Genomic DNA, 71,927 nt, shown 5'->3' on the forward strand with positions numbered 1-71,927 from the left:
TCCCAAGCGCCACATTTTAAGCTTAAACGACTGGAAAATCAAATATCCATAAAAAAACAAAGCTCCACAGCTTCATTACTTTGCTCAATAGATGGCATTTTATAACTCATCATCATATAGCTAGCTATCCTTTTCTTACAATGTGCTTCGTCTAGCTTCATCTAATCATGATCTATATAGCCTTCTAACTTTCTAAGTAAAAATCTATATGATTCATCGTGTGGTCAGATACGTGGGTATCCACACCAACGTCCATTATTCAAATATCACTTGCTTCAGTGCTTGTGGTATATATTGGAGTTTAGTATTTAAAAAATCGTATCGCCGTTCTAGGTCTAGCGATGCATAACTTTAATGCGAAACCATACAACAGTACAGAGGGAATGGAAAAGCTCCGCCTCCAAGCGAGGTAAGCGTTCCACTGGTATCCCGCAAACAGATCGAGCCACCAGCTTTTTGCTATTTTTAGAATGCATGAGTCGTTTGCCGTCTACAAGCGAAAGGCCATGGGAGTGACAAAATGCTAACAAATTTTTCAAAATGTGAGCTTTTCTCACTTTTTTGAGCTTTTGTCAAAATTTTGTGACCTGGAGCAGCCAGGAAAAAAAGTTGACAAAAGTTGACAAAGTTTGACGTTCGTGAAAAAGCGTAAACAAACAGCTATTTGGCGCAGTTGTGACCCATTGTTATGATAATAATGCTAAAATGCATGATTCTAATTGATGTATGTACCTATTTAGTACTTCTTAAACAAAATATCGATGATATTCAGATGTTGGAGCTTTTTTTCGCTCTTGTGTATGTTTTTGGTGCGGCCATGAGAAAATCTCTATTTTGCAGTTGACAAGCAATTTTGACGAAGTTGAAAAATTTTTCAACATTTTTTCAGCTCCGTGGCCACGCGCTATACTAAACGACTGTGACGCTTGGGATCACTCCCTTTCTTTACTTCACAACCCTACCAGCATTAAACGGCTTTGAAGGCATTCTGAAGGCATTTAAGGCCTTAATCACCTTAGAAGGCGAATAAAGATTTCAACCGAAACTTTCACGGCTATAACGTTCTCTTCGAAATCTTTCAACTTTTTGTTCCAACGAGAACAGATAGCTTGCCGCCATCTTAGCTTGTTTATATACTGGTTTTGCACCCTTACTAATGTAACTGCCAAATAGAGCAGTGACAATGCTTTTGGTTCCGAACAGAGAAAGCGTGTGTTCAAATCCTGATTTTTATGATATTTTTTCTGTGTTTCTTTCTTTTTAAATTAATATTTTCTTGCTATAATAAATATAAAAAAAATATGTGAAGCAAAATTCAAATAATACCTTTAAAAAAAACATAATAGTTACACTATGTTCACTCTTCATTATCAGGTTGGGTGAAATATGTAGCTCATTTCTGCTTTTATTAGAGTTATCGAAATGAGTTTGATATACAGTGGAGCGCCGTTTATCCGGGTACCTTTTATCCGGCTATCCGTTAATCCGTGCTGTTGAGAAATGACAGTTCAATACAAAGGTGACATTGCGTTATGAGGAGGGTATTTGAAAAAGCGGTTATAAGAACACATTGTCATCACAAAAAACGCTATAATTCATGGTAAATTTCAAATTTTCTCATTGGAAAAACATGAAGTTAATGAAAACTGGGTTATTTGTATTAAAAAATAAGATAATTTTCCAAAGATTAATCAGGAATTGGTGATAAAATATATCATTTGACTCATTATCCGTGTTATACGCATAACCGGGCCAGGTCACGTCCCGAGGAGCCCGGATAAACGGCGCTCCACTGTATTAACACCTTTCAACGGGTTGGTCTTTAACAACCGAATAATAATGCAAACCATCTTTAATAAAGTGATATAGCTCAGAGCTTAACGCAAGAGAACATAACACGTAAATCGTGCTATCGCATCTCACGCTCATATCTGGGAAGACTACAACAGTGCAGTGCTGAAGACGCTTGTGAGGTTTTCTTTTGACAGTTGCAATTTCAAAATTCAAATTAAAAGCAAAATTTTTCATTGACATATTTCAAAAGCATTTAATTACTGTTAAATGCACTGCTGATCGCATTCAATTCGCCGGCGATTACAAGGCGATTAGAAGGCATTTAACGGAAATTTACAGGTAGGGAATCCAAGCCTCTCTCGATTCCTTTCCTTAAGACCGATCAATAATGTAAGGCAGTGGTATGTAAGTTAACCTCAATGTTTGTTTAACCCAAATTAACCCACTAAACAAATAAACAAAAAACAAACAAATTTCATAAATGTAATATAAAGATTATCGAAAATTTTAACAATATTCGCCCGCTGTGCAAAGCGACGGAAGGCGTTATGGCGTTCTGAGAATTTTATCATGCCTTCCTTTTCTCTCCAACGGCAAATTTGTCGAGCAGCGTTTCGAGCTACCCGTCCCTGGCTCCGCCTCATACCAAGGATAATGTATTTAGAAGGTTGATTTTTATCGCTTTTGCTGGGCGACATTGTGGGGGACATCTGTCACTCTCTGCATACAAATTTCAATACCCCACACCAGCCCTCCCCGATTTTTATACCAGAGCCCCCGGAAGAGAAATGTCAAGTCGAGAAATGTCATTTTGCTCTGAACAACTTCACCTTGTCATTTATAACACCTTGATCCATTCATCCAAATTGCCGGCGGGGGGGAGGGGGGGTTGGCGATGGAATCCCTACGATCATCGGTCACAGGTCCTAAGATTGTTGCCGGCGGGGGGGGGGGGGGGGGGTGCAGAAGGTTCTCCAGCGACGGGGCCCCAACGACCATCTTTCCGGCGGCCCTTGTCGCTAATACTCTGTCCACTTGTGGACATACGGCATACTACAGCGTATGCATCGGGAAGGAGACAATGTGGCAGTATGCAAGTTACCCGCTGGATAGGAGCGGTACCGCGGCACCGCCGTCATTCCTCACATCTGCATGCCCGTCGTGGGTTCTAACCGCGTATGAACCGTCCGCCGTAGCAAGACCGGCATGATCGCGTAGGCCATTACGCCAATAATAAGATAATAATAAGAAGAAGAAGAACTTAGCATAGCAGTCCACACTCGGGGAATGTTTTTGTTTTGACTTTGGTGCTGCCGGGCTACCGCTGTGACGAGACAAATACACGGAATGCACTCGACCAAAACATGAACCTACCGATCCGAACCCATTCCAAGGCATTGCCGGTCAATCGACGTCATGATAACTACTCCAAACCAACAAGCCACCAGATTCTGGACGGACAGGTGCAGCACCATACGCTCACCGTAATAAACAAATTCAGAATCCTCTTTTCTATGGATTCAATTCATAATGTTGTTTCCACTTGCGTCCGCTAGCTGAATTGGAAATAAATGTGCAATATATCACACAGCGCAAGCAAACGTGCGCTTCGATCGTGTGTCTTTTTGATACCCCCAACAGCAGAGCCGATCGCAAAGCTACCAATGCCAATGGTGGTGTTGTCTCTCAGGTAGCGAGATCGAAAATGCGTGGTATTTTGTAGACGCAGTGGATGAAAATGTACGCATCAGAATCAAATAGTTTTGGGGTTTCCAAACGCACGTACATACACAAACACACAAACACGCGCGCGCAAACTCACACACAAACACGCACGCGCAAACTCTCTCTCACACACACACACACACACACACACACACACACACACACACACATGCATGAACGCGCGCACGCCAGCACGCACGCACGCACACACAGACGCACGTACGCGCGCCCGCGAGCATGAAAGCGCGCACGCCAGCACGCACCCACGAAAGCGCGCTCGCGAGCACGCACCCCCGAAGTCACGCAAGCACGCATTACCCCCCCCCCCACTAGACCCCCCCGCCCACACCACGCATGATCGATTACGGCTACCTTATCGGTAGAACGGTTGGTGCAGCTTTCTTGTAGCATCCTCATCCTTAGCGCCGGGTGGGGTGGGGGATCGCGACATGATAGAGTGAACGGCCACTTTCCCCGCGCTGTGTGTGTGTGTGTGACGAGACCCAAAAACTCGAGACAGATTTCGGCACATTAAAAAAAAAAATTTATAGCCACTATACATTGTGCTACATGATGCTTAGAAGGTCGTTGAAGCATCAAACATGTTCAAATAAAAAAATATTAGATTAGTGTTAGACGTTCTCCTACGCTTGTTTTAAATAGGCTTCTTCACCCTTAACTGGCAGGGGCATCGAATGGTCTCATCAGCAGCGGCACGAAATAAAATAAACCATCACTACACCGATAACACTTTGAATCCCAATCCAGCTTCTCCCACAGCGTCTCAAGGTCACACACAAATTAATAAATGCTAACACCCACCAATAACAATACACAACCGCAATGCACATATATGAATCAACGCATACACCGCAACAGCCAATCAGCTGGCGGCGGAAGGCACGGGTAGAAGCGCAAGTAAGGCAAGGCAGGGTGAGGGAGGGAGAAGAAGCGGACGAAAAAATGGGCGCCAATATTTTTAAATTTTTTTGACCGTTTTTTTTGCTCCGCCGCCATAAATAGTTCGTCCATTTCGCCAACAGATGGCGCTAAACTTGCTCGACCCAGCGCAGGAATCGCTGTAGTCCAGCGCGGGGAACGGGCCAAAATCTGCGCTGGCCAGCGCAGATTTTGGTGCATTTTCTGCGCTGGAAACTGCTCGAATTTGCGCAGCGGGCGATTACAAGATACTACTCGAAACATCGCAATGTTTAGCGGGGAGCTCGCAGACTGCTCGAATTTATTTTTGCTAAATGGGCTGTTAATCCGTGCCACTGGGCATTATAAACCAAATGACAATGTAACACGGATTTGATAAGTAATGTCAAAAAGTGCTAAATGGAGTTGCCTTGCATTTTATCCATCTGGATGACATACCTCAATTTTTTTCTAGAAGCCTTGGCAGACGGATGTGTGCCGAACTTTCTTCACAAATTACAAAAGAAATCTATAAATTACACCAGCAAAACTGTTCCCCGAATTACTGTAAACCTTTCATAGTGCGTTCGAAACCCTTCGAAATTGTTATCCTGAGTGGCACCATCCGCACGGACAGGGTCCGATTTGCATTGATCCATTTTTCACAGACAGCCATTGTGAAAAAGTGAAGCTGGAAGGCTGGTGACGACGAGCAGCATCGATTAGCAGGGCACATAACACACCAGCTGCGATCGGGCTGTGTGGACTGCGGCCGAGTGAGATACAATCAACTGATGTGTGGATTTAGGTAATAATAATTTCGCTTGCTAAGTGTTTAAACTACCCCGACAAGGCTCGTAATCAATCGTCGTGTGGACTGAAAAGTGCAAAAGTGTAAGTGTGTGCGTGTGTGCATGTGTGAATCGCATTTGGCTGGTATAGTGGTAGTGGTGTAAAGAAGGGCCGTGCTGCCAGTATTCTACTATGTGACGTTTGAGCGATCGATTAGCGTTTCCAGCAGTGTGATTTTTGTTTTCATTTTTGCTATCATCCTCAACCAAAAATAACAACTAGTTTCCCCCAACACGGGCATACATTTAACAGTGGAAAGTGTGAGAATTGTGTGCACCATTTGTCGTATGCAAATATATATATTTATATATATATTATGTTGAATACATTCACACAGTTTGGCTTTGAGCTCTGATATTCCCATGTACCAATTTGGTAAAATGTTTGCCGTACAATGTTTAGTTCGCTAACGGAGTGAGCGAGAAAAAATATGGTTCGTCCAGTAGCTGCTAGTTGTGGTTTAAGTTTAACTTCGACGATACTATCGGCAACTGTTACCCGAGCCTGAAGAGAGGGTTATAGGCGTGTGAAAGAGTTACAGTGCTAGTGTGGTGGAGTAAATCTAGCACGAAGGTGCAAAGAAGCAATACACTGACGCGAGACAAGAAACGTTTATTTATATATTTATAAATGAGATAGAAGTGCTTGGGAAGCAACCAGCTGATCGGCACTTAAGTTGCGCTTGGAGTTACAGTTCGGCGGTTTTCGTTACGTGCACCGTCAGAGTCAAAACCGGATGTTGATTGCATCTATAGAAGGTTAGTTCGATCATCTTGCTTTTTGAACTTCTTTCGACAGCATTTTCGTTTTATATTAAAATCGTTCTATTATACTTTGCTCTTTCCAATTTAATCAGCATGGAAAGAAATCCATGTTAATTGTCAAAAAAAAATGTAGCAAAAAAAAAGTTTAATCGAAAGTAAAACATTGGCCTGTTCAAATGAGAGTGTTGAACTTAGGTCATGATTTTGACCGCAGCTTCAAAACATTCCGTCACAGCAGTACAACTCAAATATTTTCATCGATCACTCTATTCCGTGTTGGTATTGGTACTACAATTGGCATTGGTAATACATGCTAGTGCAATATCTATGGGCATGCGCAGCAGCAGTATTGTAAAGAGTTTCCATTCTTTGATATTGCTGCAGAACATAGCTGAACGGCTCGGTAGCAATGATAATCTATGAAACAGCCACAACGTATGCACAAAAGAGACTACTTCTCCTTACCTTCACTGTTCGTCCACACTGACCAAAACTTCCCAATCCCCAGACACAGTAGAGTTTTCACTTTCGCACTGCAAAGCATAAGGTCGCCTAGCATTATGTGATTGGCACTGGGGGAAAACCGACATTTAATAGCGGGGATCTCCTCGTGTCTGTATTATTTGCCATATTGTTTTCCCACCATTTGCGCGATATAGTGATTCTAGTCTACCAACAAACGATGATTCATGATCCGGAAGTGAGAAATTGTGTGACAGAGTCATTTTGATAAGTGAAAAAGTGAATTATCCTTTATTCTTTCTAGAATCGTATCGAATGATTAAGTATGTACATACAAACAGATTGTCCAGTTTTTCTACATTTCGGTACAGTTTCTACGATGAACAACGTTATTTTTGTGCATTAAAAAGCAAACTGAAATGTTCTGTAATTCTCAAGGAAATGTAAATTCTCAAGGAACAAATATCACATAATTTTCATTGTAACCCCTCAAACATGTTATCTATTACTATTTGCAATTATCATTGACGTTAAAGAGATAGAAAATATGTTTTAATTTTTTTAGTCCATCTTTGGCGTATAAAAAAAACCCACCATTTTACAAAATTACTTCCCGCATAAGGATTTGGTTGCTCGAATGAACTGAATAAATGTGTTGCATATTATTTCTGGCGTAAAATAAACTCAATCAACAACATCAAATGTGTTTCAAAGAAAACGGCCAATAGGGCCACCTTCTGAGAAAATAAATAAATAAAAGGTCTATTGTCATATCATATTGTCTTTCGGTCCTTTGATAGTATGCATGTTCGAGAAGTCAGATCGTATGCCTTAAATTCCAGCCGAATCAAGAAATCGGTGGTGTACGCCGGCCGAGTGATAAGCTCCTCCGCCGAGTGTCCGAAGCGACCGAATCACATTATAAGGCATGCGTTATCTTTTGCTATGTGTCGCTTCGTCTTGTTGGGCGCACAATAATATTAGCTTTTTTATACCAACCAACGGTGACGTCACTACGACTACTGCCTTTGTCTGTTTTTGCCCGGTGCGCTGAATTATCAGTGCATGGTAACAGATCTTGCCTTGATATCGTTTCAAATGATAGTTGTTTGGAGCAATAGCAGCAGCACCAAGAGATTGGAATGTATTTTTCATTGAGGAAAGATATTCGACTTGAATTTACTTCCTACAAAAAACTATTCATGTTTTTAGACCTCATGATGCTAGCTTTCAATTCTCGCCAGAAATGATAGCATATTATGCAAAATTATAATGAATAAAGCAATTTATGTAGCAATGGATTAGAAGCATACATAAAGTTAAAGAGCATTAGCCAGCGGCACGATGCATATTCTAATCATGTATGCGGAACTATACCGACTTTCACACGCAACGCACATGTGGCCAACCAATATTGTTGCATAACTGTTGTTTTGCATCGTGTGTATAAATAAAGGTCGTATGTTTTCTTCCCAAGTTTGAACTATGACGAAAGCGTCAAACAGTTACACCCTCCCATAAACAGAGCTAGTATGTGTGTTTAGGAATCGACCCGTGAAGTTTTTTTAGTTTGTTTTGGTTTCGCTTTTAAAGACGCCAGATTTTAAATTTTGCGTCCGAAGTCTAAGACGAAGTGAATTTACTTTCGTCATACACACAGACGAAGTTATATGTATGCGTGAGCTTTGTTCTATATAAATGCTGGTAATTTGGACGAATGGTATTGAAGGAGTAAAAATAAATTACCTCCTATTTTTAAAATACATACGCAAAGGTGGCAACATATACTGTGCCATCTTTTAAAAAATGAGCACCAATCAATCCAGAATTTTAATAGTAGTGTGGTTAACATAAAAATCTTGATGTTAGTTTCATTTGTTGCAGCACATCTCATTGTATAAATCAAAACAATAATGTAATATTTGAGATTCCTTTTTAGATACATCTATAAATAGATTATCTTTTTTCACTCTCCGAAATATCAAAACCATATAATTCTTGATGTGTAATGATAAAAAATCAAGGATTTTAAACTAGCTAGTCTCATAAATTAGCAGAAGATCCCTTTATTTATTTTACACTAATATTGATGTTTGTTTATATGGCACGAGAATAACGTATCTTTAAGTGACCTTTACCCTCCGCACCTATTTGTGTAACGGTTATTCTTTTTTATGATATAGCTCGTTCATTGCAGGACACCATGTAGCATGAAGCCATACATTCATGTCTTTGCTATGACATAAACACATTGCCATTATAAAAGTATATAAATCAGTATTTAAATAAGTATATCAACGATGGAAGATAAACAGAGAAATTTTGTACATAATGTATTTATATAGTATTAAAAGTAATTTGCAATTAATTTGAATTACCTTGTTCAAGTACAGAATATTAAATATGTGACCGCTGACTAATTCTCAATGATATTAACGTGTTTTCACTTTATTTGAATTGGAATAACAAAAAAAGAGAAATTGGGAATGTGTTCTCAATAAACAAATAATGCCGCAACATATCCACGGACACAAGCATAAGCGAGGCCTAAACTGATTACAGTTGTTGCAAAAACTAAGAACTAAATGAAGTTCGTGATTGTCTAAGTGATAAGACAACATGCCAAACAGTAGAAATAGCTTGTTTTTTGTTTTGGTGATAGCAAGAGTAGATAAAAGGACCAGCCCATTCCTACTGTTAATATGTATGTGAACTGATATGTATGTGTTTTGATGAGTTTGTGTTTGTGGACTTTTTTACCGTATGGTGTGTTAATAAAACACGATTGTTTGTTGTGTAATTGTTAAATAGAATGTTAATAGAATGTGTCTTTCAATTGTTAAAATAGAATGCATTATCCAGAAAAATACTGCTTGCTTAATTAGTTAGCCAGCGCTACAACCGCTATACGAATATAATTAGCCATAATTATGCCCCGATACAGGGTTTTACGAGTCGGAATATAATGTCAGCAAAACAATTTCAGAAGCTCAAGATTCACTTTAGCTGTCAAACGTTGTTGTTTCACCGCACCGATGCTATTTTCAATAGCGCAATTTGATTTTTAAATCGCTCAAGTTGTTTTTTTAGAGGCCTTTCGCATCGTTTTGCAAATTCAAACACGAATTTTTAGATTATATGATTGAGATCAATGCTTTTATTCATTTAAGCATTATATTTATGAAATATTACGTATTTATGGTAAAAATGGCGATTTTCTGTGCAAAAAGCTACATAAACATTGTACATGTTTACATACGCAAGTGCTCGTAGCTTTTTGCACAGAAACACTCATTTTTTACAATAAATACGTAATGTTTCATAAATATAACGCTAGAAATGCACTAAATAATTGATTTGTATACAAATAATCTCAAAATTCGTGTTTGAATTTGCAAAACGATGCGAAAGGCCTAAAAAAAAAAACAACTTGAGCGATTTAAAAATCAAATTGCGCTATTGAAAATAGCATCGGTGCGGTGAAACAACAACGTTTGACAGCTAAAGTGAATCTTGAGCTTCTGAAATTGTTTTGCTGACATTCTATTCTGACTTGTAAAACCCTGTAATCGACATTCTATTCAACTTGAAAATAAATATTACACAGTGTCTGGAGTTGCTTTATATAAAAAAGATATAAATGGTATAATTAAAATACTCATTTTTACTATTTACATAACTTACATATACAACTACATACTTAGTTTTATAATGATAATGAAATGAATTAAAGGCTTTTTTCGTCTACTTAAGAAATGCAAGACCACCTAGTTTAGACCTTGATGAAGCATAGATTACAAGACACGATTCTATTGTCTAAAATAAAAATATCAGTTCAATATTCATTTATTGCCATTCGATTTATTGTAAGAACATGCTGTTATATTGAACACTACCTCATAATCCCAAATCTACCAAAACCACTTACAGAACATACAGCATTTTAATGTCGTAGTAGGATTTTTTTTATGTAGACCTGTATTCTGTGTGTATGTGTTTAGGCCAAGTCATTCAGCATATCAGCTGATTATTGTCCTACTTTCATGGTTCCATTCATATATCTTCCGTGTGCTAATCTTTTCCGAAGGTTTTTTTTTATTTGCTGCTAGATAAGCATAAAAAAAGGTTATTATTGCATAAACGCCTTGTATAGTACAGACAACGAGACCGAAAAAGATCGTAAACTTAATAAGAAAGTTTTTTTTTGTGTTTTGGTCAACCTTGTTCCAATAACATCATAAGAATTAAAATATCTATTAGGAGGATTTTTACCACAAACAATTGTTATGAATAAAGTGTGCCTTTTTAATTCAAAGACTACCACAATTATTGTTCAGAAACGTTGCCGTACCGTTTTTTGAACTGTTTGTTTAGCTTGGCAAACAGCTGTAAACAGTATGTGCGATGAATGTTTGTGGCATTGCGTCAAATGGATCAATTTATATCCTATATCACACTAAGTGTTGATAATTTGATTTGATTTTGATTTAGTTATGATTTAGAAATTTCCACCAGCGTGGAAATTTTATTGCAAGATTAGTATTCCACAAACATTGATTGTACAGGTAGAGGATAAAGCTGGTTCTCTAGATATGTTCGACAAACTATGCCGTAATAAAATCCGGTGCGCAATTGGGCCGAAATCGTGCGTAAATCAGCATGAATCACATAAATGTTGAACGGTACATCGATCAAAAAATAGCGAAATTGTCATGAATATCACATGCTTTGTACAAATATTGTTATGCCTTTCAGTCGAAGTCGAGTCCACCCAAATCAGTTCGATTGAAGTGTCACTTATGAAGGCATACATACTTCAAGGTGAAGAGAAGTATTTTTGAGCATGTGGAAGAATATAGAATTTTTATTTGTATGAATCAGTTGTGTGTACTTCATACCACGTTAAATTACATGCAAAGAAACAATCAGCTACAGTTATTCTAATACTAATGCTCCGAAGTGATACTACTGATGAATAATTTAGATATTCGGTAATTATATAACCGAAAGTCAATACAAACTTTGCGCGATCTCGCAAAATGTCCATTGCGGATTCAAATTTCCAATGAACTGAATCACCCAATGAAAGGACATACTCCCCCAATGATTGACTACAACACCAATATTCTTCTTTTTCTTTGGCACAACAACCGTCGTGGGTTGAGGCCTGTCTGTACCACCAGTAGGCTTGGCTTTGGTCAGTCCTACGTATGGGGGTACGGTCCATTTTAGGCTTGAACCCACCACGGGCATGTTGTTAAGTCGTGTGAGTTGACGACTGTACCAATATATGAAGGCAAAAATAAGAAAACAGAACAAGATAAAAATAACTCAGAAACCAGCGATGAATGACTTCGAAATAAAAGGGTAATCTGATCTAAGGCGATTTTGACACGCACTAACACAGTTGTTGTTTGTTATCTTCCAACTCAGCAATAATAACATCATCACTAAACCTCACTAAACATGCCGAGTTCTGTTTACTGTAACCCCTAGGTACTTTAAACAATAAGATGACTAGGTCCACAGAAACGATTACGTTGGTGGCCGGTTGTTGTTTTCCGCGTGTTTCTAAGTAAGTCTCTAAACTAATGTTGACAGTAATATGTATCCTGTTTTCCCGGTCATTGCCCATAATCTAATTACGCTTAGTTTGCACGGAAGGCCATATTTCCGCAAAGAACTTGACATTGAACGGGTTCAAGAACTCACAATAGACGCGAAGAGGTTTACGACACTAAATACGCAACAAATGGGAATAACAATGTAAATTTAGTAATTTTAGCAAGTTACTATAAGCGTAGTACAAAAACATTACGTCATGAAATATACATGACATATACAATGATCGTAATTTTATACCCACCCCATAGAACAGTGCTGTCCAACCCTTTTAGGATCGCGGATCATTTGGCTTTGAAAATACATTTGCCGCGGCCTATATCTATTGAGGGATTACATTTTACAGACTCAGTTTAATGTTTTTAATCAAAAATATATTTAAATCTTGTTCTATACGTGCCTGTTGAAAATGTAATCTTGATTGTGGGGAGAAATTGCATGATAGTATAATAAGATTTTTATTTTTTAAAGTAAATTCTTTTGCGGGCCACATCTGTTAGAGCCAGGGACCACAGGTTGGAGACCACTGCCCTAGAACACCGAATAGACGATCTGAATCCATAACGATCCGAATAGGAATCGGCTCACTTACCCGGCTTATCGAATATACAGTAATGTATATCTTATAAATTCAGCGTTCTTATTCTTCTTCTTCTTTACAAAACAACCGTTGTCGGTCAAGGCCTGCCTGTACCCAGTACTGGTGAAGTGAGCTTGACTTTCTTTGACTTATTGTTACCATAGCAGGTTAGTCAGTCCATTTCATTGCGGTAATACAAAAGACCTTATGTAAAAATGTTTTTTTTACATTTCACCTTATTCCGCAATAACATTTTGGTAAGATGATCGTGGCTATTTTATATTAAAATAGTTTCTGATCCTGAATCAGCTGTTCATGTCGCACCATTTTTAAAGTTTTTATCCAAGGGAAGGCAGCCTGCAGTAGACCTGTTTTGGATATGTACCAAAATTAAAATCTACGGTTAGTATTTTAATAAAATTACATGCAGTTAGTCCCGGGCCGGGTAGATATCATCCAATGAATAAAAAAGATCTTGGCTGTTTGAAATGCCTATAAATGAATGGTTGGATAGCTGCCAAGTGCAATTATGTCGCCAAAATTTCTGATAGGTATTCATTCGTATCTTTTTTGTTTGTCCCTCCCTTGATTCGTGTGGGTGTGACGTCAAGCTCGAAGGAAAAGAACAAGTTTGATTAAGCATCCTAAATAAAACAATTTTAGTTAACACAATTTTAAAAACACTTTAATCATATACATTAGTAACTAAAACTCCGTATGTGAGCAGTTTTGTTCTATAAGTATATATAACTAATATAAGGATAAAATGTTAGGAGTGTAAATGATTATTCGATTTATGAGTTCATGGAATTGCATGCATTTTTCGCATGTGATTTTTTTTTGTTTTGTTTTTATATAGCCCTTCAAATCAACCTTTTCAAATAAAAAAAGAAAAATGTTAAGCTCACTTTAAACACCTCGTATCAATTCTCAAGTTTTAGTTTAAACTGGGTGTTCATGGTGGCTTAAAAAGGTCTTAAGGTTTATTATTCCGTGGATCTTTATCGTTATGGTATTGCTGAAGTTGTTACAAATGATCATTTTATAGCCGTACTTAATCCTGACTCCTATACACTCTTACATGATACACTCTTCCAACTATGCTTGAAACTATGTTTGCTACTATGAACTCATGAAAATGTATTTAAAATTCGTTCTATTAATGAATGGACGCGGCACCATCTGCAATGCTTGGCATAAACGTGAAACTTTAAAGTTAAACGCAGTATGAGGATCTCAATGAACGGTTTCCTGAATTTATTGTGGTAATTATGAATATACGACAAAAATGCAATAAAAATGTAGCAAGGTTAAAAAAGACTGATCACAAAAACGATTTGAGAAGAGCGACTAAGTACAATATTCTTTTCAATTTAATAATTAAGAAAAATTTAATAAGGATACAAATAAAATCCTTAAATCGGAAACAAAAAGAATAATGTTGGTAAAATAACTTTGCAAACTTAGATAGAGTATGTAAAGTTTTATTCACTTTAGATTTAGGCATTCACAATAAACGTTATATGTAGTACTCAAATTTCTGTTATTGTGTGAAATATAAACAATTTTAGTGTATTCTTAAAAAGGATTGTGTAGCTAGACAGACACATTTACTGTATTCTCCAACAATACAGGATGCTAACAAAGTGTCACATTCGATCGAAGAATAACGTCCTGGGATTTCCTTGGTAACTAAGAACAACAGTGTGTGTCATTTGAAAACCGTGGGGACTGCTTTGTCAGAAGCGTTCTATTTTAATTTATTTTTCTTCTTATGTTTAGTGCACGAACACGAATTGTGCTCGAACAATATGCGTGCTCGAGAAACCTTTAATCGGTTCAATCCGACCAAGCTCGCTGCCACATCGAGAGGATTTAATATTGCTTTAATGAATCACACTTCTTGATGACCGGGTTTAACTATTGTTGAATAGTTTAAAAATAAATCGCCAAGTATTAAATTATCTGATACGTCATAATAGTGATTACGTGACTAATAACTCAATATTCCAAATTTCACTAACAATATTATTGTTGTTTTTATAATTTCGATTTTAATCATTGTGTAAAACTTGTGATGCGTCTATTTCTACATTCATGTGATGTTCAATTTAGTTGTCAATTTCAGACAATTTTTCCGAATTCCAATTAAACTTTACTTACTTAAACTTTAGTGTTATGTTTAGTAATATGTTTTACTAATTGTATCATTTATTGTATGTATACATTTGTTCAGACTCGAATGTAAAAGAGGAAAAAACCATTGCCTCTTGAAACAGCACTCTAACGGTTGTTAGTTTTACAAGTTCTTTTCTGCATCAGCACTCCTGCCTCAGAATCCCCACTTCATCTTTGAATTATTATCAGTGCTAACCACCTAATAACGTCGCATTATAAGGAAGCTAGCCGCTTACATGCAAGTGTTCGCGCACGATTGAGTTGTGCGGTGTGATTCGCACGCGGTACCTCGTGCGCACATTTACTACCTTTCCGGTCGCGCCAATCATGATGACGATTAGCTGGCGGGTCGTACTGTGTGCCCGATCCGGTTCTCCCACCCAATTCCCACCACCTTGTCGTGTCATGCAAACGTCTCGTGTTCGTACTGTTGGTCTGACGGGTCTTCTGGGCAGTGGCGCATTGCTGTCTATGTTTGTTTTGATCGCTTACCTTCGTTGTAATGATGAACATAGACTGACTAGCTGATGGTGTGTTTTTACTGTGAACGCAACCGTAGGTGGCTCGACCGATCAGCTGATTTAAGTCGAACGGTGGGCATATGGTGCGATACAATGAGAACTTTTGTACGCTTATGGCTGTGTATGTATGGGTGCCGCACAGTGGTAGTGGAATTGAGACACGCATATGCGGTGGAAGATAATTCAACAAAGGAGAGTGGAGAATGAAGTTTCAAAACATAGCATGTAGCTATGGCATGGCGGACCTTCTTATCGGTAAAAACCAATACAGTGTACTGTCTAGATGTAGTTTTGGACACAGCTTTTACTGTATTGAGACTCGGTAATTGAATTTCTGGTGGGACCAGACGGTGGTAACGTCTTCGTTTTACATTTATATGCCATCTAACGGTTCAAAGCGACACCCCGAATCATCCTTGAACCTCCCGCGAGTGAGTAACAATCAACTTCCGCAACCAACGTCTAGGAGCCGGTTTCTTTGTTAATCTAGCGATTGAAACCGTCTCGCGACACGTGTTGCTGTCTCGAACGACTTGAACATTAAATTTGTAACCCAAACTGTTGGCTTTGCTCCGTGTGCTCTGGACTCTACCGTGCTGTGCTCAGTCCTCTGTATTTGCAACGTATTCAACCTCGTGCTGTTTGACATTAGTCTCCCACAGATCTGATTCGTCAAATGAGAGTCTTCGACGCTATTTCACTTTCGTACAGTCCCGAGACGCGCTGTCGTTGACATCGATGACACTTTCGTTGACTTGGTGTTGATGTTGATGAAGGTGGCGGCTGCTGTTGAAACGCGGCGTGTGTGTCCTCAGGTCTCTAAAAGGACGTGCGCGTGCATTGAGAGTCTTGTGGCGGTGGCAAATGTTTGATCACCGGCCTCTCTTGCTCAGCCCATTGGCGGCGTGTCGTGGAGAAATCCCAAAATAGTACCGTGTACGATGCTAGGGATTCACTACGTTGTGCACAGCTGTGACACAAATGTGTATATGTGTGTGTGTGTTTTGTGATCCAATTTTAATCATCAACCACCAAACCTAAACCAAATCACAACCCTCACGGTGGTGATCTACTCCCGCTCTCAGTGCCCTGGCGGTGAGATAGATTTCATGTCGGATAAAGAAAACTGTACCAGCATGGCAGGAGCGAGTAGAGAGATTTAACAAAGCCACGCTCCCTCAGATCGAGACGGCGCATGTGATCGACCCTAGGGTGCAGCAAGTCGAGTCTCCCGACCAGTCCGTATCAGCATGTTAGTATGATGAGTTCGGTGATGTTGTCTGAGGTTAAGTTGCAAAGCGCTTAACGCTACCCGATCCTGAATTAAAACGATCGTGTTTGGAGCAAAACTTCTTACTGTGGATTCTTGAACAAAGGTGTAACGAAGCGGTGGACATTTAGAACACGGGTCATCGGCATCTTGGAAGCGCTCCCAGCTAAACGAATTTAGTGTCGTCCGCGTGTGGTGCATTGCGTTTTCGATAGTGTCGGCTGTGTGCGTGCCAGTGAGTGTAATGTCAAAGGGTAGGGTCGTTCGTCGCCATCGCTGTAGTTTGAACGGGTTCGGATTACGAATCGAATGCAACATACGACAAACTTACGTAAGTGTTGACTGATGTACGTAAATGCATTGGGGGATGCTTTTATCACGCCGTTTGCAAGTGTGTCGTGTTGGTTTAAAATTCGTTGCTGCCGGGTCCGGGTTCATCGAAAGCTAAATAGTGGCCAAAAGTTGCTCGCAGCCATCTAATTCCTGGTGGTAGCTAAATGTGCTGTGCAGGCACATAAGCGAGGCTTATGTTTCAAGTGTCGATTGTACCATTTGCCTTGCCTGCCACCTGCACCGTATTTATAGGACGTTCTGTGATGATTCAAACGTCCTCAAAGTTTATATTGTTGTGACAGTGAGACATTCTTCGTTTTGTTTTCATTGTCAAAAGCGATCGTCATTAATTACCCAGCCGCTTGTTCTTATCTATCTATTTATTGTTTGGATCATCCACGTGTGAAACGTTGGGGATGAAAGAGGTTGTTGCATTCTGTTTTGTCCTCGGTGTCAGTAATAAGGGAATAGTTGTGGAGCGTGGATAGATTGCAATAGGAGATAGTTAGCTGTTTATTGGCCAAAGGCCAGACAATCGATCAGAGACGGTACACAGAATTTGTTAAACATCGTGGCGGTGTGCCATAAAGGTGAAGATAATTATATAAACCGTTATTCCAGAGCGTTTATTACAATCAATTTAAGATTATGCTACGTGCTGCAGAAACTTTGCTGAAACATTCGCAAATAATGCTAGTACTATAATTTGAGTTAAAAATTCAAAGGATCAAAGGATTTATTTTGCACAATAATTCGTATGTTTTGACACATTAAATTTAATGTGAAAAATAGCTAATTGTTTGTCCATTTGTTTTCTTTCGCAGCTTTTGGTCCAAACAGTATCAATAACAATAACAAACACACAACATAGTAATCCTTTATAGCTGAAATAAAATTGATCAAGTTGGCTGTTCAAGTAAACTATCTAGTTGATAGTAGGCTGAGCGTTGTTACTTGCATCCCTCGCAAAATCGATCCACCTGTTAGAAATACGGCGGCGGTAATAGCATCCACCGACCAAGAATACGATTTGCGATATAGGGGTATGGTATATTTTCTGGGTGATTGGGGCATGGGAGATATTGAACGTACTACGGCGCAACATGTCCCTACAAATTTGCAGCAACTCAATTTCCACAACCATACCAGTAGCCAGCAGCATCAGCAGCAGCAGCAGCAGCAGCAGCAGCAGCAGCAGCAACAGCAAACACAGCAGCAACATGAACAACATCTTCAGCAGTCGCGATCTGTACAGTACAACAATGTTACCCAACATCTTCAACAGCAGCATTTGCAGTCGCCGCAGCACCAGTCCCATCGCTATGAACGATCGAGTGCTGGCGGTAGTTTCAATGTAACGAAGAGTGAGAATATCTCTACCTACTTGAAAGAAGTCCAGCAGCAGCAACGCGCTCAGCAGGTTGATGTTCGACAAAACAACGTCAAGGTCGCCAACGGTGGCTTCCAACAACAACTACTGCGCACCGGATCTGGACATCATCATGAGCAGGAACAGCTGCCGAAACAGCATACCTTGCACTTTCATCACCAGCAGCAACAACACACGCACCACGATGTCGAAAGCGATGAGGACGAAATCGCATTATATCCTCTCAATAATCAGGTAAGTAAAAGATTAGTAAAAGACGGAGATCATGTTAAATGGAAAGCGACATATTTCGACCTATTTGGGTGCAAACATCTCACAATGCATTTATCATTCATTTTTTGCAGGTTGGCGGTCACACGAGGCTTTTGTTGCTAAACCAGAGCACTGTGATTAAACCCCTTAACCTTCGCGAACTTGAGTTCTATCAAAACATTCCCAGCGATATACAGCAGTTCGTTCCAAAGTACAGAGGTGAGTGTATGATTCATTTTTGATTGGTGATCAGGATCATCTTTCTGATTTTTCTTTGCTTCGTGGAATGCTCGCTTGTTGAGGAGCGACGTGCTATTTTTATAATCGTTAATATTCACTTGTGTCCACTGGCTGGCGCCGTCCCGGAATGTGAAAGTCGACATCGCGTGTCTTTCATAACAAAAATAAAGTAAAGTGAAGAAGGCTACCAGCAGAAAATGTAAAGAATTGATCAGTTTTTCACTCTGCTCGTAGATCCTTGCTTTAGCTTGAAATTTGAAACGTGTTTTCATTCCTTGTGAGAGATTGTTTTCCTTACATGTATGTGGCCTCTATGGAGTACAGCGTTCAGCGCTAGACCAGCTTGTGCAGTGCACCTGAAAGGTTAATGGAAAAGAAAAAGAGTGATCATTTTTACATCTTTTGTTTTGTTGTTGTTTAATTTTCAATAACATTCAAAGAATTGATTTGGACATGATAGCCTTTTTTAGGATAGTGACGATGAACATGCTACAACACACTGTATCCCCTATTTTTATAATCATTATTATCTTCACTAATTTTTATGTGAGTTTAATTTTGTATGTGTGTAAGTGTGAGTTAATATTTGACTTGCATTCATAGGTTCTTCGATGATACTTTTATGATCCTATGGGAAGCAAAATAGTTGACTATAAGATAACTTTGGTGAAATAAACTTCTTATCGGTCTTATTTGATTTTCTTCTACACTTAATATTTACCTAACGAATGCGAAGCTCTTGAGATGCGATGGAAGGTATAGATACAGAATGAATCTTTTCCATTTCGTTTGCCGTTCAGTGGAATTTTCCTACAATGTACGATCGGTTGACAACAGAAACATATTGACCGTGCATCTCGAACACTCAGAAGTGTGCCCTCACTGGTGTGCTTCATTAGTGTGGCTATTAGTAATGGTTAAGGCGTCACAGTCGCCGACAAATGAGCAGTCCGTTACTTTCGAAGCAGTCTCTCACTCTCCAGCCATCCAGCACCAGCTCTCGTGTCGTTAATTTTTGGTGGGATAGAAAATTATTGCTTTTCTCCTGGTAACAGCCGACGTGCAATAGCATTGGTCATTCTACCAAATTCTTTTCGTTTTATAGTTTTAAATCATCGGATTAAAACTTAATTGACATATCTTGTCAGCGATGTACATGTTTTTGTTTGAATATACACATAACATTCATGCATCCTGTTTACATGATGTCGTTCTTCTAAATATAATAACACCACAAACATCTTGTTTCTTGCTTAATTACTTTGGTAGTATTTTTATTATTTTTAATTATTTTATTAAACATATCTGGTAATAAATTGGCCCTATTGCTGAAAAAAAAAACAGATGGGATAGAGCACGCTCGAAGAAGATCAGATTCGATAAAAATACTTTAAATTCCATAGCTAAACCAACTCAAATCGTTAGCACTGGGGTACGCATCGCCTCTGAATGGAAGAGAATTTCATTGGCACAGTTTTTATCCGAGTCCATCCATCAGTTTGGACCCGACATAGCTAAGAGCTGTGGAGGACGTAGCGTGCTGTGGCAAAAAATATTCTTATTATAGCGTCGATAGTTGATTTTTTGTGAGTGTGTGTTTGCGCATTAGCAAGTCTTCTGCACTTGACAAGGTTTAGGGAACGTTGGAGTGTTTTCTCTTTAGCGCAGCGTAGGGTTTGTAAATCGATAGAGCATCTTAAACGTCTACGCATACTGACAGCAAACGAAACACACAATCTTTTTGCCCATGTGTCACTGGACCTTAAAACATGACTATGTTCGTGAATTATAATACAGCAGGCATGGCTTATGGATATTATATTATTATTGCAAATCAAGTCATTTTTGATCGACTTGGAACACTATCTGTTTCCTGCTTTATTTTAAGGCGGATGTAAATTGATGTTGCTCTTAAGGCTGGACAAAAATGCTTTTACCATTCTGATGGTTCGTCACTTATCGTTCGTGCTCTATAGCATATGTTATTATTTCGATAACCGGATCGTTTTATTACCAGATATGTTCAATTAAAATAACCCAAAATACTATCAAAGTAAGCAACAAGCGTGTTTTCGAAGTTAATATAAGTATAAGAACAACTTATAATTAATTAAATTCGACTTTAAAAGACGAAAAACATTAGAAATAACTTAAAATTATTTTAAATAAAAAATCACCAAAAACGCGTTAAACGCGCAACTAAGTATTAGAAAATAATGTGTGCGAGTAAATGGCGTTGTAGCGAAACTCCTTCCGCTGTCCACAACAACAGTATAGATACAGAATGAGGTCATAAGAATGGTAATACGCATCAACCCTCACACGCAGATCTCATTGCTACTGTTGTGCTTCTTACGATTTCATGTTGCAACATCATAAAATATTGCGTTTCCAGTAAAGAAAACTCATGCGCATACGTAACTTTATTTGTACTACGTAACTATTTATTTTATCATGTCACTAGTGTTGTCCTTGCTATTGGATAGGATGGGAATCGAACGCCAGACGAGTTCTTGCAAAAGGTAGCGCGACTGTACAATAGAGCTCTGGTCCATCAACTGCTATTATTGATTACTGTCTTAATTAATCTTAAATCCGTGAAGAGATGGAGGGAAAATAACCATTCATTTTATAGTTTTATTTAAATTACATTTCATAGCGATGGTATTTTGTTTGTTTTTTTTACAAAAGTAAGTTACACAAAATTACATGTTTCGGTCGATACCCTCAGTATTGTATACAGTACATAATACGTATGTATGTATTACATACAAAAATACCTTTATCGTACAATTCAATTACAATTACATTTACACTTATAATATACTTGTTCTACATGCAAAAAGCTACATTGTTTTAGTGTTATCTAGTGTCAAAACTCACTTGCATAAAAAATGTACCGGAAACGCATTTGTTGTTGCTCACTATTTAAATTTTTTGGCAAATGGTTAAAAATGGTTCTCGTTATGAGGGGTGCAATGTATAGTTTTCAATATTTGTAATACATCACCGGGCGTCTCCATGTCATGCTTTGGTTGAAATTTTAAATGCAGTCAGATATCATTGATATTTTTAATTGTGTTACTTTAAAAAAACGTCTCAATTGTTACGAAACATATAAAACAATAAATACAATGTTTTTTTTTGTTCCAAACATAAACGTTTCGATCTGCTGCAAACAATTTAAATTTTCCATTGCTTTTTTTCAATGGTAAGCTTAATGAATGATTATTTTGTGTTTTATTTGTCTTTACAGGTGTGATGCAAGCAACTACTATGGGTGGTTCTAAACTGGAGAAACGTTATTCACCCAGCTTCCGTGACGACCCTATTCGAAAGACTGCAGCATCAAAAAGGAAGCGCGAAGAAGTGTTACGGTTAGTAGAGAAAGGAATTAATTTAGTCAAACTCTCCTCATTTGAATGCTTTTTAGCTAGAGCCTTGCTTTCAGATAGCGAATTCTGCGTATGATGCTGTCATATTGAAAGCGGCAATTACGGCTATGTTATGGTTCTACCTCGCATTTACACTCTAATGGGTACGAAAAAGGTCTGTGCGATCCAATAGATCCGAGGTTTTTACCTATCTTTATAGTTCATTTGCTGCCAATTAGTTGATTGGTGTGCTTCAGAACATGTTTTCTATCCAGCCTTGTTTGGGGGTTTTGGATATCCGAAGAGTCAAACCTTCCATGCGACGGCCGTTGGTAAAAGTGTAGTAATGCGTCTGTACGATTGCTTAAGAACATGAAAAGCAGAGGTTCATTCGCCAATCATACCCTAATTGTACGTCTCAAGTAATGTCCAGTTCTAATCACGGTTTTTTCTCTACTTCTCTACTTGCAGGATGAAAATACATAAAAATGGAATACCTTCCGAAGTGTTAAAAAGTATTGCACAGATAGACAACTCTAATAAACAATGTTAGTATAGCATTCGCCCAAAAGTGCATCAAAATCAAGCATAGAAGATTTTTAATCGCGTAAAGCGATGTGGGGAAGATGCAGTGCATCTTACCATGTACTTGGTTTTTATTGCTTTTTGCCCTTTTACATTAAAACGCAAATCATCATTTTACGTCGAAATCATTGCGACATTTTGTGTTTTCTTTATGATGAATTGCCATACGTATTAGAAACAAGGCATCAATACAAAGGTCATCCATTCATTTAGATTTTATACATATGGTTTTGCATAGTAATTCCTCATAACCGTATATCAAAACCTTTTCTGGAGCTTTTTAAGTTAAACATTATGCAGATAAGATCATGTCAATCTATTTGATGTGAAACTGATAATGTTATTTACTTCAGTTGTGCTTTTTGTTTAATCATGTCTGCGGTGTGCAGAAATACAGATCATTGCAACAGCACATTAAAACACGGTAGAGAATTTAACGTCTACGTTCAAGCGAGAACTATCAAACCCATCTCATGATTTTATTTCCATGGTAAAATATGTTTATTACAAAACGTTATTTTACTTAGGTTGTCACCAATCCACGTTGTAACAATCCACAAAACCATTAGAGAATTGTGTGTTTGCGATAAGGAATTCAAAGACGTGTTTTTGTTTGTTTCGTCGACCATCAATTGTTTCGTAGAGATATGGTGCATTTCCTTTGAATAAAATTCGATCAAACAACGGAGAGAATCGTCCCATTGTTCAAATTTTTCAGGAAGCACGAGTCATCAACAAGAACACTGTCATCATCACCGTCAACGTCATGAAAATCTCACTTCGATTTTATTTAGCTTTGCTGTCATCGTTGCCTGCCATCGTTGCCTTCTACGACCGGCTCTGTGTGCCCTGTGGCGCTGTTTTGCAGCAATAAATCGGTCTAATCGCAACGTTATGCTTTTTTCTCTTTTTCTTTTCATTTGCTATCATGATTCCAATGGGAACAGATTTTCTAATGCTGGAAAACATAACTTCCGCTTACCGGAACCCATGTATACTGGATCTCAAAATGGGCACACGACAACATGGTGATGACGCATCGGCGGAAAAACGAAGCAAGCAGATGGCCAAATGTGCGGCTAGCACATCCGCCTCACTTGGCGTCAGGCTGTGCGGTATGCAGGTTTACCAGGCAAATCTTGATCATTACATGAAACGAGACAAGTACTGGGGCCGTGAACTTACTGAAGACGGTTTCAAAGGAGCGCTTCATAACTTTTTCCACAACGGATACCGGTTACGGACGAAGGTCATTGCAAAGGTGCTTGGCAAGTTGGAGCAGTTGCGTCGTGTTATCGAGAAACAATCGAGCTATCGCTTCTACTCGTGGTAAGTATATACGCGTGCGTTCTTTTGTTCAGAATAGGAATAAAAAAAGTTGAATTTATTTATTGTACACTATAGACATAAACCCAAAAATGTTCAAAAAAATTGGATAAGAATTTTGATTCATCATTAGCTAAAAGAGTGTTAACATTTTAAATTGTAGTACTTTTAATAACAACTTGTTAAATTGTGATTGTAGTTGAACGTCAACAACAATTTTAAATACGCAGACGAATAATACAAGTAAAAATGTGTATTTTTTCGACTTTTTCTTCGCAGCTCCCTTCTAATCGTTTACGAAGGATACGAAGAGGTTCCGGTGCCAAATGCCGGTGACTATCATTTGCTTGAAACGGAATCAAACTCATGCTGCTATGATGCGGACGCTTCAAACAGCTCGATTGAGCAGTACCTGTTGTCCTCTTCTAACGAGGAATCTCCGATACCGTCAAACATCACCTCATCTGTAAATACACGCCGTACATCAACGTCCATGGCCACCGCAATAGCAGCAATGGCCGCGGCAACCAAGGCTACCACACTCACCACTGCAGCAACCTCCAACCCGATGCGGCCACCACCGGCGATAGCTGCTCGTGATGATGATAGCACACAAAGGAGCATTTTCACCGAGCATCATTTCCGCAGCGTTGTAACGGACGATGATAACAACCGGGAAAGGCGAATCGATAGTACCGCCTGTTCGCGAGAAGCTCATGCATCCGAAACTAAAATCGTGCCCTTTGTTCCGATATCGGAAGAAACGATCTATCCCGGTGGACCAACGGACGATGGTTCGACCTCGCCAAGCGATGCCATTCCAATGCCGTCAGGGGTTGCGGGCGCGGCACAAACTCTCACCAGTTCCAGTCCACACTCTATGGATTCGTGGATGAACTACAGCAGCAATAGTAATAGCAGCAGCGATGATTATGCTTCGTCGTTTGTGGTACCGAACCATCTGCAAAGTTCCTCTGCAGTTCAACCAGAAGCTGGGTCCGAATTTGAAGATAGCTTCGGTGGCGATGGTGTATGCGACCGAATTGAGGGAAGGCACCACAGTACGGCAAGTTCCGGAGTTGTGGACTTTAGTACCAGTATTAAGTTCGGCCACAGCAAACTCGTTGAGCAGAGCAGCAATATTAGCAATAATAACAGCGCACCGATTGGAAACAAGACGAGAGAAAACAACGGTGCAAGGATCGATAGGACTGATGATGGGAGCAGCGTTGTAGATATTGGAAGCAATTTCGAGGAAGGACAGCATGACAACTCTGACGCCGGATATCACGAAGATGAAGAGGTGGACGATGACGATGAGGAGGAGGGCGAAGTGGACGATGAGGAGGAACGTCAACTGATGAGACAGAAACTGCTGGCAGGGAACAGTTCCAAACGATTGCGTGGTAAGGATAGTTGCTGCTCCGCCGGATCTGTTGGTGCCGTTGGTGCTAATAGCATTATCGCTAGCAGTAGGCCCAGCGACGGCCCAAGTTTAGTTCCATTGCGCCGGAAACTAAGCTCTAAATCTAAGTCTGGTTCATTGGGAGGAGTTGCAGGCAGCAGTACGGGTCCGGGTTCCTCAGGAGGAACGTTGGCGGATGTACGAATGATTGATTTCGCGCACACGACGTTCGAAATTAAGAACGGCGGTGCATCGTTATGTAGCAGTGCAAATGTTAAGGTGCACCACGGTCCGGACAGTGGGTTCCTCCGTGGGCTCGACAGCCTCAAACGTATACTATCGGAAATATGTGAGGAATACTATTGAAGCGAAGCAACTCGGAGAGACGTGAAGTGGAAGGCACATAGTGCTGGAATGACTGTGTATAGATAGTGTAGTGAAAGAAGGCGGTGAGACGCACGAGCTGCGACTCAATGTTATGTACGTGCAATTTGCAATTGAAAATCGCCAGGATCGTGCGTCGTCGGTCGCGAATTCCGGACTCACAATAGTGTGATGTTTTAGCTTACTTAGCTTATTTTCGATTTGTTTTACATTTGAATTTCTTAAAGTCCTCAATGCCCGGGTTCGAGTGTTATTTGCTCCTTCCTATCTATTGTTTACGATTCGTTCTTGGGTATTCTTTCATTTAGGTGAAGAATTAAATCTCATTGTCCTTGTTTCACACCTCACAGTGTAGTGCAGGATGAAAAATTAGCTGTTTCGTCGAATTCACCCGAACGAAATCGGTTGGTTAGGTTAGGGCTAGGGCGATTTTCATAGTTTCAGCCCCAAAGCTCGGACGAAGTGAACAGAACAGAATTTACAACAAGCAATTATAGCTAGAAGGAACGATTGATGACACCGGCAAGCTATACGATAACGTCACGGTTTGACGAACCTACATATTCGTTGCGATTACAGTAGAAAGGAACAAAACAATGGTGATTTTGAAAAGGGATAATTGTGATACTAAAAGCATTTGTCGGTCCCACTCAACAAAGCCATCCCCTTTTTAGTTAACGTTCGTTCCAAAACGCTCAACATCTTTCGTATGTTTTAAATGTTATGTATCGTACGTCTCGTAGGCATAGTCGTGTGTGTATTTAAGTGAAGATAAAGGTGGTTCAAAAATATGAAAGTACAATTTTTTTATTTTTTTTTTATTTCTCACTTTCCTTACTTTTGTTTACCGCTTTGCATCGCACGCTCGTTTCATTTGCTTTAGATCTGACTTTTTAACTTTTTAAACAATTTACCACGCGATTGGGTTACCAACAATCGAGCCCATGCTTGCTAGCGCATTCAGTTTCATTTTGTTGTATTAACACTTATGTAGATGGACGTAAACATAACGTATGTTAATAATTGACTTCAGTTTGAATTGAATAACTCCTGGACCACATGCATAACCTGTAGTTGAACGTTAGACTGTTTTATATTGAAAGAACGTGCTTTTTTATTACACAATATATAACATCTGTGGTACAATCACCAATGATTGATTTTGATTCTCCGGCATCAATTCATTCATCCAACGGTCGACGATGGGTTATGTTAATGTCCGACGGGAAAAGTAATGATCCCTTAAATTGTAGAAAGAGTTTGATCAACGTACAACAACAAAAGGAAAAGAATAGTTGTATAAAACGCAACATAAATTGTTGTTTAATTTGTCCCGATGCTGAGGACTGTCCGACATAACAACTCGTCACGCTATCTATGTCACAATTAGCCATCCTTTTGCCCATTAGTCAGTATTACAATATCTGCTGAGCATATGGTAGGCCGCAATGAACAAATATCGTACACGACACGCTCTAACATGGAATTTGATAAAACTGTCTTTGTTATGAAGCAGCATAACAATAGATTTGCACAAATTAAATTGCGCACTTGCAATAACGGAGCGAGAAGAAACGGGTAGACGTTTGAAGAAAATAATACAAATATTAGCTATTCTTATATTCGCTATACCTGTACCAATACACTTCCATTGTACGGTTTAATGTGCGTATGAAGAATGCAATGGGTAATTTTTAATTTACATCTTTTGCTCTCGCATACCAGATACTTAAAAAAAACAGTGATGCAAATCTTCGCCTCAGTCATTCTTAGGATGCTGACAGTTGTACACAACCTAAAATGCATTTGTTGCCACTAGTTGGTATCTACTTTGTATCATTGGTATTTGTCTCTTCACCCGTCGATACTCTTCTCCGCCCTTCGTAATTTGGAAAGAATGTGTAATTAGATGTCTCATAGCCAAGAATAATTAAATAATCGGTCATTTTAATCACACTTGTACATTAAAAGGAAAAGAAAAAAAACAAACAAACAAACGCAGAACGTTACAACAGAAGGAAAGCTATCAACAGTTGCTGCACAACCAGAAAACAGGAACAAAAACGCCTAAATGAAAAAGTTTGTAAGGATGGAATATTAGGCGCCGAGAAGAGCCGTTTTAGAGTATCCATGTTGCTGCTGTTCTTGTATTTGGATAATTGTTACCATCTCGACAAAATATTAGCAATTGGTACTAGATCTTAGCTGGAACCGATCTCTTAGAATTCCATTGCGCAGAGTTATTGCTGCTTTCGGTTATGGCGTAGATTGAGAACGTTTCCGAAAAGATTTGTAAAACAAATAAATCAAAACAATTTAATCAAATCGAACATTTTACAGTTGAAAAGAATTGGAATATCAGAAAGTGTACATGACACTTATGGCTCTTCAACGGACAATTTTAATCTTTGCCGTTTTTCACCCATTGGTATAATATAACTCCTTTGAGTTTATGTAGCGTATTACTTTTGCCACGAGCGTTAAATAGCCAGCATTTTAGCAGTTTGAAGTGTTGTTTCCTCCATAGCATACGATAAAAGCTTTGAAAATTAGTGAAGAAACAAAAAAGCAACACGTCTGCACATATTTATTGAAAAAAATAACGACGAAAACAAAAACAACTGCAACAAGTGTGTGATCATTTAATGTTAATTTACTGCTAAAAGTGGAGTATTGCTGAGAATGAAGCGAAGACGTAAGTAACGTATTTATTTCTAACAAAAATGAACGACGATAAGCAAAAAGAAAACAAAAAAAAGAAGCGAAACAAGAATCAGTGGAGAAGGAAGAGTGTGTTGTGTAAACGAATTAGAAAAGAATACCCGTGTCCCAGGGTAGCAGGGAAATGAAATTGAGAGCATAAAATAAAAAAATAATAAAAAAACAAAACAAATATGTAGCGTGTACCATATATTAATTTGAAAGACCTGAATAAAGATTTAAATTTTTGAAATTCTTCTGTCGTGTACATCTACGAACATGATGATGTGACCACAAACACTATAAAAAATCAACTGCAATGTGTTGTTTGAAACAGTTACGTTTTTACAACTCTATTCCATTACTATTTTCATACGCCATTTCCGAGGCTAACCGGGGCTGTGAAGGTTTCCATTCGGAAGAGGGTTGTAGCAGCTTTCGAATAGTCTGAAACGATATGCAACAACTTCAATGCTCTGGGGCTACATAGAACATACGGTGCAAACGGGTGCAGAGGTGTCAAGTTTACCTGCCATGCAAACGGTGACGAACTGGTGGACATATTTTTAACAGCTACAATAACTGCAATTCCAAAAGGAGCCAGTGCAATGATCCATCCAAACACGTCAGCCCAGTTCGGGTAGATGTACCGGCCGTACGCTACGGGTTTGTATTGTAGCCAGTTAAAGCAAAGAATGAACTGAATGAAGAAAAAAACACCATCGTTTATACAATATTTTGCGATTGATGCAAAGTGACAGTAATGCGTATTATTACCAGCAACATTGCTGGTGTGATGTACTTCCAAACCGTCACCCAAAACCGGTGGAACCATTTTGATCGTTTCCCCAGCATTTCTTCGATGTTGGAGATGAACCGTTCACAGCCGTAAACCCATCCGACCAAAATGCATTCAGCGATGGCTATTAGCAACACGGACCAGTTTGCCGCGTACTTGTCGAACAGCTGGAACCAGTACATTCCACTCTAGTGCGAAAAAGAATAAAATCAAACGTGAGTAGATCGTTCACGGTGCATCTCACAGCGCCCAACCGTTGGCGCTTGGGTATTACATTTGTCACAAATATTAATCCTCCAAGATACCCAACGATGCTGACTCCGGCCACTACGGCTATTTTTCTTCGGCGCAGGGCAGGAAAGGTGTCCAACACGGCCGTCACCACCGTTTCCATCAGCGTGAACTGTGAGTCAAGTCCTAGCGTTAGCAGCATGAAAAAGAATAACACGGACCACAGTCTAGGCATCTGCAGCTTTCCGACGAGCTCCGGAAACACAACAAACGCCAAACCGGCACCCTGATCGATGACACTGTCCACGCTAGTGTCCAGCTCGTGCGCTAGGAAGCCTATTATGGCGAATATGACAAAGCCGGCAAAGAATGAGGTGAGTATGTTGGAAATGGCTACTACGATCGCGTCCCGATAGCAATTGTTGTCGAAGCGGTTGTACGACGCCAACGTCAGCAGTCCGCCCCAGGCTGGGCTGAGGGCGAAGAAAATCTGCACCGCAGCGTCTCCCCAGATCTGGGCGGTGCGTAGCTTGTCCCAGTCCGGGCGAACGTAATACAGGATGCCATCGTACGCACCGGGCAGGGTAAGGCCGCGAATGAAAAGTGCCGCCAGCACGACGTACGGGAAGAGGGCCGTGAAATATACTACCTTTCCGGAACTTTTGACACCTCGCGATAAGCAAAGGAACACTATGGCCCAGGCTACTAGCAGGCAGATGGCTAACCGTTGGTTGATCTTCCCAGTCTCCTCGATGCCGGCAGATATTTGAAGAAAGTAATTCCTTGAATCAGTGAGTAGAGAATCAATTATTGTCCACGGTTAGCACCTGGTTGTCCAACAATGTCCATCAGGTGTGAAATGAAAGATAAGCCATTGACTAACAACAGCGGTAATAACGTATTAAATACATCTACATACCATATACCTTATAGACGGCAGTTAAAAAGGCGATTGAAAGGCGAATGACAGTGTTAAGTCGGCTTAATGAAGCAGATGTAATAAAAACACTGTATCGAATCACTTACTTGAAAAATTCTTCCGCCGGAGGTTTGCGTGGCGTCCGAAGCGTTACATTAAGCAACCGATACTGTTCTCTCGACATACAGTTGGCCATATAGTACGATCGATTCGTAGCTAAGCAGTTGTCCTCCTCCTCGTACGAGAAGCAATTCACCGTGGCCCACTCGTGCTGGCATCCTCGCCACGGTAGTGGATCTTCGAACGACACCACCATGTAGAAAACGGTCCAGGCGATAATTACATTGTAGTACAGCATCACCATTCCCGATACCAGTATCATGCCATACCCAATGCCTTCCGAAATAGGGGCGAGTCGCTTGAAAAGTATGGCCGGACCCAAACCCACGTACTGTGCTAGCGATAACTCCATGAACATAAGCGGCAGCCCAGCAATCACTAGCATCACGGTGAACGGTATCAGAAAGGCCCCTGGAAGCAGCAGCAGTAAGCAGAGCGTAAGTATCAACGAACACACGTTACAACGAAACTACACGTAACACTTACCTCCTCCATTGCTGTAGCAAAGGTATGGAAATCGCCATACATTTCCCAAACCGACTGAGTAGCCCAGTAGGGACAGGAGGAAATCGTACCGCCCTGTCCAGGAGCCACGTTTTGCGAGCGCCTCATCATTCATCGGTTGATCGCTGCAGAAATCGTATTCGGATGCGTACGCGAGCTGTCTACGACGTTCAACGCGCTTTAACCACACGTCCACGGTGAGCTTTGTACTACAGTCCTTGGACACAGATAAGCGACGCAACGGAGTAACAGTATCATTAATTATGGTAATTAAGAATTGCTCTCATATCAGCCACCTGTCTGCACCTAGTTACAGTGTGACCATAAACAAGATATTCATCTGATAAATGTTCTTACTTCAATATCATCTGGGCTGCTAGTATCCATTGGACCGTAGTACCGTAGCACCGATTTCAACGACACTGCAATTTCCTCACTGAAGCTCAACTGGGAAATGGTTCTTGGCTATGGAAGTAATATCTAACCCACCGGTCAGTAGTCAACATTGTTACCATACGTCGCGAAGTCATGAGAATTTTTGCAAATTAACTTACTGCGAAGGTCGAACAGTGCGACACGGTGCAATGTCGGACGATTTGCTTTACGATCGAGGTTGATCACACGTAATAACTGTGTAGTGAATATTTAGTTTACCTTTTTAAAACTTCGAATCAAGCCTCTGTCCAATACTAAGTAAGACAGTATTTATTTTTTACTTCGTATGTGACAATGGCAACTTTTAAAAATGTAAACTCAAAACTCACTATATAGTTATTACGAATCATCAAGCTCGATCAGTTTGATAAAAAGCGTTTATTGAAATTTCCAACGACATGAAAAGATAATTTAACACGATTAAATATTCAGCAAACACAATACGGCCTTTTTGGACCGTTACTTCAGAATAAAAAAAAATTCAGCAACAATTTGTACGATCAAATAAATTTTCACGATAGTCTCCACTATGTATGGATCCATTTTTTTTAATTTGTAAGAGGCGGTCTATTCGATAGTCGAATTTTATAAGACTGGATTCGATCGATTCTCTTTGACTTGATCTTTCTGTTCTTTTCAAGGTGAGGGATTGTCTTGAATGTTGTCTTAACTCTCTACAGGCCGACATAACTGCGTTGTTTGTTACGCCAAAAGAAAGCAAAACATGTGTAATACTAGGTAATTTCCCGTGCTATAGGGCTACCCAATATGATATGAATGTAGTAAAATGACTATGATTATGTTTGGAGCTGAGAGAAAACACACGTCTTATTCGTTTGAATGCAGTAACGGAAGAGAGATTTTCTTTATTCCTAATTTGACAATATAATTTTATTTCCATTCATTCCATTATAAAATTCGTTCTACGTTTTCATCATTAAGTCTAGTTCTCATGATGATCATCTTGCCAACAACACAAGTTCCCTTGCCTATCTTTCTATATCTTTCATAGTGAAGCACTTAATCCTATTAACATTATTAGCTTATTTATTCTAATTCTAGGCGACGGTCCCGTGGTACAGACGTCAACTTGAACGACTCAATAGCATGTCCGTCATGGGTTCAAGCCTAGAATGGTCCGTCCCCCCGTGGCAAGGATTTAACTATCCGGCTGCGTGGTAATGAACTCAGTCTCGAAAGCCTGTATAGACCGGCATGTCCGCGTAGGACGTTACGCCAAATAGAAGAATATTCTAATTCTAGCTAATGGTGTTTTGTTAATAGATCCACGATCATTTCCTCTGTTGAACAATAGACGCAGCTTATTTTTCCTTTCTTAATTTGATCCTTTGTGAAATGATAGCGCGTTGCAATATGCTTTAGGCTAAGAGTACATAGTTTGTTCATCAATACGCACTTTTCGCGGCTGTATTACTTCGCCTTTTACCCAATCTCACGTCTCAATGGATTTTGGAATTGTGTAAAACCTGCACATATTTTTTAATTTGATTGGTTTTAATCATTAACCACTGAAAAAATCAAATTACTTCTACTTCTTAATGTACCAATTATGGCACACTAGTTCCTAATCTGGTTATAAGATGGTTCCTATTATGGCCATATATATTAAACCATATATTATGTATGAAAAAAAATCATTTCATGTTATTGAATTAAAACAAATCAAATAAAACTACGTGTATAACAAAATCCGTTTTAAAAATTAGCATCTATATTAAATTATGTAAAGGGAACGTCTTATTTTGTAATATAATTAATGTCGTTTAAACGCTGTTTCATTGTTCTAGTTTCTTGAGATATTGTGATACATTGTACACCAGTTATTTATTTTATTCAGTCCATGTATTGCATTTAATTCACCTATACATTAGTTCATAACATCCTTCATAACTTGTACATTTTAATACAAGGAACTGTTGATGAATTTGTTAGCTTATAAATGAGTATAGGATCATAGGATAAATAGGATCAATAGGATCAAATTGTTTAGCCCTAGAAGCCATTTAAATTGCGCATTCTGGTGTTTTTGTCCGCTAATTTAGCCTTTGGTGTAGATGTCTTCGATTTTCCTTTAATTTTATTTTTTTTAATTTTATTACGCTCTCCCTTCCTAGCACGTTTTTCATTTTCCCGATTTGCTTTGGCCTCTTGGCGTTGTAGGCTCCATCATTTCGGGTAGTTCTGAAGAATCCGTACTAGTAGTTTGTGGTTCAGTGGAAGATTTCGAAGACAATACATTGCATAATACACTAGAGCCTCCAGCTCCAACTTCTTCGTAATCTGTCATATCTATTGATATATAAGTATCCAGAGGTGCTACGATATCCATCGATTTTGATGAAGAAGCCGATGTAAAATCGTATTTTGTTTCGTTAATTCCATCGAGTCCGTCTGAGCATTTCACTCCATTGGCTTCTACTGAAGATTTTAAGGCACAGAAGCCAATATGCGGACGAACAAATTCACGATAAAAATAACGAATCACATGTTTTTCATGGGACAACTTCAACTATTCTATCCATACTATTGGTAACGCTATACACTACCGTGTTGTGTGGTATCTGATGTGCGTTGTATTTGAATACAAGCAGATTAGTATAATGCCAAGAGATTGGCATAGATTTGCCACATTCAATGCAATGTGCGATGCATGTCCATCAACGAACAAAATTACTGGAAATGTTGCGTCTTTCCTCACAAGAAAGGGGTGAAATATTTTCTCAATATATCCCAAAAAGTTTGGAGTATCCTTCAAACCACGTTCACTTTGACCGATACCCCATTCTTCCGGAAAGATTTGCACCAAATCCTGCCGAAGACGTTTACCAGGGAGGATAACGTGTGGATTTAACAGGTTGGCTGATAAGTCCCCGGTGATTGGGCTTCGAACTGCTTCCCCACCCACCGTATTCTCCAGATCTGGCCCCCAGCGACTTTTTCTTGTTCTCAGACCTCAAAAGGATGCCCAATTCATGAATTTTTACCATCGTTCTCAATGACTTGTGGCACCCCGCAGTGCAAGTGACAGCGATTTGCGAGGGCGCGCGAGGGCTCGCACGCCATACAAGTTCACTGCTCCAGAGCCCTCGCATTAAAGAGCTTGCGAGCCAAGGTGGATTTAAGAAGATCAGGTGGTGGATTGGCGGTTTTAGGGGGTCGCCATCTTGGAGAGACCTTATGTCATTTTACACATGAATGTAAACAACGCTCGTGCCGGCTGCAAAAATCATCGTCCATAAACAGTGATAGATACACGAGCTGCGTTCATATTATTTTACGTATATATATACATATATATATTATGTATTTGTCTTTATGTGTGTTATTTAAAAGCATTAACATTTGTTCTGTTGTGGCACAGTGCTCATTTTCGGCCAGAATCAAAATGGATTCTTGTTTATTATGTAGGATATATGACCTTCAGTTGCCGGCTGCAATCAAAATGGACATCCCCATTGTTCAACAAAACACCATTGAAGCGCTGTATTTCCTAACCGTATTTCATTTCATAGATGAGCACATTATTATCATCTAATAATCTTTTTGCATTTCTCCTCTAGATTTCTGTATTTTTTAGGATAGTTCATACGTATACAGGCTGTGTTTTCGTCATGCATACTGTAGTGAAAACGACGGATACTTCCGTAACCTGATTCTACTCCTGCACTTCAACATTATTTCCCATCCGGGAAAGCAATGAACTTCGCACACAGATGAAAAGAAAAATGAATCTTTTACTGATAGATTTGCGATCGGCTACAAGCTTTTTTTTGTATTTTTAGGTTAGAACAGTGTATTGTAGCCCTGAGAAATGTTCGCGAACTATGTTCATACATTACGTATTTGGAATTGTAATGGGTTGCCAGAATTGCATTCACGGCCGCTTCCAAACATTCCTACTCTGACTTCGATTCCAGCTATATAAAACCAACGATAGCCGGTGCCGACTCTGGACGGCTGGAACTTTTCGACGATTCCGACGGCTCCCCTCGGCCCCAGAAGATTTCGAGCAAGTAGTTGTGCAACTACCCTCGATATGAAAAAATGACCAAAAGAGAGATATGAAATGACGAATGAAGTTGCTAATAGCGTGTTGGATCGTATACTTGCGCTGATGTAATGCAAAAAAACAGATGAGAATAGCGGTAGTATCATAATAGAACATACAATCAAAGTGCCAAGGATAAGAGCATTAAGGGCATCAATGAGGATAGCGGAGCCAATGGAGTATTGTGCACAGTAGTGATGGGTAAAACGGCTCCGAAGTCGGAGACGGCTCAGGTCGGCTCCAAACAATTTCTGAGCAGGCTCTGCACCAACGGCCCCGCTTCAACGGCTCCGGAGCTGGCTCGTCACCAATAGCTCCGGAACCGGCTCCTCACCTAAGGCTCAGGCCTTGAAGCGAAGCCGTGGATGTGGAGCCGGCTCCGGAGCCGTTAGTGCGCTCCGAAACACCCATCACTAGGGCACAGGGTCGTCTAAAAGCCAATCCAAGACATACCAAGCATACAAAATAATAAGATAAATCCGCAGACCTATTGCTAGAAAGACTAGTTAGAAAGAAACGACAGGCGGAACCGGACATTATATAACCATTTCTACGAACCTGAGGTGGAGGCCATCTTAACCGGGTGAACGAGGCTTGGATGATATTCAAGCCAGCTCAGTATGATTGATTTAATATTGGTAAATTGATTGCTAACAATTAACAATTACATTTGGGCAGTATGTTTTGCCATTAATTGTTGAACATGTTTGGTATAATTTTATTAATTAGAATATTCAATAACAATAGAGAGCATTATGTTTATGTTTAGGAACATGTAGCATCGAACGTATTGTTTTACTTTCGGACATAATATGTTCATTGAGGGTCGCTTGTCGCTTGGTCCAGCCGTTTTCGCTTGTGTTTACTCTAGGTTGATTTATTTTAAAATGTTTTTTTTTTTTTAATATCCTACTATGATCGTTTAAGTCGTTTGTCCAAGAACATATGTTATAATCAGTGCAGTTGCATTTCACTTGATTGAATTTGACAATGTAGTGAACAAAATTAGTGGAAAAGAGTGTTAAATCTCAACATAGATTGGCGATATCTTTGATTATAATTATTGATATTCCATATTGCAAACTTTTTGACCCGCATACTGGGATTTTTTTCGTTTATATTAAGTTTTAGGGATTTTTATTACGTTTGAAAAACATGTTTAATTGGCAATAGATATAATTAAATTTGATTTAAAAATTCGGTCGAACGCCAGGCTTATTTACAAATTGCACTATATGATTAACATAAATACCCTAATTTACAATTTTCCTCATTTTTTTAGCTCCCTTTCTATTCTCATCGTGTGCTTTCCTTTTCAATGCCTGCCTTTTGTTTAACTCCTCTTTATTTTTTAAATTAATGTAGCGCATACGTATAATAATTCGCTGTTTTGAGAAGGCTTTTACAATTTCTAATGGCAGTTCAGGCAATTTCCTACTTATCTTATTGGTTAATATTCTTACTATACTTTTTTTGTTTGAAAACTGTCCATTCTTATGCGTTTTTAAAAAAATGGTTTCCATTTCACGGCATACATCCAAAAATGTTATAGATGGTTGGAATAAACCTCCAACAGACAGATGCTGAACAAAAGAAGGAGGATTAGAATAACTATGCTCGGTATCGTTTTCAAATGTATAACATCCTAAGTATAGATCTGGAAAATTATCTTTAAATTTTCTACCAAGGAATCCAACAACATACTCAAATCCATCTTCCTCTTGTTCATTAAACTCTGTTATTGTGCTGCTATCGGTACTACTATTATCATTCATATCATAAAACAAATTTGTATCCTTTTCTACAACGTTCATGTCTGGCAAAGATGGTTCAATATTTGCTCTTGAATACATGATAGCAGACACGAAGTGTTCATTGCGGTGGTCATTTCTGTGAGTATGTGAGTCTGTTTCAGGTATCTGTTGCTCATCGTCATTGTCTTTGGTTGCTATGTGAGTTTGGTTTAATAGGACGGATGGAGACTTGCCTAATATAATATTTCTTATTCTATATAGGCAAGCCAATGGTGAAGGATGGTCATAGACACCCCCACGTTGTCTTAATTGAGAAAAAAAGTTTTCTAATACATCTTGGTTTAGCTGAAAGAGAAAAATAAATATAACAGTAAAACATTGATACCATTTAACATTTTTGACGATAATATTACCTTGTTCGTTGAAATGTACTTGATTGAATGCTTCTGTACCATATCTCCGAATATTTTTTTCATTGAAGTTATTTGCATGAGGATTGATTTTTGAAATGTTTGATGGTTATTTTTACCTATCACTCTCATGTTATCGACCATTTCAAACATATCATCTAATGCTTTCACCTGATCTTCAGAACAAATAAAGGATTTCTTATAATCCAAACTAGCTTTTGGCGAATATGAGTTTGAAACACTAAACCAAAGGTCTACTTTTTCTATAAACTCAGCTAAATGTTTCGCATCATCGTTAATTGAATAACGCCTTAAAGTTGTTGCTGTAGTCCTCGATAATAATTGCGCTGCTAAGCTTACATTCTGCCGTTCGTGACTAGACATATTCAAGTGTTTAGAACTTAGTTTAAATAATGGAGTATATTCTGATCCTAGCCTAGAATCTACTAAGAGGCGCAATGGTTCAATCGTAATATTTTTATCTTTATATCTGAAACCATGATCAATCAACCAGTTTCTTATTAATTTTAAGAGATGTGGAGCATCAGGTATTATATAAACATTTTTTTTCGTTATTGGATGCTCGAAATGGGGATTGAAATAGTCATGGGCGCCCAGCTGTTTCCAACAACCAATATTCGCAGAACAGTTATCACTAACAATCGCTGCGACATTTACTCCTTTCTCGTTAAGTTTTTGAATTAAATCTACCATTATTTCTTTAGTCATTTTCGTGTCGAATCCGATGAAAACAGGCTGTTTCCACTGTCTAAATAAGCCTCTGGCCATTACCACTTGTATATAATCATGTGGTCCTAAAATTTCATCCGTTGATTGATCATATTCTAAAACCCTTTGCACCTTCATTTCATCAAAACTTAGAATACATTCACGATCTTGTCTGGGCAATCCACTTGAAAAATTGCCAATAAAAACAAGAACATCGACCAATACGCCTTGCTTGAGGTTTATTTTTCTGGCATATTTTTGAAGTGTGGATAAAGCTGGCAAGGGATAGTGTAAGTCTATTGCTATGTACCGATAGGCTCGTTTTCCGAAATAACGCAACGTCAGTGCAGAGCTTATTTCTTCAATTGTCCATTGCACACGCTTCTTTTCCTTCATGATCAGGTCTATTTGATTGCTGGAAAGAGTCCCTTTGAAAATATTTTTTATTTTGGCAACGAACTCTACCGGTTCTATACTCCTTCTTTTGTTTTTTTCAAGCTCCTTCTTTAATGTTTTGTTTTCGATTTTCAACGCATTGAGTTCTTTATAACAATCGTTCAGTTTTTCTTTCAGTACATGGTTTGCCTTACGCAACTCCTGTAATGATTCCTGCGATTTTCCTGCATCTACTAAATCGCTCGATCTAACAACTATCATGGGACTTTCTACATTATTCACTGGTTCTATTTGGGTAACATTTTCATTCCTACTTTCTTCAACACAAACATCTGTATTTTGTTCATTTTCCCCTAATTCTCTTTCAGTAGTTGAAATGCCTGTTTTGGACGGAACCACTGAAATATAAGTTTAAATAAATCAAACATGTTTTTGTTATTTTAGCGGTATCACAATTAATGAAAAAATTGTTTAGAACAATCAACGTCCTTTTTTCATTGCGGTATCCTCCGACGCCTTCGTGCCGTCCAGATTCGTTAAAGTTGATTACATTTTAGACTACAAATAAAACATTTACTATTTTGAACAGGCCAAACCATATGTTTCGTTTTGTTCAGTTCTTTTTCCCCAAAACATACATTTATTACCGACAAAGAACATATTTTAACTCAGCTCTACAACAGTAATACAATCGATTACACAGGAAACACATTGCGAATCGAATGTTATGTCAATTATAATATGTGTAGTACATTTATTGTTTAATCAAACTAAACCTACTACTATTACTACTCTGAACCTACCATGTGGATAAAGTCTATAAGGGTTTGTTTCTGTAGAATTGCGAGGTAACATTTGGTAATCTTCCTCATTAAAATGAAGCGAACAAATCACAGCTCGGTTACAAGGTTCCCAATCCGATTCGCGTCCGCAAAACTGTATCCACTTTGTTCTTAAATCTCCGCCGGGAGGAAATTTATGAAATTTGATATTCAATCCAAGCTTTTTGGCCTTAGATGGGCCATTATTGCAATAAATCACTGAACAGCTACAAGGCATGACGAAAACACTTTTAACTTCCTGCTTCCTGCGATGAAAACTGGAACAACTGCAAAATCAAATGTAAACAAACCCCAACGTAAACAAACCCCAAATCTGGGGACCTTACGTCAACTCGCAAAACGTCAAAATGCTCTATATTCCACCACCTGATCTTCTTAAATCCACCTTGCTTGCGAGCCTTGGAAATGTCATATGAGCGAGACAGCTGTATGTCAAGTGTATGGCTATCTCTTTCTGGCAAGAAAAAAGCTCCGAAATGCAAGGGTGTTGGTGGACAAAATTTAAATGGCCAAAAATTTTGACCACACACACTCTCTCTCCCGGTGCCTTCCCCTGTCCTCTCTTCCTTCAGGCCCCTTCCTCTTATTTGCGCGCGCCGCTCGCTTGTGTGCGATCCCGCAGTGCAAGTGACAGCGATTTGCGAGGGCGCGCGAGGGCTCGCACGCCATACAAGTTCACTGCTCCAGAGCCCTCGCATTAAAGAGCTTGCGAGCCTTGGAAATGTCATATGAGCGAGACAGCTGTATGTCAAGTGTATGGCTATCTCTTTCTGGCAAGAAAAAAGCTCCGAAATGCAAGGGTGTTGGTGGACAAAATTTAAATGGCCAAAAATTTTGACCACACACACTCTCTCTCCCGGTGCCTTCCCCTGTCCTCTCTTCCTTCAGGCCCCTTCCTCTTATTTGCGCGCGCCGCTCGCTTGTGTGCGATAGCTCATCAGCTGGTACTGGTATATGGTAGGGTTGTAGTTGTATCTTGAATTGGCGATTGGTACATATATATGTAGTGTATTTGGTTTTACCTGTGACCTTGACGATGCGAAAGCCGGTCAATTCTGGTGTTGAAGCAATATTTGTGCTATGCTGGTGGTTGCCGTTCCGTGCCGTTTCTGATGTGGCCATGTGATCGCCATGAGGATCAACGGTTATGAAGCCAATTTCAAACGAGCGAAAGTGAAGGAATAATTCCGTACCGGAAATTTGATTTTTTATCAAGTGTTGATCTCCAATGTTGATCTCAACCCGATGTAAGCTGGTTTTAACGGCCATATGAGATAATGTACTCATGTGTTAAAAAATGTCGCATTTTTTTTCTTTCCTGATTTTCCTGAAAATTGACCCACAATTCAATACGATTTGACTATTTTCATTGATTCCTCATACAACGCATGGAAAGAGGTAAACTGGCTTCGCCAATTCTTTTATCTCCGCTCCCAACCATTCATCACCCGAACCACCCACAACCTCATCATTCCATCCACATGCAACGACATTTCCCTCTTCTTTAACAGCAAAGGTCCCAACCGAAGCTTCTACAGACTGCTGCTTTCCATTTTTCTGTTTCTTCTTCTTCTATTTGTCGTATACCTGGTCAAGCCAGCCAATGCAAGCTTTAGCGTCTTTTTAGTACCACACACCCGGCTGGCCAGTCCTTACTACGAGGGGACGGTCTATATGAGGCTTGAACCAATGACGGGCATCATATTATCATCCTTTATGTATCCACATTAATACAAAATGTGCGACAAAACAACACATAAACGTCGTTCAACAGCTCTTTGGTTTATTTCTTTAACACATGATTATAAAGCCACATACATAAGGAAGAAGAAGAAGAAAGCCACATACAAAAACACATGCGGAGGGGGGGGGGGGGGGGGGGGGGGGGGTGGAGGGGGGAGAATGGCCACTCTCGGTTCCGTGTCAAGATCCTCATTGAGGACATCACACGCTGACAGCGCCCTTTTCAACGGTGAGCCCCCAGGATCGGGCCGTGATCTGCGCACATCCATTTGAACGTGTCACCAACTGATAATAAAACGTTAGAAACGGACTCTCTCACCCGCAGGTACCCATCTTACAGGGTTTTCGAGGATTATATAGACATGTTCAGCGAGTTGTAGATTCGTTCAGGCATATAATAGACTCTTTCAGCGAGATATAGAATTGTTCGGAAGTATGCGTAGACATGTTCAGCGATTCTGTAGAGCTGTCATTTGTTTTGTTTACACACTGTGCCGCAGGGTTCAATTTTTCATTCTTAAAAGTCCTAAAAGTAGCTAATAAACATTCCCCAAGCTGTTTAATACATAAATTAGTTGAAAAAAGCTTATTTTTTCGAAAACTGTTTGTTTACCTTCTGATGAGAATGATCCAACTTGCAGTCCAAGGGGTACGAAAGTGACAGCTCTACAGTATAACCGAACATGTCTACACCTACATCCGAACAATTCTATATCTCGCTGAAAGAGTCTATTATATGCCTGAACGAATCTACAACTCGCTGAACATGTCTATATAATCCTCGAAAACCCTGTATACCATCTGCTACACATTATTTGACACACCATGCACAGCTTCCTTTTGTCTGTCCTTGCGAACGACTAAGGGCTGGATCGTTCAGTACCAGGGGTATGACATGGCCTACCCATCGCGGACAGGCGAGTATGGTGCGCTACAAGCTACCAGATCCACCAGGTTAAACCAATGTAATCGAAATGCAGTCCGTAAATATCCAAACAAAATCCTCTAGTGAACGTGCATAGAAACCTTCTAACAAACTAACTATATGTCATCATGTTTATTCCCCCTTTAAAAATGCGTAGTGTTTTATGAGAATATAAACTAGATTTATTTATCTTAAATGTTGTATAAAACCCGCACATACGAGTGGAGGCAGTCTCATAAATGTAGGTTTACAAGCACAAATGTAAATTTTACTAGCGAGCGAGGGGTGGGTTCCATTTTTGGGGCCCCTCAAGACCACGGGGCCCTACGCGGCCGCTTAGTTTGCTTAGCGCTCATTTCGACCCTTCGCACACACGCGCATTTCAAAACACTTAACCTAAAATTAAGCATATCAATGTATGCCTTAAAGCGCACTTAAGATTAATCTTAACTCATTAACGTAATTTTTTTTTACAATTAACACAATAACACTATTAACGCGATGTCGTGTAGATGGGCGGAAGTGGGTTCACGTTAACAATTTGCCGCTGGATGAGTGCTTGTCGTCTTTCCGGGGTTATTCAGTGGCATGTTGGTGCCGTCAGCGAGCGGCCGTCGATGAAATCGATACACCTGAGGGAATATAAAACATTTGCTTTAGAGGGAAGATAAAACAACAGATCTAGATGTAGCGATAGTGCATCTAGAAGGAACTCACTCGTGGGGTTTTTCTCCTGCCAGGAAATTTGACCGCAATCAGTAGTGCGGTCGGTCCTGTTGCTGCTGCAGCTATTGTGGGGCAGAGGATAATGAGGTTCCGAAGGGTTGAATTCCTGCCCCGAACGTTGTGAACGAGCACGCTCGACAACGTCTGACGGCGCAATCGGGGCACCCGGTGCCGGCTGGGCCTCTAGCGTGTGGTGCTGGTAGAGTCCGACTCGTCGCCGTACAGCTTCCGAAGGATCCTCTTGAACGGTTCCTCGTCACCCCACGTTACAGGATAGAGGAAAATTGGCTGCAAAAAAAGGAATAAACACAACGATTAGCATCCTAGTCGCTAGCTTCACCAAACAATCTTCTTCTTCTTTCGTGGCCCACTTACAACTTACCGAATCATACACAACGCACTGTCGCAAACACCTGCGGCAGGCCCATATCGTTTCTGCATTATATCTGCAAGTTAAAAGAGGCCATAGTCTATTAAAAAAGTGTTTCTTCATCATGATAATCGCTGGATAACACTTACCCGCTGTCTTGTGCTGTGTTGTTCATTACGCCACTTTTCTACGCCGGTAAATACACGTACCGCTTCCGACGGAGCCAGCATGCATTGGGCAGGACTTCTACCACTTACTTTAGCTAAAATGGCACTAACTTACGTAAAATTAAGAACTTAATTATTAAAAAACTTACCAAAATTGATCAGCCAACAACACTGTTTACGTTTTTTTACACACACACAACCTGACTTCTACAGTGACAGCAGCCGCATAGCACCAACACAACGAAAGGTGTCAGGCGAGACGTCAGACGATCTTAGGCGGCGCTCTGGGACCAATCGAACGAGACAAACAAACACGACTCTGTTCGATAGGTGCTCTGTCAGCTGTTCGATGTCTTATAGACCTGTCATGATGCACTGCAATACGCCTATCTTATCATCTCGAAAATGAAGCATTTTCATAGTTTAAATGAACATCCATCTGCAGGGGGAAGATTCAACAAATAATATACTAGTTATTCATATCAAAAATAACATAAAAATCTTTCAAATTTTTTATTGAAAAATGTAAACAAACGTCCATGCCAAAACACATACAGTGCATACACATTCATTGTGTACACGTAATAGTTTTATACGTTTCAAACCTGTATATTTGATGTTATTATTGATTGTGAAGCATTGCAAATATTATTGATAGCTATTCTAAATATTTTGTACACATTTTTAAGAAGAAAAAGAGACAAACTACGTAAAAAAATTTGAAAATGTCCCGCATTGAATTCTATCTACTGTAGCTGTGAAGCGTTTGACAGCCAAGGTACTCACAGCACAGGTGGGTATCGAACATCACAGACAGAATCAACTGACATGTTCGATTCGAGGTTTGTGTTGTTTGTTTGTTTGTGTCTGACAGTGCACCTCCATATGATTATATGGGTTTGTTCGTGTCTTATGTCGTGTTCGATTGCTGCTAGAGCGCCGCCTTAGGCGAGGGGTAGGAAGGAGATCGGTGGTGAGGGACGTGAAAGCTCAGCTCGACAGAATCGCTATAGGAGGAAGCGAGGCAACTAGACTAGACTAGAGAAATTAGAGCGAGAGGTACCTCACCAACCCTCGCATTGTTTGCCGGGACGGTGCGTTGTCTTGGTGGAACAACACAACACAAAAGTTGCTTGACAAAAGACGCTCTGTCTCACAAACTAATTGACATACAGACGTCAAATTTTGACACGAATCATTTGAAGGTTGGTACTATATAAAAAAATATGCATTTAATACTAGCGGCGCCATCTATGTGTCAGACCGGGGACTTATCAGCCAACCTGTTACTATATTACCATTTGCCCCTAATGCAAACATTGCAGTTATATTTTGCTTAGCAGCCGCTTGCTCTGCTTCATACACATTGCGTGATCCAATTCGGGCGATAACCTTCTTTGATTTGGGTGTAGAAAGCAAGAGGTTTCGTCAGCGTTAAATACTCTTGAAGGATCGTCTAATATTTCGTGCAGTCCTTTTTTTTTTTTGTTATCCAGCTTGTTATCATTTGAAACCATCTACGGATATCATTTTCGCTCATTCGGCTATTAGCCGAAGATAATGTTTCTGACGTACGAAAAGAAAACACTCGATTACGTTTCATATAGTTGCGCAGCCATTTGCTTCCTAAAGTAAGTAAAGAATAAAAATTATTAAAGATTTAAAGCCCATAGTAAATGGTACTTTCCTGGTTGATTGTTTCGGAGTGGTGTTACTCGATTTGCTCCGGATTTGCTTCAAACAATTATTTCATCTTCAACAACAAAGCTCTACGCGTAACAGGAAAATCGCGATCTTGTTTATTACTTAACCAATCTGCAAGTTTCTGTTCTTCTTGAGAAAATACCCAAGCGCCACAGATTGAGCTTAAACGACTGGAAAATTGAATATCCATAGAAAAAAATGAAAGCTCCACAACTTCATTGGTTTGATCAAGAGATGGCGTATTACAACTCATCATTATATTGCTATCCTTTTCTTGCAATGTGTTTCGACAAGTTTCATCTTATCATGACCTATATAGCCTTCTAACTTTCTGAGCAAAAATCTATTTGAATGGTCGTGTGGTCAGATTCGTGGGTATCAACACCAACGACCATTACTCAAATTTCATTCGCCTCAGAGCTGGTGGTTTCCGTTGGAGTTTAGTATTTAAACAATCGTATCGCCGTTCTAGTTCTAGCGATGCATAACTTCAATGCGAAACCATACAACAGTACAGAGGAAATGAGAAAGCTCTCCTTCAAGCGATGAAGCTCTCAACTGGTTGGTATCCCACCCACAGATAGCGCCACCAGCTTTTTTGCTATTTTTAGAATGCATGAGTCGTTTGCCGCCTGCTAAACGAAGTCTTTCTATATTCCGTTTAGGTAGAGAGCTTGAGTCGTTTAGAAGCCGTTTAGTGGTCGTTTACTGGATTTGTGGCACTTGGGTAGCACATATTCTGGACCCGGCATTGCATTTTTTTTTTCGTTCAAATATTTTTTCCGCTCACTCGTGGGTCTCATTCTGGAAAGCTTATTTATTATTGAGTTAAAGACGTATTTAAATGTGTTTAAAAGACTTCTTCTTCTACTTCTTTTTTGCGAGCGGAAATGTATCCTCCTATGTCGATCAAACGTTTGTTTGATACCACATACTCAGAGGCTTACTCTCTCTCTCTCTTTTAGACCTCGACTACCTAGAGTCATATGTCTTCTGATTTGGGAACGTATTTTCTTATCTCAGCGTACCCGTCTGATCTCAGCGTTGAGTTTTTCGCTTGTTTTTAGGATGTCATGTATTATTTCGTCAATGTACCATTTTTCCTGTGCTTCTTTTAAGATATAGCATGCTGCCAGGCTATCTGTATATATTGTCGGGGTTTTTAGGTTATTTTCATTTGCAATTTGTAGGGCTTTTTCAATTGCTGTTATCTCGACAGAAGTTATTGGTACCGTGTTTTTTAGTTTGAAGTGGGATGCTATATACTGATTTGGTTAGTTGTGTGGTTTTATGTAGATGCCAATTCCACATTTATCGTCTATTTTGCTGCCGTCTGTGTATATGATCGGTTTCATTTTTTCTAATTCTCTGATTTGTTGTTCAAATTTTTGTATCAAGATTATTTCCCTATGAGGAGTATCTTCTGTAATTTCTTCATCAAGTTTATGATGAATAGGAATTTTCGCTCCTATGATATATATCTTTATTTTTGCCATTTTTTTTTAAGTAGTTCCCTGTTTTCGGTAGCAATTTTGTCTACTTATGTTTTATTTTTTTCTGTGATGTTGTTTATGTTGGATGTTATTTGGTTCTGGTGGATTTCTTTTGTTGTTATGTATTTGCTTTTTATGTGAAGTGGTACTTCAGCTGCTGTTACCATTAAGGAGTTAATTGGTATGGTTTTAGTGCAGCCTGTTATTTTTCGTTATGATTGATTTTATATTGTTTGCAATGATTTTTTTTTATGTTTTTACGCATTTTCAATGATTTATGCATTTTGCTCCAGTATTCCTCGCATTATGGATCTGTGTATTGTAATTGTTTTCTTTGGACTCAATTTATTGTTTTTATTGCAAATGTATCTTATTATATTTAATCTTTTCTTGGCCTTGCTTTTTAATTACTCAATTTGCTTATTAAATTTTAGGTTTCGGTCTATCTTTGTTCCCAAGTATTTAAAACTGGTTACTCTTTGTATACAGTAAAGCGTCGATTATCCGGGCAGCTCGGGACCGGACGGTTGCCGGTTAATCGATTTGCACGGACAATGGTCCAAGAAATGTCAAACGCATATAAAACATGTTAAATTCACTACCCAACTGACATTTTATAGCACGAATAATCGGGAATTCGAGCAAATTCCCTTTAACTGGAGCCTTAAACTTACCTTAAACTGAACTAGTTTAAGGGAATTTAGAAAAAGTCCTTTAAAATCAACTGTGATGCGGCTTTTTCGTTACTTTCTTCTAGATTCGCTCGGAAATGGTGTTTCTTATCGTGATAGTTGGTCATGTACCCATTTTATATTTTAAAAATACACATTTTTTATAGAATAACGTCACACAAAATTAGTTTTTGTTTTTCATCAAAAAACCATAGCTATGAAGAAAAATGAGCTTGACGGCATTGTCCATTGATAGAGAAACGTCTAATTTACCAACACAACAAGTCTTGGCGCTTGCAACACACTTGATCACACACAAATTCACAATTTTAAGCGTATCGAGCAGATATGGGAAAACAATTTTGAGCAAATGTCACTTGGGTAGTTTTATTATTAATTCACCTAGAATCAATCGATTAATCGTTAGTAGAATATTATTTTAATCAATAACTGTAGGTTTAACAACTGTTCTTGAACAAAAATGAATTTCGAAAATACCCCTAGACACTGCAGAGCTGTACAAGAAACTGGTTACCCAATTGATTATCGCTGCAAACTTTCGCCGTATGTATGAACAGCTGTCAGATTTAAGCGCACGGTTAAGCCGCCCGCCGGTTAATCCGTCCCCGGATAATCGACGTTCTACTGTATTTGTGTTTTCTATCTTGATATTTATGGTTTATGATCTTTTTCCGAACATCATAAATGTTGTGTTCTCGTACTTTTGTACTTTAAATACTTTATTACATACAAAATAAATAATACGACACAATTAACAAACAATTAACACTTTAAAATAACAAGTGCGGTGGCCGCGCACCAGCCGCACCGAGCGCCCCTGCCGAGAGCTCCTACTCGATCGGCTCGCAAACACACTCTGCTTGTGCGCTCGGCACACACTAAGCCTTGCGCTGCTTAGTGTGTGCGACAGTGTGCGTGTACACTGTCGTCCTCCTGGACGTTGACCGGTGGCAGCGCAACTGCCACGGCAAGTCCAGGGGTCGGCACGGCTGCCCACAACAATAAATTTGGCTTTTTCAGTGTTTATTGGGAGTTTCAGTTTGTTTGCTTCATGTATTAATTTGTTTAATGTTATTTGAAGTTTGTTCTGCAATTCTTGTGTAGTTTTGCTTGTTGTATTATTACAAAGTCATCCGCATATTGTATTATGTTTGGTTTTCCATTACAGGCGTTCCCCCAGTTACGCCTCCCTCGAGTTACGACGATTCGCAGATACGACGATTTTGATTTTGACATTTGAATAATGTCATTGAGACGAAATTGATATATTTTTTTGAATTTCTATGCAGATATCCGTTACAAACATATTTACTCAGATTCCACAATTCTCCGATCTTGAATATCTATGTCGTGTAAACGGCTTTTGGAGGAATATTAATACATTATCGTACATTATTTTTAATAAAATATACGATTTCATGGATTCCGACTCTTCACTTTCGGTTATAAACTTTATATTCAAAGATATTCGACATACGCCTATTTCAACTTACGCCTTACGGTCCCAAATACAGTCGTACCTCGGGGGACACCTGTATTGGTCTTTTGATGTATTTGTTCGGTGTAAATATTGAATAGGGTAGGTGATAGTACGTCTCCTTGTGGTAGTCCATCAGAGACAAGTTTTTTTATTGTCTTGTTTTCGGATGTTATTTCTACAGTGCGGTTATTTAAAAAGGATGCAATCCATCTTATGATATCTAATGATATGTTTTTTTCTCTTAGTGTTTTAATCAATGTTTCTGTTTGTACATTATTGTATGTGTTAGTTAGATCCACAAATATAACACCAGTTATAGTTTTATTTCTCTTGTTGTTGTATATCTCGTTAATTAAATAGTATATACACTGATTGATTGAGTTGTTTGGCCTGAATCCTAGAGATAATGCTCGTATTATTTCTTTTATTGCGAAAAGTTTTTAAAGTTTTTTTTTTTAATACGGCCATGTTTAGTATTTTTGTTCTTGTAGGCAGTAGTGCAATAGGTCTATAGATTTGGATGTCATTTGGGTCGCTACCTGGTTTTGGAATTGCTATAATTTTGAGTTTTTTGTACTGTTTCTTTTTGTTTTCCTTTTTTCACATTTTGTTGGCTTCTTGTATCAAAACATTTTTGTCGTTTCTCTATTTAGGGTTTTTAGGATTTCGTAAGATATGTTATCTTTTCCAGGTGCAGTGTTTTTTTTTATGATTTAGTATATGTTTCCCATTTTCTTCGTTTAATATATCTTCTGGTGTTGGGCTGCTTTTATGCATGTTTTTGTCGCTTTTTGATTTTGTTGAAATTGTTTTTTAGAAATTCTTTAGCAGCTTCTGTTGTGGGCAGCCGTGCGTGCCGTCCCCTGGACTTGCCGTGGCATTTGCGCTGCCACCGGTCAACGTCCAGGGGGACGACAGCCCAACCAGCAAAACCGAAGCTATTGGAAAACTTTCCTGTGTGCCAAAGCGAGAGAGCATGTCTTCTTTCTCTAGATTTTGGACGGCACAACGCCGATCGTGTGGCCTATGAACGAAAAACGGGAGAAGGGGAAACCGATATCCTTCGAGTGACACACACGCATGCATCTGCATGCGTATTCCGCTGAACCGAGACTACACATCTCTCTCGATCTCCCATGATTTTTCTGCTATCGCGCTCATCCGGGTATTAGGGCTTGGTACTTGTTTCGACGCAGCGTATCGCAACGCATTGCGTGACGCACGCTGTTATCTGTTCGCTGCGTTCTGCATGGATATGTCAACACATTTTACAAAGAAAAACATCAACAAACAGCAATAATACCTCTTATTTATAGGTTCTGATGTGGTTATAATGTTAAATTACAACTGTAAAATCATTTCCAGTTCTGCTCAAAACAGTGCAAAGCATGTTTTCGCTTTATTATTGCACATTGCATACTGACCCGCACACACCTGTTTTGCAGCAATTACGAAATTACTTTCTCTACATTTATTTTGTTTTGTTAATAAAATTATTTAGTAGTCCAATTACACGTCCAATTGCGCTCGAAACAATTTAACGTGAAAAAATGTCGATTTTCACCCGATATGATTGAACCATATTGACAGACGCATCACGACGTGCGTCGAAATAGAAATTTTTCTACTTTGACGCTGCGTCGTGCGTCGTTAACGCATGCGTCTGTCAAATCCCATACATTTTGGCAAAATCGCAACGCATTGCGTCGGAACAAGTACCGCTCTCTTAGGCATCCTCAGTCTGTCCAGAACTTTCACTGTGGAAGGATGTGTTGGAGTGATGTGTGATTTCTTGTGCCCCGTACTTTGCTCGTTTACGTTTTGTGCCGTGTTCCTTCTTCTTTAATAATGGAATGATTTATCCTTGTAAATTTCTAAGGTAAGTTTCTTATCCTCGTGTGTGCTTCAATGGATACATTCAACTAACGCTTGTCGTCTAAAAAGTTACAGTGCCCGCGCATGTTAATCGACGGTTGCCAACATCCCGCAAAACGATCGACAGAAGGAAAACGGTGTCCGGTTTTAAAATATAAAGGTAAGCGTTTCTATAATCCTATGTGCAAAATATTGTTTAGTTTGTTATAAAAAAACATGGATTAATTATTGGTTAATTTTCATCAACAGATTTCATTACAGCTCTTTCGTAGAAGAGCGCACTTCAAGGACGACTAGGATACGGCTAAACATGCGCAGCACCAGTCCGTGACGTCATTTCCAGACAGGCGCCGGCTGAACACGCGCAGCACCAGTCGAGGATATCCTAGCGCAGAGGGTAGAAGGAAGAACGAGAGGAAGGGTAATAGAAAGCAACCGCAGCATTTGGAAGGGGTGAAGCATCCTGCCGTATACAGAGTGTGAGTGTGCCAAAACGCATGTGGAAAGAGGAATTTCAATAAATAGCATACGAAAGTGTACATAAAGCAAAAAGAAAAAGCGTCACTACTACAACCAGCAATCCGAAAATATAAGGGGAGGGATTAATACAAATGTATGCGTAAGCAGGACCAGCAATCCAAGCATTTGAATGTGTGCGTCGGTTTGTGCCGTGCTGAATGTTTTTACTTTAGCTGCTGCTAGTGTAAAAACTTAAGGAAAGCTTAAAGTAAAAATTTTTTACACGGGGCGCCTTCGGAAATTGTTGGCTGGGAGTGTGTACATGCACACCGTCGCACACACTAAGCGCGCAAGGCTTAGTGTGTGCCGAGCGCCGAGCAGAGTGTGCACGAAGGCCGATTGAGCAAGAGCTCGCGGCTGGGGCGCTCGGTGCGGCTGGCGCGCGGCCTACGTTGTAAAGTGTTGTACGTTATATCATTATGTATTATTTAAAGTGTTTAAATAAAGTGCAAATATAAGTAAACATAATAGCTTCTATGTTTGTTTCGATGATGTTTTAAGATTTTTAGTTATTTCCATTTCCTTCTATTTGTCTTATAAATTGCCAAAGTTTGGTGGTTTTTGTGTTTTTTTTTCTATTTTGTCCAATTTGTATATTTTTATTTTTTTCATTGTTGTGCTTCCCTGCCTTTTTAGTTGCAATATTTCATCAGATACGCGATGTACAAGTTGTATATTTTGTATTTTTTTTAAATTATTGTTTTTATATTTTGCATACCTCTGTTGATGTTGAATCATGGGATATTTTGAGGTATTCAATCTCTTTTATGATTTTTTATCTGTTGATTCTTTTCATTTTTCTATTATGGTTTTTTTCTTGTATTTTTTTATGATCGTTTTGTGGTTTGTTGCTCCCAGGTGGTGTTTTCAAACTTCTTTCACATTTGTTAATCGTGTTATCTGATATTATGGGTAACATACAGGGTTTCGAATCATATAAGGGAATAGTTCAATCACTTAGGGGAATGTTGCAAATCGGTAGGGGAATATTGCATGCAAGCTGTGGATGTTTGCAATCACTTAGGGGAGTTTTGCAATCGATTAGGGGAATGTTGCAAGCGTACTGTGGAGCTGTCATCAGACTGTGGGTGCCGGTGTAAAAAGCTACGAATTGATACCGATGATGTTTTTTAAAAACATCGTTTGGAGTTGTTTTCGTGTGGAATTCTGCTGTACGCATGATAAACTAAATAAATCCTGCTGCGGAGTCATAATTAAACATGATAAGTTAGTAAGATTGACGAAAATATTTTAAGGTATTTACAGCGGCACCCACAGTCTGATGACAGCTCCACAGTACGCTTGCAACATTCCCCTAATCGATTGCAAAACTCCCCTAAGTGATTGCAAACATCCACAGCTTGCTTGCAACATTCCCCTACCGATTTGCAACATTCCCCTAAGTGGTTGAACTATTCCCTTATATGATTCGAAACCCTGTATTGCAGTACATCTTTTTGAAAGGTCTGTTGGCATAAAAGTGTTTTCGTTTCTATGCAGTAGAATGAATTTTGTTTCTTCTATTTCTTCTATGAGGAATTTTCTTTTAAAATCATAGTACGGGTTTCCCCATGCCATGTTATGACAATTTAAATCTGTCGCAATGAATGTTTTTGTAGGCGTATTTGGACCGTTCAATATTTGTTCAATCACTGTTTTGAGTTTGGTTATAGATGTGGTAGGAGCTGAATACATGGCTATTATTGTTAGCTTATTTTCTATTAGAAAGATTTCTGTAATTTATATGTAGTCATCATATGTGAATCTGTTTTTAGTTCTGTACTTTATATCTTTTCGTATGTAGATTGCGATTCCTCCATTCCCCCCCCCCCCCCCCCGCTCTATTGCTCGCTATAGGGTTGTAATTTGTTATTTTTGTTTTTTTTTTGTGTTTCACTGCCTAACCATGTTTCCATTATACAGGCTGCTGTTATATTTTGGGCATTTAGGATTATTTCCAGTTCGTCTATATTTTTAATGCTATTTACCCAAGCGATAGCATTTACTAATGCTATTTACTCCGATTAAGCTTTAACGACTAGAAAATCAAATATCCATAGAAAAAAAAAGAAAGCTGCCTAGGTGTTACGTTCGGTGTTGGGGTGATATAGGACGGAGGCCGATTAAAACTCCGGACACAACGTTTAAACTTTACAAACATATATTACAAAACTGCTTAAAGCTAACACGCTAAAAAGAACTGTCCGTGGCACGTCTGTGTTCCCTCGCTGCTGAACCCCGAAGAAGGCACGATCGGCTTTCGCGCACGATCGCTGACACCGAAACGTCTGATACCCAGCCAACAATTTCCGAAGGCGCCCCGTGTAAAAAAAAATTACTTTAAGCTTTCCTTAAGTTTTTACACTAGCAGCAGCTAAAGTAAAAACTTTCAGCACGGTACAAACCGACGCACACATTCAAATGCTTGGATTGCTGGTCCTGCTTACGCATACATTTGTATTAATCCCTCTCCTTATATTTTCGGATTGCTGGTTGTAGTAGTGACGCTTTTTCTTTTTGCTTTATGCACACTTTCACATGCTATTTATTGGTGTTACTCTTTCCACATGCGTTTTGGCACACTCACACTCTGTATACGGCAAGATGCTTCACCCCTTTCAAATGCTGCGGTTGCATTCTGTTACCCTTCCTCTCGTTCTTCCTTCTACCCTCTGCGCTAGGATATCCTCGACTGGTGCTGCGCGTGTTCAGCCGGCGCCTGTCTGGAAATGACGTCACGGACTGGTGCTGCGCATGTTTAGCCGTATCCTAGGCGTCCTTGAAGTGCGCTCTTCTACGAAAGAGCTGTATTGAAATCTGTTGATGAAAACTAATCAATAATTAATCCATGTTTTTTATAACAAACTAAACAATATTTTGCACATAGGACTATAGAAACGCTTACCTTTATATTATAAAACCGCAACACTAGGTTCATTGGTTTGCACAATAGATGGCGAACTACAACTCATCATTATATTGCCCAAACAGCCAGCTCGTACTTTATAGCTGATTTAGGGCTGTTTAACGAAAAATCGTTCCTATGTCGTACTTTGTGGCTGATTAAGAGATAGACGGTACTTTACGGAACTATGGAGCTTTTTAACAGGCACATGGTACTCTTTGGAACTTTGCGGCTAATTAGCACTATGCGTAGGGTTCATGATGGAACTTGAAGGCTTGTTAAGAAAGGGTACTGAACTTGGTGGAACTTTATAGCTTTTTAATGCATGACATCGGTACAAGGTGGCTCTTGTCAAAGTGTCAAAGACGGACGCCGGCAATAATCTCATTGCTGCTGCACAAGTTAGATTCGTTAATTGAAGAATGAATATTGAGTTAAGTGATTGTGAATTATCATTAAATTGTGTAAAATTTTGTGTAATCATCAATACAAAAGATTTAAAAATATACATATGTGTTTAAACGAAACAAATCTTGTTGTTTATTTCATCGATGACGCTTGCTTGAAAATAAAACACAAAGAAAAATTATCCCTGGCATCGTGGCATAAGGAAGCTGCTTAGGCGCTGTTTGAAAGACCCACATAGAACTTTGATGCTGTTTATCTACTGCAAAAGGCGAATTAGAGCAGCGATCTTTAGCGTGCCAAAATGAGCTGCTTAAGCAATTCTGGCTATTTGGGTTGCTGTCCTTTTCTTGCAATGTGTTTCGATAAGTTTCTGCTAATCATGACCTATATAGCCTTTTCTGAGCAAAAATCTAGTTGAATGGTCGTGTGGTCAGATACGTGGGTATCAACACCAACGACCATTACTCAAATCTCATTTGCTTTAGTTCTGTTCCAGTTCGGTTTCAATTGGAGTTTAGTATTTAAAAAATCGTATCGCCGTTCTAGTTCTAGCGATGCATAACTTCAATGCGAAACCATACAACAGTACAGAGGAAATGAGAAAGCTCTCCTCCAAGCGATGAAGCTCAACTGGTTGGGGTATCCCACCAACAGATAGCGCCATCAGCTTTTTTGCTATTTTTAGAATGCATGAGTCGTTTGTCGTCTGCTAAACGAAGTCTTTCTATATTCCGTTTAGGCTCAAAGCTTCAGTCGTTTAGAACCCGTTTAGTGGTCGTTTGGTGGATTTGTGGCACTTGGGAATACACTTAAAGGCCAAAATTATCAGAGTGTTCTGCACTAATCGTAACAAATAAATCTTCGGACTAATCGACTCCGAGTCCGGATCAATTCGGATCAATTCGGATCAGTCCGGATCAGTTCGTGTAAATTGTTAAACCTTTTCGAACATATTCTATGCCTTACTTGAAAGTCAGTGAACTCATCAAGAATTGTCTAAACGATAATGGACAGTCATGTTGGGAATTAGCAATTGCAACGTCAACCTAAACTACTCGCCCGGACTCTACCGGACTCGTTCCGACTCAGCCGAACTCACCCGGACTGATCCGGACTCATTCGGACTCCTTCGGACTCATCCAGACTGATCCGGACTGATCCGGACTGATCCGGACTGATCTGGACTGATCCGGACTGATCCCGACTGATCTGGACTGATCCGAATTGATCCGAATTGAACCGGACTGATTCGGACTGATCCGGATTGATCCGGACTGATCCGGACTGATCCGGACTGATCTGGACTGATCCGGACTGATCCCGACTGATCTGGACTGATCCGGACTAATCCGGAGTCAAATCCGTTTATGATCCGGAGTCGGAGTCATAGTTTGCGCACCGGAGTCGGAGTTGATCCATGACTCCGCTTCGAATTACCCATCACTAGCCACCTGGATTGACAAAAAAAGTGACAAAAGCTCACATTTCGAAAAAAATGTCAACGTTTTGTCACTCCCGTGGCCTTGCACCTACATGTTCAAAGTTTGTAAACAAACTTCAGAACACGCTTCTTTAAATGATTAAACGGTGCTGCGCGGTGCAGAAGATATAAGAAAGTAACGCATAATTTGCTGCTCGCATGCATGTGATACACTTCGTTTTCTGTTTAAACTCCGAAATATAAATTCACCTCGCTTGATTCAATAATTCGCTGAAAGCTTCATCATGTATCGTCCGGCCGGTTATGATGATTCCGATGAGGATGATTTCGATGATTTTGGATACATGAGTAGCTCATATCCGAAGCAAAAAGTAAGCACACACAAATCATAATCTTTCTGTCGTATACATTTTAATGGTTTTTTTTTTATAGCAAAATACAGCGTTTATGCAGGAGGTCAAACCACCAGAGGAAGACTATGATACCCTCCTGTATTACGCCATCCTCGATGGGCAACTAGATGAAACGAAACGTATTATCAGGCAGGATGCATATTTGCGTGGCGGTGGAATGCTACGGCAAGGATGGCCAGCTATGTTTTATGCGTGTTTCGAAGCGCAGCTACCTATAGTGGAGTATTTCCTGCGAGATGAAAAGATGGATGTGAATCGCCAGTACAACCTGCAGACGGCACTCATGATCGCATGCAGCTCGTCGCAATCGTCCGAGCGTGTGTATCAAGTTGTGCGGTTGCTGCTGGATTACGGTGCCATTATCGGAATGTTGGATCAATACGGTTGTTCGCCACTCATGCTTGCCTGCAAGGCAGGCCACCTGGACGTGGTGAAAGAAATCGTTGGCGAGTCATCATTGCTTTCGACCGATAATGAAGGTAACACGGTACGTGTGGCACATACGCTTGTCCAACGTTAAAAAGTAACTAAACACCATCTTTTTGACATCTGATCGTTCATGCAGGCGTTATTTTATGCGGTGAACAATAATCACTTGGAGATAGTGAAAATTCTGCTCCGTGCCGGCGCTCAAACACACACCGTCAACAGGCAGGGCTTTACTCCGAGACAGTGTGCAATCAACCAGAACTATTTGGACATTGCCGAGCTGTTTCCGTCCGAGGAGAAACCGTACGTGATGCCGGCAAAGTACCTGTGCTACAGCGACTATCATAACTTCATGCGTGGCGAACGGGCTGACGATCCACCCGGTTATTTCCCCGACCTGGGACTGATGCTGTTCGGTATGAATAGTGAAGGTTCGCTTCGGCTTTTCGCTGATGCGAACATGAATTTGTTCGAGTTTCTTACCGTAACCGATGAACGGCTGCTCGAGCTTGGCATGAAATATCCGATTGAGCGAAAGCGCGTACTGCTTGGGCTTTACGACTTTCATCTGCATAAATGGTCTCGGAATAGTTTATGGACGATGGAAAAACAGCGTATTCTGGAGTGAGTATTGTGTTTCGCTACCATTCGTTGACAAGCTTGCTAGTAATGAGTGTACTTATGCCTTCTGTTTTCAGCTTCTACGATATCATGGAAGTACTGGCCAACATTCTTAAACATCTTACTGTCATGCAAGCATCCTTGTTGTTTACAAAGAGGCTCACAGAAGCGTACGACTCACAAGCATTCAGCAGCGCCGAGCAAAGTTCCAATCTCAAGCAACAGCTTGTTGAGCTACATGCAACGGTTAAGGATTTTGCAGCTTATATTAACACCATCCATGAAATAACCGCCCCAAAACCTGTGCTTTACATTATGCCTTCCAGTAAGGGTCGGCAACGTAATGGTAAATTGTTAAAAATGTGTAGCTGTCTAGTTGTTGGTGGAATGTTGGTCTACCTGAAATTGAGGTGGTGAAGAAGCACAGCATGGAAAGTATGTTTAGAACTAGCGATAATATCAAAGATCTTTTTGGCACTTTGTGAAATGAATTAAACCATCTATAAAAACATGATTATATGTTAATGTGCATTATTCGTATGATTAATTAATTATTTCTTGTTTTCTTCGTTGCAAAGATTTATTTCAAAAACCCGTAAATTTCACGCTTGCCCAATCCCTTCGAATTTCTAGTTTCATCCTCATGCAGTGCTTTCATCAATGCTTTGTTGAGGGAGGCGCCTACGGTGGTTGCCGTGTCGAAGCACTTTTTCAGCGTTTCCAAGCGTATTGATCCTTCCCCGGAGGTACGCACCGTAGTTATGGACTGTTTGGTGGTTGTATTCCCATCAGGGCGGCAGGAAACCCCCACCGCTACGCTTGCTACGCTACATTCTTCCTCTTCGGCCGACGGATCCACGACGCACTGGTCTCCGATCTTGCACACCGTTACTAGGATGGGCGCAGTCGTAACGTCTAATCGCTCACAGTCGTACGGATCGTCGGTCAGAATCAAGTCCATCGAGCCGCCATCATGCATTGCTGTTGAAACACGCGGTATCCTAGTATTGAACAATGCGCCCTTCACGGCTAGCGAGACGGCGTCGAATAAATTTCCACCACACTCTAGAATCAACACATCGACGTACAGTTTCCAGCATTGGTGGCCCGCCATAATGCACAGGCCAGCCAAATCGAACCCCTTTTGAGATTCGTATGCTTTGGACAGGGTATTCGAAATTTCCGTCGCTAGTTGTTCACCACCTCGGCCTTCGAATTCAGGAGTAGCGTTTGCCGAGCAATCGATGAAAAAGTCCACCTTTCCCTCGTTGGGTCGATCAGGAATAGGCGTATCAATTTCTGCCTTTACTCCTACCAGTATGTCCGTGTTAGCCAGACGCAGTCTCGCGGATCCGGCTGCATGGACGACTATCTCTGATTCGAGTTCCATCGGCCGATAGTCGCGATTCGTTCGCCCATCGTTCCTCATGTTTTTCTATGAACGACACGAACTTGGTGATTAATCCACATTACTTCGGATATACATTATTGAGAAATAGTTTACCTGTATACCATGCAGAATATATGTTTTTTCCGCTTCACTTAAAAGGACATTTGCCATAATGGATGTTTTATAACTGATTTCAAATCAAATTATCTTTCAACAAACTCAGCACAAACAACAATCGATTGTTTACGAATTCCAGCGGCATGTGGTTGTCAAATAAAGAAAAACATTCGATGTGACATGCGGTATGGTACGAGACCAGAGTGACCAGAAATACCGATTTATCTGTATTCCTACCGATTTTTTATATGCCTACCACTGCTTCTAAACGACCAACTTTTGTATCGCGACAAATTTTCTGCGAGCTCTTTGTTCTAAAACAACATCTCAGTTTTAGAACAAAATCAGAGGTAACCGTGATTGTCGCGGGTTTGTGAAATTTTCACAGAAAGGCAACGCTCGCGTTTCGCGACATTACGATCAAAGTAAGCCATGCATTCGTGCTAAAACAAGGACGGTTTGACAGATAGAAAGTGTCGCCAAAAATTGTCGCGGAAGATTTTTTGGGTCGTCTAGAAGCAGTGTACCGATTCACAGATGACCGCCCTAAAACTACCGATTTTCCATTTATCCTACCGAAAATCACAGATATTTGATTTTTCAGTCGTTTAAGCTTAATCTGTGGCGCTTGGGATGCTATTTCAAGGATTGTTAACCACATTTGTTACTTAACGCGCTGATGCACGTTTGTTTGCCTGGCACTTTTTATCCGTTAAAATTTAATGTTCATAAGTAGAAAATGTCAGTTGCGTGGATTCCGAAAATTTCTCGTCAAAGAAAGTCATTTAAATTTGAATTTGAATCTCGCTGTCGGCGGTTAAAGCTTACCCGACAGACAAAGAGAATAAAATTTTCAGGCGAGGGGAAGGTAGAAACACACGGTGGGGGTCCGGTCCAAGATCGATCCGAAGTCCGTTGTTTTGGGCTGATAATTAATGAATGGCGGATGGAGCGCTACCACAGGGAGAATGCGCTCTCTTGCTCATTCTTCTTCTTCATTTGGTACAACAGTCGCTGCCGGTCAAGGCCTGCCTGTACCCACTAGTGAAGTGGGCTTGGCTTTCAGTGACTTATTGGTACCATAGCAGGATAGTCAGTCCTACCTATGGGGGGTCGGTCTATTCGGGGCTTGAACCCACGACGGGTATGTTATTAAGTCGTTCGAGTTGACGACTGTACCACCAGACCGGCGCTCTCTTGCATGCCTTTAAAATACACGAGGCGCTCTCACTGAAAAGAACGCTCGCTCGCGCTGTTTCATTGTATTTTCCTCATACCCCTTCCTTTCCGTTTCTTCCCGAACAAGCTGCACTAGTGCGAGCGAGACACCGATACCACCATGCCGCTGCGAGAAAACCAAACTGAGCGCGCAGGCTGAAAGTAACGCACACATTCACACATGTGTAATTGTGTGAGTGCAAAAACTGTGTGGAAACCAAAACACGCTCGCGGCTCTGCGTAATTCCGTGTATTTCCAACCGTCTCCCCCTGCTTCTACATGCCCCTCGTCTGAAAGTCGCACACTTTTTCATTCTCTTTGCTAGCAGGATAATCATTAAAATAATTGATTACAGCCGTTGCCGTCAAATTTTGGCCGTAAGTCATGTATTTTTGTCTCGTAGGCGTCAATTTTTGACAGTGTGCATCAATTTTTGTCTCGAAGGCGTCAATTTTTGTCAGTGCGCATCAATTTTTGTCTCGAAGGCACCATTTTTTGTCCAATGGTCACAAATTTTTGTCTCTTGGTATTTTTTCGTTATTTTAATATTTTAATAATTCCAGAATGCAAAACAAAATTAAAGAGGTTATACAATGCAAAGGAATAAATTCAGGAATTCTATATTTCACATAGTTTTACGTCTTATTTATAATAATATCAAAACAATTTAGAGAAGATTAATCCACGATTATTTCTTCATTTTGGCATCGTGGCAAATCTTCTTCTTCTTTTGGCTCAACGACCATTTTCGATCACAGCCTGCCTGTACCACAACTTGTGGGCTTGGCTTTCAGTGACTTATTGATCCCCCCATAGCAGGATAGTCAGTCCTACGTATGGCGGCACGGTCCATTTGGGGCTTGAACCCATTACGAACATGTTATTAAGTCGTACGAGTTGACGATTGTATTACGACACCGGCAATCGTGGCAAATAGTTAGATAAATTCCTAAAATAGTTCTCGCAATCCGTACCTAAATGGCAGATAAACCTTTGTACTGCCATTTTCGATTGAGGAGTACAAAGTATATTCGTTGTTCAAAAGCAATCAGCTGTGTTGATCTACGTACCTGAAATTTAGTCAAAAATTTTGAAGCATTTTCTTTAAAATCCCAATAAAATATTCATAAACCACAGATTTTTATTGAAATTAAATTTTACTTCAATAAAATAACCCTAACTACGCGTCAAATCAGGTAAACTCATGTTGATATATAAAGAGGCAAAATTTCATGAACAAGTGACAAAAAATGTTGACCATGAGACAAAAATTGGTGCCTTCGAGACAAAAATTGATGCGCACTGACAAAAATTGACGCATTCGAGACAAAAATTGATGCACACTGTCAAAAATTGATGCTTTCGAGACAAAAATTGATGCACACTGTCAAAAATTGGTGACTTCGAGCCAAAATTTGACGGCAACGCCTGTAAATTTAAATTGTTGCGTTCTGAACAGTGCTCCTGCCGAAATCTGCCAATATGATCTGGCCACACTGGTCCGCAGGTCAGGCGAGCTTTTTGGCGGCCACCGTCGCAAAACCGTCACAAAACGTTAAAACCGGCGTCGCATGTACTGCAAACCGACGTCGCCAGCGAGCGAAACTCGCAACGATTTCGAGGCGCTATCGACGGTCGTTTTTGACGTTTTGCGACGGTTATTCAAGGTGTATGGATATTAGGAGGTGAAGTGCTTCAGAGCAAATTGACATTTCACGACTTGACATAACAATACTGGGGGCTCCGGTATTAAAATCGGGGAGGGCTGGAGGGGGGTATAGAAAATTGTATGCGATTTGACATAACAATACTCAATGATGGCGCCCGGAAAACGCGCTAACAATTCACCTCCTTAATAAACACACCTTGCGGTTATTGACCTTTCGAGCGAGCTTTTGCCCTGCGGTCCAGTGTGGCCAGATTATATTGGCAGATTTCGGCAGGAGCACTGTTGAGAACGCAACCATTTAACCGTCTTGTGTGCGACCAAAAAACTTTACGTAATCGTACAACCGCCTACCCGTGTAGGCCATACAATTTGTATGGAAGAATGATGTTTTTTGTGATTAAAAGAGTATATCTTTTGAATTAGTTGTAAGATTTGAATGAAAACTGTCTTATAGGTTCATAATAATTTTTTATAACATATCGTTGTAAAATTAGAATTTTAAAAATCCTATCAATATTTTTTTTTATCAAAAATGTGCAGTAAGGCACGTGTCTGTGCTCCATCGCATGCGATTTTATCGTGCGTGCTGTCAAACGCTTTTTCGTATAATATTGCGATTATTGGGATGATTTTAATAATAAAACGATTATGAAAATTAAATTTGAGATTGTTCCTACAAAACAACACACATTTAGTTTGACAGATAAAATCGGATGCGGCGTCCGATGAAATCAAAAATTTTTGATTCCATCGTACGACGAAATCGCTCGTCCGACGTTATCTGTCAAATCTCATATAAAATTTTGACAGGCCTTCCGATAAAATCGCATCCGATGGAGCACAGACACGAGCCTAACTCCAACACTCCAACCGGCCTTGCCGCATGTTTTAAGTGGATGAATAGTCTTTTTCTAAGTGTGTAGGATTGCGCCCCACACTAGATAGTTAAAACTCGCGACTCGAGTTTTCCAAGGGAGCAAAAATCAGCATAGTTACCATATTCACCGGAGAGCGCTAACAAGTGTCAAGCAAGAGCTACCCGCCAAGGACTCTATGCAAGATTTGCTAGCAAGGTGATATGAAGATGTAGAAATAAATTCTAGCTCCAAAATCTGTGCTGTTAACTGAATTCTGAATGTATTTCTTGGGGTACTCATTACAAATTGCTGTGTTCCGTTAGCGATGTATACATTTTGGGGTTTGTACGCTGGCTTAATTTCCCCTCTTTCCGTGGACATACAAATGTTTCCTAATTATTAGTCAAGACACCATCCTTTAACCCCATAACTTGCATAACTAACTACGTAGATGGCGCTATTGTGAAAAAAGGGGAGTAGTTGTGTCATTGCCTCGAGATGGCGCTGCTATTGATTTATGGCTTGACTATGGTGTAAATCAAATTGCCTATAGTTTGGCGCATTTCAATCCTAAACACTAAGTTTTACTTGCGTTTCTTTCAAAAGTTATATACATTTTTCAATTGTTTTGCTTGTTGTATAAACATATATGTTGACGATCTATAAATTTATACTCATCTGTGTTGTGTACAGAAACAGTGCAGTGTAACCGCAACTCGATGCTGTCGTGGAACTGACAGCATCCGACGTCCGAATGGCCGTTAAGGGCTTCGGGAGCGATCGGGCTACCGAGGGTTCGCACTCGATCATAGGCTGCGACCCGACACACACAACAGTCTTGTAGCATATACAGTGGAACGTCGATTATCCGGGCAGCTCGGGACCGGGCGTTTGCCGGTTAATCGATTTGCGCGGATAATGGTCTAAGAAATGTCAAATTCATATAAAAATTAAATAATCCACTAGTTTTAGTATTAATTCTCCTTGAATCAATCGATAAATCGTTAGTACAATATTATTTTAATCAATAACTATAGGTTGTTGTTCATGAACAACTGTTCATGAACAAAAATAAATTTCGAAAACACCACTAGACACTACAGAGCTGCACAAAAAACTGGTTGCTCACTTGACTATCGCAGCAAATGTTCACTGTACGTTTGAACAGCTGTCACATTTATGCGCACGGTTAAGGCGGCGCTCTAGCAGCAATCGAACACGACATCCGACACGAACAAACCCATATACAGGTGTCCCCCGAGATACGACTGTATTTGGGACCGAAAAAATGTCCCAAAACAAGGCGTAAGTCGAAAAAGTCGTATGTCGAATATCTATGAATATAAAGTTTATAACCGAAATTGAAGAGTTGGAATTTATAATATCGTGTGTTATATTTAAAATAATGTTCGATAATGTAATGATTATATTTTTAAAACCGTACACAATATAGATATTCAAGATAGGGCAGTTGTGGAATCTTTGGAAATGTGTGTATAACGGTTATCAGCGCAGATATTCTAAAAAATACATCAATTCTTGTCAATGACAACTTTTAACTGTCAAAATCAAAATCGTCGTATCTGCGAATCGTCGTAACTCGAGGAGGTCGTAACTCGGGGAACGCCTGTAATCATATGGAGGTGCACTGTCAGACACAAACAAACAAACAAGACAGACATGTCAAATCCCATACATTTTTCATGTTCGATGTCGTGTTCGATTGGTGCTAGAGCGCCGGGTCACCCGGCGCTCTAGCAGCAATCGAACACGACATCGAACATGAAAAATATATGGGATTTGACATGTTCGATTTGATAACCAACAAATCGAACATGTCAAATCCCATACATTTTTCATGTTCGATGTCGTGTTCGATTGCTGCTAGAGCGCCGGGTCAGGCGGCGCTCTGGCACTAATCGAACATGACCGTTCAAATAGACATAGAGCGACAACGTCTCGCGCGATAAAAACCCAGTCATTTGACCAAGTCAACCTACATGCTTTTTTTTTGTTAAAACTAAGTTAAAATGTCTGTAAAATTATTTTCTGCGTTTTGAACGGATCAGGCTCGTATGTCTATGGATATTCTTGGAGTGGGGGTTGGGGTATCCCACAAACAGATGGCGCCACCAGCTTTTTTTTGCTATTTTTAGAATGCATGAGTCGTTTGCCGTCTGCTAAACGAATTCTTTCTATATTCCGTTTAGGTAGAGTGCTTGAGTCGTTTAGATGCCGTTTAGTGGTCGTTTAGTGAATTTGTGGCTCTTTGGTTAGGTCCGATCTGTTTGAGTGAGTAGAACGACAACGTCTCGCGCGCAAAAAGTAGATTAATTTTGCAAACAGAGCTACTTGTCTCGCGCAACATTACGACATACCGCGCGACATAGGCCGAAAAAAATAAAAACAAAATAGAGGAAAGAATAGAATTTGTCAAAACTGCTCGAATGGGTAAATTAACTACTGCTAATTTACCACTAAATTACTCTTAAATTACTGGTAATTTAGCGGTAAGATAAGGGTAAATTCCCAAGCGCCACAGATTAAGCTTAAACGACTGGAAAATTGAATATCCATAGAAAAAAAATGAAAGCTCCACAGCTTCATTGGTTTGATCAATAGATGGCGTATTACAAACTCATCATTATATTGCCATCCTTTTCTTACAATGTGTTTCGACAAGTTTCATCTTATCATGACCTATATAGCCTTCTAACTTTCTGAGCAAAAATCTATATGAATGGTCGTTTGGTCAGATACGTGGGTATCAACACCAACGACCATTACTCAAATCTCACTTGCTTCAGTGCTGGTGGTTTCCTTTGGAGTTTAGTATTTAAACAATTGTATCGCCGTTCTAGTTCTAGCGATGCATAACTTCAATGCGAAACCATACAACAGTGCAGAGGAAATGAGAAAGCTCTCCTCCAAGCGATGAAGCTCAACTGGTTGGGTATCCCACCAACAGAGAGCGCCATCAGCTTTTTCGCTATTTTTAGAATGCATGAGTCGTTTGCCGTCTGCTAAACGAAGTCTTTCTTAAGAACTTGAGTCGTTTAGAAGCCGTTTAGTGGTCGTTTAGTGGATTTGTGGCAATTGGGTTGTGGATTTAAAAAAAAATATGACAAAATTCAGGAGTTAGGTATGTTACAATTTGCACTGTTATACCTTCTCTCGGGTTGCTATAATTATAACTGATAAAACTAGCGGCTAAAAAACTACCAAGGCTCGCAAACTCTTTAATGCGAGGGCTCTGGGGTGGTGAAGTTGTATGGCGTGCGAGCCCTCGCGCGCCCTCGCAAATTGCTGTCAGTTGCATGGCGGGATATGTGCAATCTGAGATTGCGCATCGTGTATTAGGCCCGTGTCTGTGCTTCATCGCATGCGATTTTATCGCACGTGCTGTCAAACGCTTTTTCGTATAATATTGCGATTATTTGGATGATTTTAATAATATAACGATTGTAAAAAATTAATTTGAGATTGTTCCTACAAAACACCACACATTTAGTTTGACAGATAAAATCGGATGCGGCGTCCGACGAAATCAAAAAAAATTGATTCCGTCGTACGAAGAAATCGCACGTCCGACGTAATCTGTCAAATCCCATATAAAATTTTGACAGGCCTTCCGATAAAATCGCATCCGATGAAGCACAGACACGGGCCTTAATACGGTGAAGGTGTTTTAATATGACAAGGTGAAGTTGTTCAGAGCAAAATGAAAATGAACCGAGATCGTCGCGATACCGCGAAATTCGCGCCTTGTTTATAACAGTTGTAGAACAGTAGAGCTGTCAAATCTTCCGCGCCTCCAATCGCGCCTGCTGTTTCGCAGAGATACCCAACTTCGGTATTGCTGAGATTTTCGCGGTAGCGCGAACCGATTATTTTTACTTTTTCTGGCGGATTTGTGTGAAAACTCGTGTCGAGAAATGAGTTTTGTATGTTATTTTGCATAAACTATGTGAAATTAATAATTTGATTCGCAAATTGATAGAAAAATATTTCTTCTTGGCACATCCCATATAACCAAGATACCGAAAACGCCACCAATTTCTTGTACTAAAAATCCAGTTCCATCAAACAAAGCTAAAAAACTATCAGTTTGGTGGGTTAAGCCACACGGCCACAGACGCAGCCACTTCAATGTTGTTAAAGTCAGTTATTATGCTCGGGCAATTTATTTGCTCAACATGTTTCACCTGTGTTAAAATGTGATTGAATTGTGCAAAGGAAACAATTAAACGTGTGTGTTTAAGTTGATTTGTTGTAAAACATTCATGTGTAATATGTGTATATGTGTGTTTGTTTACTTGTGAATGATCTCTCCATTTCGCTGGTCAGTGCATAGTTTATAGACTAATAATATTGCTGAAGTTGAAGTGCAGTGATGTAAGTGAATGAATGTAATCAATCGAAGAGTTAAAATCCTGTTCAGCATATTGACCTTAGCCAACCCTTGACCAAACTTTTCCTCAAAGCATTTTTGGAAAAGGTGGGTTAAGGGTGGGCAAGATAAATACATCGGATCGGAACTGGCAGCTCCGATTGTTTTTTAAATTTGGTGGGTTAACGACTGAATCGACCACCCCAAACCCACGTGGGTTTGAAGTGGTTTTACAGTGGGTTAAGGACGATTTGGTTATTTGGGATTCAATCGTCACCAGACCTCGGATGGTTCCATACACGAACCGCGATTATCTCGCCTATCTGTCAGATTTTATAACATAATTGACAGCTCAAGTCATAAAGCAAAAGGCCACGGGAGGACAAAATGCTGACAAATTTTCAAAATGTGAGCTTTTGTCACTTTTTTGAGCTTTTGTCAAAATTTTGTGACCTGGAGCAGCCAGGAAAAAAAGTTGACAAAAGTTGACAAAATTTGACGTTCGTGAAAAAGCGTAAACAAACAGCTATTTGGCGCAGTTGTGACCCATTGTTATGATAATAAAGCTAAAATGATTCTAATTGATTTATGTACCTAGTTAGTGATTCTTAAACAAAATATCGATGATATTCAGATGTTGGATCTTTTTGTCGCTCTTGTGTATGTTTTTGGTGCGGCCACGAGAAAAGCTCTTTTTTGCAGTTGACAACCAATTTTGACAAAGTTGAAAAAATTTTCATCATTTTTTCAGCTCCGTGGCCACGCGCTAATACGCGATTTTCGCGGTACCGCGAAAATCGCGTATGACTTGAGCTGTCAATTATGTTATAAAATCTGACAGATAGGCGAGATAATCGCGGTTCGTGTATGGAACCATCCGAGGTCTAGTGACGATTGAATGTGCCAAGAAGAAATATTTTACTATCAATTTGCGAATCAAATTATCTATTTCACGTAGTTTGTGCAAAATAACATACAAAACTCATTTCTCGACACGAGTTTTCACACAAATCCGCCAGAAAAAGTAAAAATAATCGGTTCGCGCTACCGCGAAAATCTCAGCAATACCGAAGTTGGGTATCTCTGCGAAACAGCAGGCGCGATTGGAGGCGCGGAAGTTTTTGACAGCTCTACTGTTCTACAACTGTTATAAACAAAGCGCGAATTTCGCGGTACCGCGACGATCTCGGTTCGTCTATTTCCAGCCTAACTGTTCCGCGGGTTCCGGTACAAGGTGTATGTATTTAGAAGGTTGATTTTTATCGATTTTGCTGGGTGACATTGTGGGAGACATCTGTCACTCTCTGCATAAAAATTTCATTACTCCTCACCAGCCCTCATTACTCCTCACTAGTCATTTTGCTCTGAACAACTTCACCTTGTCATTTTATAACACCTTGCTCCGGTATAAAAATCGGGGAGGGCTGGCGCAGGGCATTGAAATTTATATTTGCAGGGATTGACAGATGTTTCCCACAATGTCGCCCAGCAAAAGCGATAAAAATCAACCTTCTAAATACATAAACCTTGGTGTGTCTTGCATCAACCTTACACATACCTTGGCTTTAATTTGCTGCTTGGGTTGATTAAATGGTTATGACATGTCTTTGTTTAAATGTTTCCGGTAAGAGATGACATTGTAAAGTGTCCGGCTTATTTCTAAACAAGTGAAGTGCTTGCGTATGTAACGAAAATAGTTTACGAGTTTGCGTCTGTTTGCTTCATAGATCATATAGGAGTATTTTGATTGTTTGCAGGTAAGTGAGTTTTGTTTTTTTTTTTATTTAGCGAATAATAAAGGTCAGTGAATCCTAAATTTTCAGTTGCTAGCACTCAATTTTCATTTATCACATCATGTATGTTAGCGGCCATTCACACTAGTGTCAATGACCGCCTAACCGAGTAATTTTTGCACTTTTATTTCTTAATGTCTTTTGATAGAAAAGTCTTAACGACTTCAAATTCATAGAATGCATGGAAAAATATGTTTTACGCTACTTCGTCGATTCTTAAAAATATATTTTTTAATAGCGTAAACAAAATCAAACAAAATGTGCAGAGTTGAAAAAATTTCGGCAGATCTGCTGTCTGGCAATAGTTCGGCAGGTTTCGTTATTAAGAGAACCAGAACAGTAAACCAATGAATATGTGGTTTTTTATGATAATGATGATGATGATGATGAAGTTCCACCTTTTATCCCAACACAGGTTTGAGAAGGACGGAAGTATCTTTACGATAATATTACTCTAAGGTAGTTTTTGGATAGCCGGTCTCGTAGTACAGTCGTCAACTCGTACGACTTAACAACATGCCCGTCATGGGTTCAGTCCCCAAATAGACCGCGCCGCCATACGTAGGACTGACTAACCTGCTATGATGCTAAGTGGTGTCATCGGACGTCATTCGAAAGAATCCACTAAGTCATACACACACCCAAGACGACTGACGTAGTTTCATAAAAAAACGGATCAACTCCATCGAACACATAACTGCGACATGCATATGGCCAGTTCCACTAGTGCCAACACCGGCTCCAGGGCACTACCTTCCGAAGCAGCAGAACCTAATGTATTGGAAATTATTAGGACACACTGCAACATGCATATGGCCAGTTCCGCTGGTTCCAACGATGGCACCAGGGCACTACCTTCCGAAGCAGGAGAACCTAATGTATCTGGAATTGGCCACTTACAATCATCAATGAGTGAATCTAGCTGTGAGCTCCCAGACATGCCCAGACAACAATCTCCTAAAGCAAACTCTCCTAAACTAAATCCGATTGTCCACTTGTACGCGCGCGTGTCTCAAACTTATGTTGTCTCTTTCTTATATATTTTTTCTAATTTGTTTTCATATATCAAGAAAAATCTTATCATCATCATCAAGCTCATGATGACAAGAGCAGTTGTACATAACATAGTGACATAGGACTTCTACACAAATATGACATTACACAGTTTGTTGTACATATACCGCACACCTGCGTTTAAAGTCCGGCAAGTTACTCGCATTCTTGATTTCTCCGGGTAATCTGTTGTACAATTGAATCCTCTTGAAAAACAAAAAGTTTCTGGCACCATGTGAAATTAAGATGGGAACCCTCATCTCATTTGCTCTGCGTGTACAGTGGCGATGAACATCAGTTCGAACAATGCGTTTCCCCAAATACTCTGGTAAAGTTTAAAATATGTAAAATATATGCTCCCCAAAAGTTTAAATATGAAGGTCATGGTTTGATACACAATCCTCTGCTCTACAGATATCCATTGAAGAATATCTAGCATAACAACAGACGGCGTACGTCGGCCACACCCCAAAGCTGATCGCAAAATACGATTTTGAAATCTCTGAAGCCTTTTAATTTGTCCTTTATTGCCAAGAAATAGAATCGACGAGCAAAAATCTAAGTATTGTGAAATCAGTGACTTGTAGAGGTTAACTATCCCAAAAAAAAAAATCTAAATTAATCAGAGACTCTGCTTGCTTGATGTCTTAGTGCGAGATAAACAAAACATTATCTTCGGCAAAAAGATTGATCTCACAAGACTTCAAAACCTGTTTCATGTCATTGATATACATTATAAACAAAATTGGCCCAAGAACACTTCCTTGCGGAACTCCAAGGGTATTTTCTATAGGCTCTGATATAGAGTTTCCAAAAACTGTTCTCTGAGTTCTGTCTTTTAAATAATTTTCAAACCAATTGAGCTCTTTCCCCACAATACCAAAACGCCTTAAGGTCTACTGCAATAACGGTCTTGATATAGTCTCAAATGCTCGTTTTAGATCCAAGAAAACGGCAACTATCGATTCCTTTCGATCCATCAACATCTTCCACCTCGCCAGTACAAGATTCAAAGCAGATTCACCTGTCCCTGTCGATATCCTGATTGTTCACTAATCAACAGGTCATTTCGAGTTAGAAACTGGACCAATTGCTCCTTAACCACCAACTCTAGCACCTTTTCGAGTACATGCAACATATTGATGGGACGAAACTCCTCCGCACTGGCAGCTCCGCTCACTTTAGTAATAGGTATTACCAATGATTCCTTCCATGTCTCCGGAAAAATACCCTCCTCCAGCGACTGATTGATCACTATAAAAAGAGACTCTGCTATCACATGGAAGCAATCTTGAATAGCATTAGAATTAATTAGAGGACAGGCTGAAACAAACAGTTTTTAATTTTTCTTTTGTAATTTTCTGAAATTTGAATTGGTTTCCTGGAGCATCATTACAAAACAAAGAATCGGGCGCTCTGGCATCAGCAATGTTTTAATTTATATCTAAAACACTGTTTGCAAAAAACTTTTTGAATTTCTGGCATATTTTTGGATCTTCCGATTCTACCAACCCATTAAATTTTACAACAGAAACGCGTGATTCCTCTGGCCTTAGTAAATTTTTAAGAACTTTCCACAACTCCTTGCTATTTCCTTTATGCTTAGATATCTCACCACTAAAGTAATTACTACGAGTAGTTTTGA

General features: G+C 39.8%; 4 protein-coding genes and 2 long non-coding RNA genes across 10 annotated transcripts; 4 read left to right on the top strand and 2 right to left on the bottom strand.

Moving 5' to 3' along the window:
• The first annotated feature begins 4,882 nt into the window (after window positions 1–4,882).
• Window positions 4,883–26,777, top strand: LOC1272608 (uncharacterized). Of its 4 annotated transcripts, none has more exons than XM_061655400.1 (7): window positions 4,883–6,047; window positions 17,844–18,643; window positions 18,754–18,880; window positions 22,158–22,278; window positions 22,747–22,823; window positions 23,808–24,189; window positions 24,466–26,777. In XM_061655400.1, exons 2-7 carry the CDS (start codon window positions 18,065–18,067, stop codon window positions 25,955–25,957), a joined length of 2,778 nt encoding a protein of 925 aa, XP_061511384.1. In that variant the 5' UTR covers window positions 4,883–6,047; window positions 17,844–18,064; the 3' UTR covers window positions 25,958–26,777. The 4 variants fall into 4 exon arrangements, with proteins under 4 accessions (XP_061511384.1, XP_061511382.1, XP_061511381.1 ...); XM_061655398.1 differs by having other exon boundaries at window positions 4,893–5,245; XM_061655397.1 differs by lacking the exon at window positions 4,883–6,047 and adding an exon at window positions 10,345–17,017.
• Window positions 26,778–28,868: 2,091 nt separating this feature from the next.
• LOC1272609 (sodium- and chloride-dependent glycine transporter 1) lies at window positions 28,869–31,694 on the bottom strand. Its single transcript, XM_061655403.1, has 7 exons — window positions 31,606–31,694; window positions 31,231–31,465; window positions 30,732–31,155; window positions 29,749–30,487; window positions 29,453–29,662; window positions 29,205–29,375; window positions 28,869–29,122 (listed from the first exon to the last, which is right to left on the bottom strand). Exons 1-7 carry the CDS (start codon window positions 31,633–31,635, stop codon window positions 29,021–29,023), a joined length of 1,911 nt encoding a protein of 636 aa, XP_061511387.1. The 5' UTR covers window positions 31,636–31,694; the 3' UTR covers window positions 28,869–29,020.
• Window positions 31,004–32,884, top strand: LOC133392894 (uncharacterized). 2 transcript variants are annotated; one of them, XR_009765873.1, is made up of 4 exons: window positions 31,004–31,181; window positions 31,248–31,514; window positions 31,629–31,739; window positions 32,746–32,884. It is a non-coding gene; the product is annotated as an uncharacterized LOC133392894 (long non-coding RNA). The 2 variants fall into 2 exon arrangements; XR_009765872.1 differs by lacking the exon at window positions 32,746–32,884 and having other exon boundaries at window positions 31,629–32,213.
• An 18,085-nt stretch (window positions 32,885–50,969) lies between these two features.
• On the top strand, window positions 50,970–51,603 carry LOC133392896 (uncharacterized). The gene is made up of 3 exons (XR_009765875.1): window positions 50,970–51,062; window positions 51,128–51,218; window positions 51,308–51,603. It is a non-coding gene; the product is annotated as an uncharacterized LOC133392896 (long non-coding RNA).
• Window positions 51,604–56,425: 4,822 nt separating this feature from the next.
• LOC1272605 (ankyrin repeat, SAM and basic leucine zipper domain-containing protein 1) lies at window positions 56,426–58,328 on the top strand. The gene is made up of 4 exons (XM_311462.5): window positions 56,426–56,702; window positions 56,764–57,231; window positions 57,310–57,797; window positions 57,872–58,328. The coding sequence occupies exons 1-4, from the start codon at window positions 56,616–56,618 to the stop codon at window positions 58,209–58,211; spliced, it is 1,383 nt and encodes a 460-aa protein (XP_311462.5). The 5' UTR covers window positions 56,426–56,615; the 3' UTR covers window positions 58,212–58,328.
• A 20-nt stretch (window positions 58,329–58,348) lies between these two features.
• LOC1272607 (exosome complex component RRP42) lies at window positions 58,349–60,014 on the bottom strand. The gene is made up of 2 exons (XM_311461.4): window positions 59,299–60,014; window positions 58,349–59,229 (listed from the first exon to the last, which is right to left on the bottom strand). Exons 1-2 carry the CDS (start codon window positions 59,353–59,355, stop codon window positions 58,375–58,377), a joined length of 912 nt encoding a protein of 303 aa, XP_311461.3. The 5' UTR covers window positions 59,356–60,014; the 3' UTR covers window positions 58,349–58,374.
• Between the last annotated feature and the right edge of the window lie 11,913 nt (window positions 60,015–71,927).

Source organism: Anopheles gambiae, chromosome 3, assembly GCF_943734735.2.
Source record: "Anopheles gambiae chromosome 3, idAnoGambNW_F1_1, whole genome shotgun sequence".
NCBI lineage: Eukaryota > Metazoa > Arthropoda > Insecta > Diptera > Culicidae > Anopheles > Anopheles gambiae.

Bases quoted from the DNA above. Each gene is read 5' to 3' on its own strand.
- LOC1272608 (XM_061655400.1), top strand. From the start codon at position 18,065: ATGGTATATTTTCTGGGTGATTGGGGCATGGGAGATATTGAACGTACT. The intron at 18,644-18,753 runs GTAAGTAAAAGA...CATTTTTTGCAG, and splicing joins TATATCCTCTCAATAATCAG to GTTGGCGGTCACACGAGGCT. The intron at 22,279-22,746 runs GTTAGTAGAGAA...CTCTACTTGCAG, and splicing joins AAGCGCGAAGAAGTGTTACG to GATGAAAATACATAAAAATG.
- LOC1272607 (XM_311461.4), bottom strand. From the start codon at position 59,355: ATGGCAAATGTCCTTTTAAGTGAAGCGGAAAAAACATATATTCTGCAT. The intron at 59,230-59,298 runs GTAAACTATTTC...TGTCGTTCATAG, and splicing joins ATATTCTGCATGGTATACAG to AAAAACATGAGGAACGATGG.
- LOC1272605 (XM_311462.5), top strand. From the start codon at position 56,616: ATGTATCGTCCGGCCGGTTATGATGATTCCGATGAGGATGATTTCGAT. The intron at 56,703-56,763 runs GTAAGCACACAC...TTTTTTTTATAG, and splicing joins GCTCATATCCGAAGCAAAAA to CAAAATACAGCGTTTATGCA. The intron at 57,798-57,871 runs GTGAGTATTGTG...TTCTGTTTTCAG, and splicing joins GAAAAACAGCGTATTCTGGA to CTTCTACGATATCATGGAAG.
- LOC1272609 (XM_061655403.1), bottom strand. From the start codon at position 31,635: ATGGATACTAGCAGCCCAGATGATATTGAA. The intron at 30,488-30,731 runs GTAAGTGATTCG...CACTGATTCAAG, and splicing joins CCGGCGGAAGAATTTTTCAA to GAATTACTTTCTTCAAATAT. The intron at 29,123-29,204 runs GTAAACTTGACA...ATATCGTTTCAG, and splicing joins CGTCACCGTTTGCATGGCAG to ACTATTCGAAAGCTGCTACA.